The 72,089-nt window shown below is 36.8% G+C and overlaps 1 protein-coding gene across 3 annotated transcripts; it reads left to right on the forward strand.

The window, feature by feature from the left end:
* Nucleotides 1–1,071: 1,071 nt before the first annotated feature.
* Nucleotides 1,072–55,626, forward strand: LOC135427268 (alpha/beta hydrolase domain-containing protein 17B-like). Of its 3 annotated transcripts, XM_064680680.1 has the most exons (5): nucleotides 1,072–1,702; nucleotides 1,762–1,941; nucleotides 2,001–2,133; nucleotides 47,456–47,708; nucleotides 53,717–53,813. In XM_064680680.1, the coding sequence occupies exons 1-4, from the start codon at nucleotides 1,239–1,241 to the stop codon at nucleotides 47,537–47,539; spliced, it is 861 nt and encodes a 286-aa protein (XP_064536750.1). In that variant the 5' UTR covers nucleotides 1,072–1,238; the 3' UTR covers nucleotides 47,540–47,708; nucleotides 53,717–53,813. The 3 variants fall into 3 exon arrangements, with proteins under 3 accessions (XP_064536750.1, XP_064536749.1, XP_064536748.1); XM_064680679.1 differs by lacking the exons at nucleotides 1,072–1,702; nucleotides 1,762–1,941; nucleotides 47,456–47,708 and having other exon boundaries at nucleotides 1,999–2,133; nucleotides 53,717–55,626; XM_064680678.1 differs by lacking the exons at nucleotides 1,072–1,702; nucleotides 1,762–1,941; nucleotides 2,001–2,133 and having other exon boundaries at nucleotides 47,537–47,708; nucleotides 53,717–55,626.
* Nucleotides 55,627–72,089: the final 16,463 nt, after the last annotated feature.

Genomic DNA, 72,089 nt, shown 5'->3' on the forward strand with positions numbered 1-72,089 from the left:
CCTTGCAGAAATACGACTTAGTTTTTTTTTTAAATTTAAGCAAAATTGGTCCCCACAGTAAACAAAAAAATTAAAATATAATATATAAATATATTATTTAGGTCATTTAAGTTTTTAATAAATATAAATATATCAGATTCTTCTCATTATGCCTGACTGAACGAAGAAATACATGATAGAGCATTTGAATGTGTGTGCCTTTTGCCACCACAGGCACAAAGGGCACACAATTGAAGAAAAAATCTCTGGCTTGCGACAAACGCCGCGATCTACTTGTGCGCACACCCACACAACACAAACATATGTATGTATGTTTGTAGATCTCGGGGTTTTTGAGAAGCTATGCAGGGAGAAGGAGATGCACACAAGTGCGCAAAGCAATAAGTGTGAGCGAGGGGCACTCTGCACACGCATATACACATATGTATGTATTTGGGCTGAAAAGATACATATATTACAAAACAGCATCAGCCGCAGCAACGTTGTGCGCTGAGCGGGATGCGGCTTCATACTGAACGTTCGGCTGTCGAGGCCGGCGTTCGGCTGCCACTCTCAGCAGTCTTACTTTGTCTGGGCACACTAAAATGGTCGCGGTCACCCATGGGGCTCAGTCGTTGACGATTTATCGGTATCCGATTATTTTGACATTTGACAAGTCTATGCATTGTATGGTTAGTGCTATTACTCTATCTGGGCACAGGCACCCTTGGGGTTCCCTCGATGACGATTTATCGGGATACGATTATTTTACTGTCTGACATGTCTATGCACTGTATGGTTAGTGATAGTAGTGTACGTTGAACGCTAGTAAACGTACTTTTGAAGCTTATCGATAGGCTTGGACGTTAACACCAAACGTTGTGGAAGTTGAAACGTTCTATAAGTATAATTTATTCGATATTTTGATGTCAGACAAATCGATAATATAGTGTTTATTCAACTTAATGGAACGGGAGCGTCACAATTTGCATATATGTGTTATATGTGTACGGCCATTTCACTTTGTAATTGAAGTGAGAGTGATTAAACTAAAATTGCAAATGAGAATGTTTATTTTCTAAGGCTTGCATTTCAAAGTTTTAAATATGATAAATATTTTAATTGTTTAATTAAATTATTCAATCTTCAAATATAAAATATTTTAAATATACCAATAGTTAGTTATTCTAAGTTAAGCAGAAGTGAAGTGAAGTATAATTCAGAACTTAACATTCCTTTGTTTGCAATAGACATTGATTATGTTTAGCATTAGCGAACTGTGCTGCATGTTCTGCTGCCCACCCTGTCCTGGACCAATAGCTGCCAAACTTGCTTTTCAGCCACCTGAGCCAACATACAAATTAACTCCTGCTGATGACACAAATAATAAATACAATTTACAGCTCAATGATCGTGCTGAATGGCAATACTCTGAACGTGAAAAATCTAAAATTGAGTCATTTTTTACCCGTACATCGCGTGGCAACTTGATCACATGCACATATGTCCGATGTAGCAAAAATGCAAAATATACTCTCCTCTTTTCTCATGGAAACGCAGTTGATTTGGGACAGATGAGTAGCTTTTATCTAACTCTTGGGTCACAAATAAATTGTAATATATTTGGTTATGATTATTCGGGATATGGCATGAGTGGTGGCAAACCATCCGAAAAAAATTTGTATGCGGATATCGAAGCTGCATGGCAAGCAATGCGAACAAGGTAATATATACGAAAACGGGCCTAAAAAGAAACATTTTTTATCAAGAGTCTTTTCAAAGGTTAAACATTAGTCCAGAAACCATCATATTATATGGCCAAAGTATTGGAACAGTTCCAACTGTCGATCTAGCAGCCCGTCACGAAGTTGGTGCAGTTATACTTCATTCGCCATTAATGTCGGGCCTTAGAGTCGTTTTTAGAAACACTAAAAGAACTTGGTTTTTTGATGCTTTTCCGAGGTAAGTGGAACAATATTAAAAAATTTACAAGTATTTCAAGTTTGTAATTTTCATAACAGTATTGATAAGGTTGCTAAAGTAAAGTCTCCAGTTTTGGTTATTCATGGGACAGACGACGAGGTCATTGACTTTTCTCATGGAATTGGTATTTACGAGAGGTGTCCTAAGACTGTGGAGCCATTTTGGGTAGAGGTAATTCCTTATAAATTGTCATATGTATTTATTATAACAAAAAACAGTAATCTTATCGACACCTTACCAGTATATTATAAAGCTGCCATAGAAAATTAAAATAAGTTCTTATATGAAAAAACATTATCAAGATAGCGTGACCAAACTGGAATATAGAATGTGCGAACTATTCTGTACCCCACACATGTGAAACAAATATCAACATCGGACTTCTAAAATATGATGTAGCTCTGATGTAATACATTTTTTCATAGAACTTTTTTGTTTCTCGAAATATTTTCACCAAACTCTGCAATTGTTACTTATCTGAAAAACCGTTAGGCGCATATGTCTACATGGGCGGCGTGCCAAACCTTTTTTTAATGCATCAGAAAATACAATTAAAACGGCAACTTTCTATTGGCGGTCAGTCACAAGCTTAATTGTAAACAAAATTTCTTACTGCAAAAAAAGTTAAAGTTTCAAAAAGACTTAAAAATACAATGAAAAGAGATATGACGCTTACAGTGATGCCTGAAATTGTTTCGCGAAATATATATATTTGATTTATACATCTAAATAGCAATACTTCGATCAACGCTGATCTTCAGCATGTAGAAAAACAGCTTCTGCACCAAATATTATTATTTGAAGCTGGTTTTAATTTGGTTCTCAGTTTTATCGATTGCAGAAATATTCATGTTGTCCTGGTATAAAAGTCCTAGCAGAATCTGCTATACCGATTCTGTAGTCGTAGTTTGCTATGTCGTCTCATTATTCTCAAGGCAAAGTCTGCAGAATGCAGCTTCCAGAATTTTGAGCTTATAACCATTTTTGGAGGTTGGGCAGGCACATCTCGGTCAGATTCGATTCCTACCAGTTATACGTCAGTATTACCTGCCAAGTCATTGGCCTCCACGCTGCTATCTGTAAATGTATCTTCATTCAGTATTACTTCTTACGCTTTACTTACCTTCCGTGTAATTGGATTATAGAACGCTGTTTTTGAGTAGCCAACCATCTCGCACCTCGCCCTTGGGTGGGAATTTTCCACTGTGGAAACATCAATAACCCCATAAAGCATATACATATATTCTAGATAAGCATCAAAAGACGAGTTTACTCATCCATGTCCGTCTTTCTGTTTCTATACGAACCAGTTTTTCGTCTTGAAACGTTGCATAGGCCTGTCTTCTGTTGCAGGCACTCGTCTAGCTGCCAAAGAAAAGATCGGTCGAAAAGTAGGTTCCTGTACGGAACACTGTTTTGCTTATCTTGATTCAAATCGGTATTTATTTATTTATATACCAAATTTGTTTAGCATCGGACTATTATACCATATAGCTGCCATAGGAACGATCGGTCGAAAATTAAGTTTTTGTTTAAACAACTATTTTGCTTTTCAAGATATCTTGACCCAAATCGGCATTTATTAGTTTCACTATGATCCTCATATATATACAAAATCTTAAAATCTCACCACTATATCAAATAGCTGTCTTTAGAAACATCAGTCGAACAGTAAATATGGCAAATATTTTTTCTATCCAAGATACTTTTATCAAATTCATTCAATACTATTCTCACATAGCTGCAAAAAGAATATGTCTACAAGGGTATTAAATCGTCGACCGGCTGAAAATATCCTTACTTTCTTAATTGACTTTTCACGTGTTTTCAAAAAGCACATAAATTTATCACGATTTTTCTTCAATAAGTATAGCGAAGCAACTCACAAAGCTCACAGAAAACTTATTCACTGAACCAAAAATGTCTGTATGTACAAAATCTAGAACTTCTTTTCCGATCTCCTTGGAAATTTCGCAACGCCTATATAACATTTTGCACATTTTTTCCATAAATGCTTTTGGAACCAAAATACTGATTTATGCCTTACTCTAAGTAATTATTTTCATTTACTTTAGGCTTGCGGAATTCTAATGCCCGAAACGATTAGGGGTCGTCTATATAATTTCTATTCAACTTGTCTTTTTGTTATTTGTCTCAAACGAGTACAAATCTTACTCTTGAGCAACCAATACAACATCGCCAATGCAGGCATATTTTACATGCTCTATTTTTCGCCTATTTTTGATGCTAAATCTTATGTGATTTACTTTTGCAGCAGAAGTATAAGTTGCGTTGCAGGTGTTCAACACCCAACTCACAACAAAGTGAAAGTGCATACCAATCTTCTGTATCTACATGAATAAAGGGATTCAATTTTTGTAAATTTGGAGCTTAATTCAATTAGTTACTGCATTTTCTAATTTCATTGAATTCATGTGTCCATATAAGTTTAATGCTCGTTGGAACGCAAATTTTAGTTCTCTTGACGTGAAACCTCTATTAAAGGGTTTGCCTATTTCTCTGCAACTTTAAGTAAAACGAAAACACCACGTAAAGGCATTCAGAAGCTTCATTTGGCTTGAAAGGTTTCAACTTTTTACAGCAGATAATTTAGTTCTTAATCGACATCTAGGGCTGCCGCTGCACTTCTAACTCACTTCGCTAACTCAGCGGGTAACTCAAAATATCGATTCACAGGCCAACAATCATCTGATTCAATAAGAGGGGTACAGTGTACCAGATGGAATTGATGAGCTCCTCAACTGTCTGCTGAGTTTACTTTCGGGGAAATATGTCAGCCAATCTCCAGGCACTGTTGTATATCTGCAACACTTCATAATATAATTTATATAATATATAAAACAACGAAAATGCTGTCACGTCATTTGGATCAGCCATATCTAAAACACGAGTCCATCAAGTTTTAATAGGGAACAAATGGTTTCATCTGCTTTCCAAGAGCCTGTGTACCCAAGATATTCAAACTTCACGTAAGATCGTGAGTAATTTTCCGAAAAATATAAATTTTGGACCGATAGGAATGACGGGATTACGTAAAATGAAAATAAACTCCAACACTTGAAGTGCCGTCATTGTAAACAGACATCTCTATATAAAACTGTTTGTCCTGACTGACTGACTGGTTATCAACGCACTGCCCAAAACCGTAAGAACAAGGAAGCTGACATTTTCACTGTAGTTAATATATGTGATGGAGGTGCACGCTAGGACGGGGTTCTGGGAAATTCCTCACATAAGTATGGAAAAAACGTATTATAAACTTTTCTTTTTGCTTATGATCGGGCTTAAAATCATTTTCAAAAATCTTTGTTTAAATTCATTTGAAGTGTAAAATACAAACGGCCGTTGGCTTTATTTTTACGATTCTCGTCCGTTCCGTATCGATACTTCAGGCATATTGCACTAAGTTGCTTATTATCTCATCCTATAATATGGTTACATTGATACATTTAAAATTACATTCGATTGGTTGTCGATCTTACAGAAGGGTGTCTCGCACTTTTCGGAAAATTCATCCCTCCTTGGTGGAAATGTGGGTCAAAGATTTGGTGGGTGATGATTCAAGTACAAATTCATTTAAAAAAAGTTTTATGAAAATTGATATGAAACTTGATTCATACTTTTTACGGAATACAAGCTTCCTCGGTGGAAAATGAGGATAAATAATTTTTGGACGATGTTTGTAGATATGTTAGAATAGCTTCAAACTTATTTTCTAAGCCCTACATTAGAAGTAATAAATACGTGTTCCCGCGATTTTGTAATTCTCCTCGCCGATGGTAAATAAGCGGAAAACAATTCAATGCAAGACTTTTTATTACCATCCGATAGGATTCAAAATCATGTTCAAAGATTGTTGTGAAAATTCATCTAATACGTGTTTCCCATTTTTCGCAAAAGTGGACGGTTTGGATGCTAAATGCGTGTCAAATGTTTAATGTGCGAAGTTTTTGAATGTTAGCGCATTTGCAACGTTCTTTTAAAAAACTTATTTAATACGTGTTTCAGCATTTTTGGAAATTCCACACTGGTTAACTGGCGGAAGACTTGTATAAAAGTTATTAGTTTACCATTCTATCGGCTTACCATCATTTCGCAAAATGCAAAATTATCCCTATTCATTTAATATATTTACGCAAAATCTACCGCTCTTAGATGCAAAATGCGGGGCAATTAACGAAAGTTTATTTTTCGGCCTCTAGATTCTCACCACAAGACTAGTATTGGCGGAGACCGTTGACCAGGCAATACCCGCTAGTTCTTAACACTGTCACCTTTTAAATTTGTAACTTGAAATTATTTTCTTAGTCGAATAGTTATTAAAAAATTGATTTTTTGACAATTCATTTAATAATTGTTCAATTAATTTAGTGGTATCCTAATCCTCCATCCTGAAACTCTGTCTTATGACACCTTAAAGAGTTTACAACATTCCTTATTAATAAAGTCTTTTTTTTGATTGATTTGATTACACAATTTTAATTTTAATAATGTGGCATCCCTATTTCAATTATAAAAGAAAAAGGGAAATCCCCGGTATAAATTTTATGTTCTGTTTTTAAAAATAGTTTTTTTTGCTCTTTATTTTGATTACCAAAAAGAACGAAGGAGATTCTGAAGACGAAAAAGAAGAAAACAACGAGCATATTGAAATCGCAATTGATGTGATATTTGGGAAAAAAAAGTCGAAACAGGCTCCTCTCCTAGCAGACCACACCTTCGTACTATTTTCAAAGGTGTATCTGGTCCAACTGGGGACACCAAAAGAAATATTATGAATGAAAAAATATAAAGAAAAGAAAAGCACAGCATATTTATAGCCTTAACCCATTGAAAATTGGTAAAAGGGGTATAATATATTTGTGCAAATGTATGAAACAGGCAGAAGGAAGCATATCCGATCCCATAAAATATATATATTCTTGATTATCATCAATGGCCGAGTCGATCTAGCCATGTCCGTCTGGCTATCCGTCCGTCCGTCCGTATGTATGAACGCAAGGATCTCAGAACCTCTAAGAGCAACAGACTTGAAATTTGGTATGTAGGTCCTCCTAGTGCCCGCGCAGATCGAGTTTGCTTCTGATATTCGATAACTTGCAACGTTTCCAAGTAATCAAGTAATAAAAACCGATATTGAAACCCTGTTTTTTGATCAATTTTGGTATATAATAAGAGCTAGAGTCACCAAACTTGACTTGTAGCTTCTAGAATTGTATATATTTACAAGTATCTTTCATTTTTAGCTGTCACCACCTCCCGGCGAATACCTCATAGCTATAAATCAAGTAAAAACAACAATTTTTGCTGCCCACAAATATAAATTACAATTTAAATGCAATTAATTTTTATTCTGTAGCATACTTGGTATTGTTGATGGCGGCTAGCCGGTCGACAGTGATGCGGTGTGTGCCATTGTTATTGTTATATGGTAGTTTTCAGTGCCTGGGTCGCATTCGGCTACGAAGTCATCTTGTAATTGAAGTACTGCGTGCTCGTAAAATACCGGGATACATATAAACTTAACTCTGGGATATCCAATTAGTATATGGATAATATTTTCGGACTGGAGTACCTTTATGTTATATGCCTCAATCAGGCTTACTATGGGAACTTCTGTGGGATGCTCAATAAGTACGGACTTCAAATCATTATCATTGAATATGGTATTGTTTATTATTTTGAATTTATGTTATTAACATTTTATTTCTGGCTAATAATGCCTCGTGTGGGTTTTCAATAAGTTGATTTTTCCTTGCTTTAATTATCCGGTTAACAGTGTCGGTTGGCTGATTTATCTGTTTCTCTATCTTTGTAGTTATTGTTTCCTGTCTACAGTTTGATTCAACTAGTTTTGATTATTTAATTCTAGTTTTTTCCAAATCTGTGGCATCTAGTTTACCCGCCACGACCTTGAGTGTTGTGCCTTCAATATGGAAAACAGATTTCTAATGTGATCAACATCTAACAGCTTTCGAATGTGGGATTGGGGAAATAACTCGGACCACTTTTCTGTTTCCTCTGCTATGTTCGAAAACTCTGTTAGGTTACTCTAGTGTCTTACGTGGTCCACATCAAAGGCTATAAATCAAGTACGGTCAACGTTTCTATACGAACCAGTTTTTCGTCTTGAAACGTTGCATAGGACTGTCTTTCTGTTGCAAGTAGTACGTACAGGAATGGTCGACCATAAGTAGTTTTTTGTATAGAAAACATTTATGTTTATCAATATATATATTAATCAATCTCGGTCATTATTAGTATAACTATGCTTCCTCTTATACATTTAAAATCATGTCAACATCGGACCACTATCTCGTCTAAATGCCAAAGGAAAGATCGGTCGAAATTTAAGTTTTTGTTTGCACAACTATTTTGGCAAATATTTTTTCTATCCAAGATATTTTTATCAAATTCATTCAATACTATTCTCACATAGCTGCAAAAGGAAAATGACTACATGGGTATTAAATCATCGGCGTCCTGAAAATATCCTTACTTTCTCAATTGATTTTTCACGTGTTTTCAAAAAGCAAATACATTTATCACGATTTTTCTTCAATAAGTATAGCGAAGCAACTCACAAAGCTCACAGAAAACTTATTCACTGAACCAAAAATGTCTGTATGTACCAAATCTAAAACTTCTTTTCCGATCTCCTTGGAAATTTCGCAACGCCTATATACCATTTTGCATATTTTTTCCATAATATGCTTTTGAAACCAAAATACTTATTTATGCCTTACTCTAAGTAATTATTTTCATTTACTTTAGGCTTGCGGGTCGTCTATATAATTTCTATTCAACTTGTCTTTTTGTTATTTGTCTCAAACGAGTACAAATCTTACTCTTGAGCAACCAATACAACATCGCCAATGCAGGCATATTTTACATGCTCTATTTTTCGCCAATTTGATGCTAAATCTTATGTGATTTACTTTTGCAGCAGAAGTATAAGTCATTGCAGTTGTTCAACACCCAACTCACAACAATGAAAGTGCATACCAATCTTCTGTATCTACACGAATGAAGGGATTCAATTTTTGTAAATTTGGAGCTTAATTCAATTAGTTACTGCATTTTCTAATTTCATTGAATTCATGTGTCCATATAAGTTTAATGCTCGTTGGAACGCAAATTTTAGTTCTCTTGACGTGAAACCTCTATTAAAAGGGTTTACCTATTTCTTTGCAACTTTGAATAAAACGAAAACAACACGTAAAGGCATTCAGAAGCTTCATTTGGCTTGAAAGGTTTCAACTTTTTACAGCAGATATTTTAGTTCTTAATCGACATCTAGGGCTGCCGCTGAACTTCTCAACTCACTTCGCTAACTCATCGGGTAACTCAAAATGTCGATTCACAGGCCAACAATCATTTGATTCAATAAGAAAGAGGGGTACAGTGTACCAGATGGAATTGATGAGCTCCTTAACAGTCTGCTGAGTTTACTTTCGGGGAAATATGTCAGTCAATCTCCAGGCACTGTTGTATATCTGCCACACTTCATAATATAATTTATATATTATATAAAACAACGAAAATGCTGTCACGTCATTTTGATCAACCATATCCAAAAAACGAGTCCATCAAGTTTTAATAGGGAACAAAAGTGTTTCATCTGTTTTCCAATAGCCTGTGTACCCAAGCTATTATAACCTCACATAAGACTGACGGGATTACGTGAAATGAAAATAAACTCCAACACTTGAAGTGCGGTCATTGTAAACAGACATCTCTATATAAAACTGTTTGTCCTGACTGACTGATTGGTTATCAACGCACTGCCTAACACCGTAAGAACAAGGAAGCTGACATTTTCACTGTAGTTAATATATGTGAAGGAGGTGCACGCTAGGACGGGGTTCTGGGAAATTCCTCACATAAGTATGGAAAAAACGTATTATAAACTTTTCTTTTTGCTTATGATCGGGCTTAAAATCATTTTCAAAAATCTTTGTTTAAATTCATTTGAAGGGTGTCTCGCAATTTTCGGAAAATTCATCCCTCCATGGTGGAAATGTGGGTCAAAGATTTGGTGGGTGATGATTCAGGTACAAATTCATTTAAAAAAAGTTTTATGAAAATTTATATGAAACGTGATTCATACTTTTTATAATTTTTTGGACGATGTTTTCAGATATGTTAGAATAGCTTTAAACTTATTTTCTAAGCCCTACATTAGAAGTAATAAATACGTGTTCCCGCGATTTTGTAATTCTACTCGCCGATGGTAAATAAGCGGAAAACAATTCAATGCAAGACTTTTTATTACCATCCGATAGGATTCAAAATCATGTTCAAAGATCGTTGTGAAAATTCATCTAATACGTGTTTCCCATTTTTCGAAAAAGTGGCCGTTTTGGATGCTAAATGCGTGCCAAATGTTTAATGTGCGAAGTTTTTGGATGTAAGCGCATTTGCAACGTTCTTTTCGAAAATTTATTTAAGATGTGTGTTAGCATTTTTGGAAATTCCACACTGTGGTTAATTGGCGGAAGACTTGTATAAAAGTTATTTGTTTACCATCCTATCAGCGTACCATAATTTCGGAAAATGCAAAATTATCCCTATTAATTTAATATATTACCGCAAAATCTACCGCTCTTAAATACAAAATACGGGTCAATTAACGAAAGTTTATATTTCGGCCTCTAGATTCTCACCACAAGACTAGCATTGGCGGAGACCGTTGACCAGGCAATACCCGCTAGTTCTTAACACTGTCACCTTTTAAATTTGTAACTTGAAAATATTTTCGTAGTCGAATAATTATTTAAAAATTGATATTTTGACTATTCATTTAATAATTGTTCAATTAATTTATTGGTATCATAATCCTCGTAGTCATCCTGAAACTCTTTCTTTTGACACCTTAAAGAGTTTACAACATTCCTTATTAATAAAGTCATTTTTTTATAACCATTTGATTACACAATTTTAATTTTAATATTGTGGCATCCCTATTTCAATTATAAAAGAAAAAGGGAAATCCCCGGTATAATTTTTATGTTCTGTTTTTAAAAATAGTTTTTTTTGCTCTTTATTTTGATTGCAAAAAGAGAACGAAGGAGATTTTGAAGACGAAATAGAAGAAAGCAACGAGCCTATTGAAATCGCAATTGATGTGATATTTGGGAAAAAAGTCGAAACAGGCTCCTCTCCTAGCAGACCACACGTTCGTACTATTTTCAAAGATGTATATGGTCCAACTGGGGACACCGAAAGAAATATTATGAAAGAAAACATATAGAGAAAAGAAAAGCACAGCATATTTATAGCCTTAACCCATTGAAAATTGGTAAAAGGGGTATAATATATTTGTGCGAATGTATGAAACAGGCAGTAGGAAGCATATCCGATCCCATAAAATATATATATTTTTGATTATCATCAATGGCCGAGTCGATCTAGCCATGTCCGTCTGGCTATCCGTCCGTCCGTCCGTATGTATGAACGCAAGGATCTCAGAACCTCTAAGAGCAACAGACTTGAAATTTGGTATATAGGTCCTCCTAGTGCCCGCGCAGATCGAGTTTGCTTCTGATATTCGATAACTTGCAACGTTTCCAAGTAATCAAGTAATAAAAACCGATATTGAAACCCTGTTTTTTGATCAATTTTGGTATATAATAAGAGCTAGAGTCACCAAACTTGACTTGTAGCTTCTAGAATTGTATATATTTACCAAGTATCTTTCATTTTTAGCTGTCACCACCTCCCGGCGAATACCTCATAGCTATAAATCAAGTAAAAACAACAATTTATGCTGCCCACAAATATAAGCCACAATTTAAATGCAATTGACTTTTTATTCTATAGTACAATATTCTATAGTACAATTTCATCAAGATCGGTTAAGAATCACAAAAATGATTAAAGAAAACGTGTTTTGAATTTTCTCCTATCAGCGGTGACACGCGCAAATTCCAAGAATTTCTGTATACACGTACACACACACATTCACGCGCTTTTTCTTTGATTTCTATCAACAGCTTTGCAATTGCGATTGTATTGTTTTGGTGCTATTTTAATTCGTTTTTTTCTCATCAAAAAGTATTTATTAGTGTGGCTGTTGAGTAGAGGCGGCGGTAAGTAGTGCGGTCAGTTGCGAGTTCGAACCCTGCCAAGGAATTATTTTTTTTTTTTTAATTTATCTTTATTATTACTAAAGCGAACGAGCGCGTAGTGCGTGCTGCATTAGTGTTGGAATATGAGGGTTCAGGGTATCCCCTAGTCGGAAGCTCCCGACTTGAACCTCTTACTTGTTTACTATTTGACAACCATATTATGGAACACATTATAAAATGTACGGAATTGGAAGCACAACTTTTTTTGGGAAAAGAATGATGTTTCGCTCGATGTTTATTAGAGGCATTAATAGGAATTTTATATGTGGTGCTTATGAACAAACAATGTTAACGCATCGTTTTATGGAATACAAAATGAGGATCCTCATTTTTTTCCAATACCATGAGTCGTAATAGTTTCATTAAAAAAATAAGATTTTAGCGTTTGATAAAATAACATGAGCGACGCCAACATTTAGGAGTGGATAAATTAGCTTTGGTATATAAAGTATGGTATGCATTTATTGAAAACAGTCAAAATATCTATAATCCGACAAAAATATCAAAGTTAATAAACAGTTCCCAACTAAACAATTAAATTTTACTACAGTACAAAATTTGGGGTCGATATGACTGACCAAATTGCAAAGGAAATATAGCGTGAAATGTAAGTCTAGTAGATGGTCTATGCAAGTGTTTTACAATATCCTCCATTTGATCGAAATAAACGTATGGATTCTTTACAAAGAAACAACAGGTGAAAATATAAATAGAAATTTTTTATTTCAGTTAGGAGAACTTCCAGCCGCATATAAAGAATGCCATTAAAGAACAATAAATACGGCGATACCCTCATCAGCTTCATGTAAAATCGGTTCCTTTCCAAAAAGGGGGAAAAAGTGCCACATAGAGTATTACCCGGTAATAGAGCAATTACAATTTACAATTACAATTACAAATACTCATGTGGCAAGCGCTTAAAAGAGCAACCATTCATCTTTTGTATTGAATAAGGAACATTTTTTGTTCGTCCGATTTTATATACATTATTTCTTATTATTATTTTTGCATAGCTGAATACTGAAATATATTTTAATTAATAAATTAGAATATATAAATGTTTTTTTTTTACCAAAAAAAAAAAATAAATAAATAAAAAAGGAATATTTTTAAAAACCGTTTCCTCTGTTAATAGCTAAGATGTCCAAAGATACCTTTTGGTTGAAGTAGGTAAAGTTTTAGATGCTGCTACCAGTTATCCAAACTCAAAAAGATGATTCATGCCAGTCTAACTTGTAAAGCCAGTGCTCTTGGAGTGGGATTTTTGCTTTGATGATCAAAGGGCTTAACAGGCCAAGCGGGTCAAATAGCCGCGATGTCAGGTGCAATAATGTTTCCCTTTACTCGATATGAGACCCATCAATGAATCGTCTATCTGCATTCCGCTGCCATATCACTCGAAAGTATTTTGGTTGTGTCAGACTACGAGATCGTTATCGGCTTGGCTGTGTTTGTTGCGGAGAAGTCAGGAGAATTCGAAAACCAGTTGGTTAGTTCGAAACCTGCGCTTCGAAGTACTTGGGACATTCAGACTTCATCATCTGAAGGTTCTCTACGAAAGCAGTAATAGTCAGTAAATCAGCAAGTTGTGCCTGATAACGTCGGCAGCTTTTGGGTGTGACGTCTCGCTAATCTCACTAAGGTTTGTTAAACACCGTATTGTCAAAAACGGGGGCAGGCGCAGTACCGTACGTTACGAAATGCAATATAACCATTTTGGGTTCTCCTGATCGCTTTTTACACTAACCACAGAACACGAAATCGAACCGTGATTAATATTTTTGGAAACAGCCTTTGACTCTGATTTGGAGCCTTCGGACGAAGCCTAAGAACCGCCAAAGAACCAGTTTGGCGGAAAGGTGTTAATGCCTACGATTCAATGCTGTTTGACAATCACTTTTTGATTAAATGATTGCATTATCGAATTGATCCTCCCCTTTTAGTCTGGTCATTGGGTCAACTTTGTCTATAACGAAATGCGTTAGAATTCTTTTCGTTATCACCTTTTGACAGAAGCAAGTCATATATGGCGGAGACTGTGATCATTGATACTAACTATGCAGCAAATCAAATTATTGTCCTCGGTGACTCGAGGCAGAGTCTGCAGGATGGATCTTCCTTAATTTTAAACCTTTTTTGTAAGTCCTTTTTATATCCAGAATTCGTTTTCAATGGCTAAGAAGGGTACAATGGTTTTGGGCAAATGTTTGTAAAAGGCAGCAGGAAGTATCTCCGACAACATAAAGTATATATATATTTGTGTCAGTATCAATAGTTGAGTCGATCTACCCATCCGTCTGTCTATCCGTTTGTCTGAACGCAAGGATGTCTGAACTTATAAGAGCTTGAATTGAATTTTTAATCGTAGGTCCTCCTAGTGCCCGCGCAGTACAAGTTTGTTATCGATTATCCGATAATCGAAAACTTGCTGGAAATTTTATTAAGATCAGTTGAGAAACACAGAAGTTATTAAAGAAAACGTGTGCATATGTACATTGACAAGCCAAATTGTTAGAATTTCTGTATAAAAAATAATCAAGGTGGGTCTACGATGAATCCAGTAATTGGTGTCCGTAGGCGTCATGCTCAATGGTTGATGTACCTGTGGCGGGCTTCAAGCTCGTCTTGTCTTAAGACTCTGGCAAAGGTGGATGGAACCACTGAAGATGAGGCAAAGTCCAACACCGGCCACAAAAGAGGCCTTGGGCGACCCGGCCGTCGCTACCCCATCTGGAAGGTCCCGGATGATGCGCAGATTGTGATCGATCATCCTATTGAGGAGTGGCATGCTCAGCTCCGGATCATGGCTATTGATATGTAGCAACAGTGAAGTCACTATGCCCGGGATTTTATTTAGGTCCTCGCGTCGATTCACATACTTGGTATTGTTGATGGCGGCTAACCGGTCGACAGTGATGAGGTGTGTGCCATTGTTATTGTTATATTATAGTTTTCAAGTGCCTGGGTCGCATTGGCTACGAAGTCATCTTGTAGTTGAAGTACTGTGTGCTCGTAAAATACCGGGATACATATAAACTTAACTCTGGGATATCCAATTAGTATATGGATATATGGACCTTTATGTTATATGCCTCAATCAGGCTTACTATGGGAACTTCTGTGGGATGCTCAATAAGTACGGACTTCAAATCATTATCATTAAATATGGTATTGTTTATTATTTTGAATTTATGTTATTAACATTTTATTTCTGGCTAATAATGCCTCGTGTGGGGTATCAATAAGTTGATTTTTCCTTGCTTTAATTATCCGGTTAACAGTGTCGGTTGGCTGATTTATCTGTTTCTCTATCTCTGTAGTTATTTTTACCTGTCTACAGTTTGATTCAACTAGTTTTGATTCTTTAATTCTAGTTTTTTCCAAATCTGTGGCATCTAGTTTACCCGCTACGACCTTGAGTGTTGTGTCTTTAATATGGAAAACAGATTTCTAATGTGATCAACATCTAACAGCTTTCGAATGTGGGATTGGGGAAATAACTCGGACCACTTTTCTGTTTCCTCTGCTATGTTCGAAAACTCTGTTAGGTTACTCTAGTGTCTTACGTGGTCCAATCCATTTCCGTCTTTCCTTTTCTCCTACATCAAATACGCTGTTCGGGTTGCTGTTCTTTCAGCTTCCGCAATCTTGAGCTTGTAACCATTTTGTCACGTTTCACTGCCCTGTGGCTGCTAGAGGCTGGACAGTGCCTCGACAGGCTCATTTCGTTCAGTATCTATAAGGGGCTGAACACGCTCACCATCAGGTTTGATTCCTACCAGCTATATTTCCGTATTACCTGCTTAGTCTTTGGTCTCTACACTGTTATTTGTAAATTTATCTTCATTCAGTATTAGTTCTTACGCTTTACTTACCTTTCGTGTCTCTGAGAAGCTAACCATCTCGCGCCTCGCCCTTGGGTCGGAATTTTCAACTGTGTAACACATAGATAGAAACATCTCCGACATCTTAATCAGCATCAACAAACCAGTTTATTCATCTATGTCCGTCTTTCTGTTTCTATACGAACCAGTTTTTCGTCTTGAAACGTTGCATAGGACTGTCTTTCTGTTGCAGGTAGTACATACAGGAACGGTCGACCATAAGTAGTTTTTTGTATAGAAAACATTTATGTTTATCAATATATATATTAATCAATCTCGGTCATTATTAGTATAACTATGCTTCCTCTTATACATTTAAAATCATGTCAACATCGGACCACTATCTCGTCTAAATGCCAAAGGAAAGATCGGTCGAAATTTAAGTTTTTGTTTGCACAACTATTTTGGCAAATATTTTTTCTATCCAAGATATTTTTATCAAATTCATTCAATACTATTCTCACATAGCTGCAAAACGAAAATGACTACAAGGGTATTAAATCATCGGCGTCCTGAAAATATCCTTACTTTCTCGATTGATTTTTCACGTGTTTTCAAAAAGCAAATACATTTATCATGATTTTTCTTCAATAAGTATAGCGAAACAACTCACAAAGCTCACAGAAACTTATTCACTGAACCAAAAATGTCTGTATGTACCAAATCTAGAACTTCTTTTCCGATCTCCTTGGAAATTTCGCAACGCCTATATACCATTTTGCATATTTTTTCCATAATATGCTTTTGAAACCAAAATACTTATTTATGCCTTACTCTAAGTAATTATTTTCATTTACTTTAGGCTTGCGGGTCGTCTATATAATTTCTATTCAACTTGTCTTTTTGTTATTTGTCTCAAACGAGTACAAATCTTACTCTTGAGCAACCAATACAACATCGCCAATGCAGGCATATTTTACATGCTCTATTTTTCGCCAATTTGATGCTAAATCTTATGTGATTTACTTTTGCAGCAGAAGTATAAGTTGCGTTGCAGGTGTTCAACACCCAACTCACAACAAAGTGAAAGTGCATACCAATCTTCTGTATCTACATGAATAAAGGGATTCAATTTTTGTAAATTTGGAGCTTAATTCAATTAGTTACTGCATTTTCTAATTTCATTGAATTCATGTGTCCATATAAGTTTAATGCTCGTTGGAACGCAAATTTTAGTTCTCTTGACGTGAAACCTCTATTAAAAGGGTTTACCTATTTCTTTGCAACTTTGAATAAAACGAAAACACCACGTAAAGGCATTCAGAAGCTTCATTTGGTTTGAAAGGTTTCAACTTTTTACAGCAGATAATTTAGTTCTTAATCGACATCTAGGGCTGCCACTGAACTTCTCAACTCATTTCGCTAACTCGGCGGGTAACTCAAAATATCGATTCACAGGCCAACAATCATCTGATTCAATAAGAAAGAGGGGTACAGTGTACCAGATGGAATTGATGAGCTCCTTAACAGTCTGCTGAGTTTACTTTCGGGGAAATATGTCAGTCAATCTCCAGGCACTGTTGTATATCTGCCACACTTCATAATATAATTTATATAATATATAAAACAACGAAAATGCTGTCACGTCATTTTGATCAACCATATCCAAAAAACGAGTCCATCAAGTTTTAATAGGGAACAAAAGTGTTTCATCTGTTTTCCAATAGCCTGTGTACCCAAGCTATTATAACCTCACATAAGACTGACGGGATTACGTGAAATGAAAACAAACTCCAACACTTGAAGTGCGGTCATTGTAAACAGACATCTCTATATAAAACTGTTTGTCCTGACTGACTGACTGGTTATCAACGCACTGCCCGAAACCGTAAGAACAAGGAAGCTGACATTTTCACTGTAGTTAATATATGTGATGGAGGTGCACTCTAGGACAGGGTTCTGGGAAATTCCTTACATAAGTATGGAAAAAACGTATTATAAACTTTTCTTTTTGCTTAAAGATCTTTGTTTAAATTCATTTGAAGGGTGTCTCGCACTTTTCGGAAAATTCATCCCTCCTTGGTGGAAATGTGGGTCAAAGATTTGGTGGGTGATGATTCAGGTTGAAAGTCATTTAAAAAAAGTTTTATGAAAATTTATTTGAAACGTGATTCATACTTTTTACGGAATACAAGCTTCCTCGGTGGAAAATGAGGATAAATAATTTTTTGGACGATGTTTTCAGATATGTTAGAATAGCTTTAAACTTATTTTCTAAGCCCTACATTAGAAGTAATAAATACGTGTTCCCGCGATTTTGTAATTCTGCTCGCCGATGGTAAATAAGCGGAAAACAATTCAATGCAAGGCTTTTTATTACCATCCGATCGGATTCTCAAAATCATGTTCAAAGATCGTTGTGAAAATTCATCTAATACGTGTTTCCCATTTTTCGAAAAAGTGGCCGTTTTGGATGCTAAATGCGGGTCAAATGTTTAATGTGCGAAGTTTTTGAATGTAAGCGCATTTGCAACGTTCTTTTCGAAAATTTATTTAAGATGTGTGTCAGCATTTTTGGAAATTCCACACTGTGGTTAATTGGCGGAAGACTTGTATAAAAGTTATTTGTTTACCATCCTATCAGCGTACCATAATTTCGGAAAATGCAAAATTATCCCTATTCATTTAATATATTAACGCAAAATCTACCGCTCTTAAATACAAAATACGGGTCAATTAACGAAAGTTTTTTTTCGACCTCTAGATTCTCACCACAAGACTAGCATTGGCGGAGACCGTTGACCAGGCAATACCCGCTAGTTCTTAACACTGTCACCTTTTAAATTTGTAACTTGAAAATATTTTCTAAGTCGAATAATTATTTAAAAATTGATTTTTTGACAATTCATTTAATAATTGTTCAATTAATTTATTGGTATCATAATCCTCGTAGTCATCCTGAAACTCAAGCTATTTCTACGATTGGGTGTCTTATGACACCTTAAAGAGTTTACAACATTCCTCATTTATAAAGTCTATTTTTTATAACCATTTCATTACACAAATTTAATTTTAATATTGTGGCATCCTTATTTCAATTACAAAAGAAAAAGGGAAAAAGATTGCAAAAAGAGAACAAAGGAGATTCTGAAGACGAAATAGAAAAAAGCAATGAGCATATTGAAATCGCAATTGATGTGATATTTGGAAAAAAAAGTCGAAACATGCTCTCTTGAATGAATCTTACAATCTTTACTTAGGTATTACTTAGCTAAGACCGCGCGAACTGCGCTGCCACCGACGCCGGCAGCGGAGCGGTTATATTATATACTTATATATGTATGCAGCATTGAGAGCCGCTGAGAGAGAGTATGTTATGTGCACTTATGTATTGTAGTGCGCAGCCGGATTGCGTGGGAAACGCTGACACTGCGTTGTTGCCTACACACATATATGTGTGGTCATATTACATATGTATGAACTTGAAATGTGCATATGTAAACACTGCAACAAAGTGTTACAGTGTGACAGTTTGATATATTTTGAGTACAGTGTGTACTCTATATGTGCGCATATCACATCTCCCTCCTTTTGAAAAATAACGTAATATTGTGAAGTTATTTTATATATTATAGTATTAACTGTGTAAATATTTAGAATTAAAAAGTTTTTTTTTTTGTTTTGCGAATATATATTTGCATGTAATAATATTTAAAAGGGTTTTCCCTTTTATTTTTGTTTGTTTATTTTTTTGAATAAAAGAACATTTTTGAAAGTAATAAATGTTTTATATAAAAATTTTATATTTATATGGTTATATGCATATGTATAGAATATATATATATATATTTTTTTTATTTTTTTTTGTTTTGTGTTTGTATGGCCATACTACAAAAATGATTATGTATTCAAAATTTTTAACCTATCCTTATGTACTTTTTGTTTTTTATTTGTAGTATCTGATATTACCATATTATCTTTATCCTCTGTACCAGTGACCTTATATGGTCCAATATAATTAAAATCTAGATTATGACCTGTTTCATTTCTTAGTAAGACCTTATCTCCTATTGATATTCCTATGCCATTTACTTTTAAATCGTATAACTGTTTATTCTTCGTTTTATTTTCTTCGAGCATTACTCTTGCTCATTTATATGGTACTTCTAATCTATATTTACTTTCTTTAGCATAGTCTTCTATATTGTATAATGGACTTATATTACTTACTGAATTAAAATACGATTGCAAATTACTTTGTTTGCTAAAAACTAACTCATATGGACAGTAGTTATGTGCCATAGAGGGGTTCGTGTTGAAACAGTAAACAAAGTATTGGAGCCATACATCCCAATCAGTCTTATCAACTGATATATAATAACGTATGTACTCGTTGAAAGTTCTATGACTTCTTTCTATTGTTCCAACTGTCTGGTTGTGGTGTGCTGTAGACGTTAAATTGTCTATCTTTAGGTATTTGCACAGGCCATTAATAATATAATTTTTATATTCAGTTCCCATGTCCGAAATGAACGTCTTCATCGGACCAAACTTCAGTATAAAATATTCAAATATTGCTTTTGCAACTGTATTAGCGGATTTGTTTGGTACTGGAATAGCTACAAGATAATTCGTTAAATCGCATATCATTGTAATTGCATATTCGTTTCCATTTTCGGATTTTGTTAGTGCACCTATAGTGTCCACTATCACTCTGTCGAACGCATTTATCGGCGTTTCTGTAATGGTCAGAGGTGTTTTTGTGTGTGTCGTTGTTTTCGACTTTTGGCATTTAGGACATCTACGTATATATTTGGTTATATGACGGGTCATATTTTTCCAGTAGTAGTGTCTTTTATTTTAGCTAGCGTTCTTGAAATGCCAGTATGACCTCCTTGTATTGGATTGTCATGATATGTAAACAGTATCGCTTCTTGATTTTTTTCATTTTTTATCGTGGTTACCGGCTTGAGTAGCGCTACTCTTAATGATTTTAATGTTTTGTTGCCCATATTTTTGAAAGATTCAATTGAAATTAATTCAAATATTGGCTGATTTCATGTATACCGGCTTCTTTTTCAAGCCTTTGGAAAAACTGACCTAAGTCAAATGTTCCATTGGTGTACAGATCGCTAACATCAATTCTTGCTATAAGTTTTCTTCCATGTTTGATGACACATATATTATTTAATATAAGCAAGGCCACTACATTTCGTACTTCGTCATTACAAATGACTTCATATACGTTGGGCTTAGAAGCGTTGTCAAGAGTTTGCATAGGCAAATCTACTTGATCTTTTCCTGCGCAGGAGTTTTTCTGGTTACTTTGGTGCCTGGTAGTGACTTTCAGGACTGTAACTTGTAAGTCTTTGAGTTCTTTGATGGTTATTCTTGATAACGCATCAGCTACATAGGTTTCTTTACCCTTTAGATACTCTACTGTGAAATCGAATTCTTCTAATTCGAGCCGCATACGTGTTAACTTTGAACTAGGATTGACCATTGAAAACAAATATGTTAATGGTCTGTGATCTGTTCGGACTGTAAAATGTTTGCCATAAATATATGGCCGGAAATGTGTAATTGCCCAGTGTATTGCTGCTAATTCTTGTTCTGTTGTACTTTTATTACTTTCTCCTTTAGTAAATGAAAGGGATGCATATGCAATTGGGAGTTGGAGCCCATTATGGTTTTGAGTTAAAACCGCTCCACAAGCTTGCTTACTTGCATCAGTTATTATGCAAAATTCTTTGCTGAAATCCGGGTATTGTAATAATATTGAGTTTATTAGTGCCGATTTGAGATGTTCGAAGGCATGCTGGCAGTCGGCTCTCCATTCGAACTTAACATCTTTTTTACATAATCTTGTTATGTGACGAGAATAGTCGGCAAAATTTTTTATAAAACGTCTGTAATAATTGCAGATTGCAACGAATCTTCGAGCGCTGTCCGCATCGTGTGGAACTGGATAATTTTGAATGACGTCGTATTTTTTGTCGTCTGGCAAGATTCCTTTATCGGTGCATTTGTGTCCCAGAAATGTGACTTCATGCATAAAAAATGAACATTTTTCAGGATGTAAGTTCAGGTTGTATTTCCTACATTTCTTAAAAACATCAGTTAAGTTTTTAAGCATATTTGTTTCGGAACAACCTATAACTATTAGATCATCCGTGTAAAGGAATGCTTGAGAAGGTTCGAGTCCAGAGAATGCAATAGTCATCATTCTCTGAAATGAATTTGGCGCTATTTTTAAACCAAAAGGTTATCGCGTAAAGCGATATGAGCCATTGCTAGTTGAAAAATAAGTTATATTTCTTGAACTTTCTTCAAGTTCAATTTGGTGAAAGCCTGACATTAAGTCAAGGCCTTTTAAAATATTTTGCTCTATCAATTCTGGGTAGTTGAAATTTATCAGACAACAGTTTTTTATTAATCTGACGATAGTCAATTACTAATCGCCATTTCTTATCTTCTGAGCCTGGAAGTGCTTTCTTTAGAACTAGTAAAAGTGGGCTATTGTATTCTGAAACTGATGGTTCGACAATTTTGTCGGAGATTAATTTGCCTACTTGTTTTTGAATTTCTTCTACCTGACTATGCGGGCTTCGATAGTTTTTAATATAAATTGGTTCAGTATCCTTCAATCTCAATGTTTGTTTATAAAAATTATTTGTTGTTATTGATTCGGTTTCAAGTCCGAATACATTACTATACTTGGTGCATAGTTCTTTTAATTGTGGTTTAAATTGTTTAGGAAAGTTTTTATTTAATTGAGCTATTACTGTGTTTTTTCTGTTTTCTGAAGTAGTTTGAACTACGTCGTAGTTCGAAAGTGGGTCAAAGTTCAGATTATTTATATTAATTAATTGGTCTTAAGAAACAAATGTATTCTTTTGTGTTGCAACTGTGTTTGCAACGTAAATACCAGGTTTAATTTCCTGATTTGTGATTAATATATTATCTTCACTTGAAGTTAGTTGAACTTTTCGGACAACTTCTGATCGTCCAGGTAGAAGTATTGAATTGTTACCAGAACTGAATGTTATTGTAACATAAATTTGGACATTTATATTGTTTGGTCTTATTATAAACCAATCTTCGGATGGTTCTAGGTCTATTTTGCAATTAAGACCTTTAATGAAATCTATGCCTATTATTCCGTCACACGGTATAGCGAAATTAGCATCGACTATATGAAAATTGTGAGGAATTATATATTTGTCTGCTTGTAGCTCAATTGGGGCGAGGCCTTTGGATTTTATGATTCCTTGACCTATACCTTGAATGTCTATAGTGTTATTCAACTGGATGTCGTTGAAGACATCAGAATCTTCTTTTAAAATTGAGATATCTGCACCTGTATCTATTAAAAATATCAGTTTCTTTCCTGATTCTACATTATAAAAAGAGACAAAAATATTTAGATTGAATATTGATATATTTGTGCAAATGTATGAAACAAGCAGAAGGAAGCATATCCGACCCCATAAAATATATATATTCTTGATCATCATCAATAGCCGAGTCGATCTAGCCATGTCCGTCTGGCTATCCGTCCGTCCGTCCGTATGTATGAACGCAAGGATCTCAGAACCTCTAAGAGCAACAGACTTGAAATTTGGTATGTAGGTCCTCCTAGTGCCCGCGCAGATCGAGTTTGCTTCTGATATTCGATAACTTGCAACGTTTCCAAGAGCTAGAGTCACCAAAGTTGACTTGTAGCTTCTAGAATAGTATATATTTACCAAGTATCTTTCATTTTTAGCTGTCACCACCTCCCGGTGAATACCTCATAGCTATAAATCAAGTAAAAACAACAATTTATGCTGCCCACAAATATAAGCCACAATTTAAATGCAATTGACTTTTTATTCTATAGTACAATAAGATGTACTGTAGAAAATTTCATCAAGATCGGTTAAGAATCACAAAAATGATTAAAGAAAACGTGTTTTGAATTTTCTCCTATCAGCGGTGACACGCGCAAATTCCAAGAATTTCTGTATACACGTACACACACACATTCACGCGCTTTTTCTTTGATTTCTATCAACAGCTTTGCAATTTCGATTGTATTGTTTTGGTGCTATTTTAATTCGTTTTTTTCTCATCAAAACTTATTTATTGGTGTGGCTGTTGAGTAGAGGCGGCGGTAAGTAGTGCGGTCAGTTGCGAGTTCGAACCCTATCGAGGAGACTAATTTTCTTTTTTTTTCGCTGGTGTAGCTGTTGAGTAGAGGCGGCAGCAAGTAATTGTTAAAGCAAGTAAAAGTAACAGTTGCGAGTTCGAACCCTGCCAAGGGAATTATTTTTTTTTTTAATTTATCTTTATTATTATTAAAGCGAACGAGCGCGTAGTGCGTGCTGCATTTAGTGTTGGAATATGAGGGTTCAGGGTATCCCCTAGTCGGAAGCTCCCGACTTGAACCTCTTACTTGTTTACTATTTGACAACCATATTATGGAACACATTATAAAATGTACGGAATTGGAAGCACAACTTTTTTTGGGAAAGGAATGATGTTTCGCTCGATGTTTATTAGAGGCATTAATAGGAATTTTATATGTGGTGCTTATGAGCAAACAATGTTAACGCATCGTTTTATGGAATACAAAATGAGGATCCTCATTTTTTTCCAATACCATGAGTCGTAATAGTTTCATTAAAAAAATAAGATTTTAGCATTTGATAAAATAACATGAGCGAAGCCAACATTTAGGAGTGGATAAATTAGCTTTGGTATATAAAGTATGGTATGCATTTATTGAAAACAGTCAAAATATCTATAATCCGACAAAAATATCAAAGTTAATAAACAGTTCCCAACTAAACAATTAAATTTTACTACAGTACAAAATTTGGGGTCGATATGACTGACCAAATTGCAAAGGAAATATAGCGTGAAATGTAAGTGCCGTAGATGGTCTATGCAAGTGTTTTACAATATCCTCCATTTGATCGAAATAAACGTATGGATTCTTTACAAAGAAACAACAGGTGAAAATATTTTACATAGAGATTTTTTATTCCAGTTAGGAGAAGAACTTCCAGCCGCATATAAAGAATGCCATTAAAGAACAATAAATAGGGCGATACCCTCATTAGCCTCATGTAAAATCGGTTCCTTTCCAAAAAGGGGGAAAAAGTGCCACATAGAGTATTACCCGGTAATAGAGCAATTACAATTTATTCCCAGTGTAAAAAATACTCATGTGGCAAGCGCTTAAAAGAGCAACCATTCATCTTTTGTATTGAATAAGGAACATTTTTTGTTCGATCGATTTTATATACATTATTTCTTATTATTATTTTTGCATACCTGAATACTGAAATATATTTTAATTAATAAATTAGAATATATAAATGTTTTTTTTACCAAAAAAAAATAAATAAATAAAAAAGGAATATTTTTAAAAACCGTTTTCCTCTGTTAATAGCTAAGATGTCCAAAGATACCTTTTGGTTGAAGTAGGTTAAGTTTTAGTTGCTGCTACCAGTTATCCAAACTCAAAAAGATGATTCATGCCAGTCTAACTTGTAAAGCCAGTGCTCTTGGAGTGGGATTTTTGCTTTGATGATCAAAGGGCTTAACAGGCCAAGCGGGTCAAATAGCCGCGATGTCAGGCGCAATATTGTTTCCCTTTACTCGATATGAGACCCATCAATGAATCGTCTATCTGCATTCCGCTGCCATATCACTCGAAAGTATTTTGGTTGTGTCAGACTACGAGATCGTTATCGGCTTGGCTGTGTTTGTTGCGGAGAAGTCAGGAGAATTCGAAAACCAGTTGGTTAGTTCGAAACCTGCGCTTCGAAGTACTTGGGACATTCAGACTTCATCATCTGAAGGTTCTCTACGAAAGCAGTAATAGTCAGTAAATCAGCAAGTTGTGCCTGATAACGTCGGCAGCTTTTGGGTGTGACGTCTCGCTAATCTCACTTAGGTTTGTTAAACACCGTATTGCCAAAAACGGGGGCAGGCGCAGTACCGTACGTTACGAAATGCAATATAATCATTTTGGGTTCTCCTGATCGCTTTTTACACTAACCACAGAACACGAAAACGAACCGTGTTTAATATGTTTGGAAACAGCCTTTGACTCTGATTTGGAGCCTTCGGACGAAGCCTAAGCTGGTTCTTTGGCGGAAAGGTGTTAATACCTACGATTCAATGCTGTTTGACAATCACTTTTTGATTAAATGATTGCATTATCGAATTGATCCTCCCCTTTTAGTCTGGTCATTGGGTCAACTATAACGAAATGCGTTAGAATTCTTTTCGTTATCACCTTTTGACAGAAGCAAGTCATATATGGCGGAGACTGTGATCATTGATACTAACTATGCAGCAAATCAAATTATTGTCCTCGGTGACTCGAGGCAAAATCTGCAGGATGGATCTTCCTTAATTTTAAACCTTTTTTGTAAGTCCTTTTTATATCCAGAATCCGTTTTCAATGGCTAAGAAGGGTATAATGGTTTTGGGCAAATGTTTGTAACAGGCAGCAGGAAGTATCTCCGACAACATAAAGTATATATATATTTGTGTCAGTATCAATAGTTGAGTCCATCTACCCATCCGTCTGTCTATCCGTTTGTCTGAACGCAAGGATGTCAGAACTTATAAGAGCTTGAATTGAATTTTTAAACGTAGGTCCTCCTAGTGCCCGCGCAGTACGAGTTTGTTATCGATTATCTGATAATCGAAAACTTGCTGCAAATTTTATCAAGATCAGTTGAGAAACACAGAAGTTATTAAAGAAAACGTGTGCATATGTACATTGACAAGCCAAATTGCCAGAATTTCTGTATAAAAAATAATCAAGGTGGGTCTACGATGAATCCAGTAATTGGTGTCCATAGGCGTCATGCTCAATGGTTGATGTGGCGGTGTAGGTGGCCTGGCGTTAGAGCCTCGCCATCGCTTGGGTCCTCGCTTATTGCTCCCAGGGGCATGGAATTGAGGACGGCTTCCACTGCGACAAGAGTCGTCTGCAGCTCCTCGGCCGTTAGCAGCATGCTGCCTACCGTCCGTAGGCGTAGGTGCTTTGCAGACTTCACACCTGCCTCCCACAGACCCCCGAAGTGCGGAGTTCTTGGCGTTATGAACGCAAATTCGCATCCGCTTTTTGATGCGAATGCGTCAATGAACTGCGTCCGCCTCTTCCTCGATTCGAGCTCGCAACTCCAGGAACTGGCGACTTGCTCCTACGAAGTTCGTCGTGTTGTCGCAATGAACGGTCTGTGGTACTCCTCGACGGCCGACGAACCTTTGAAAAGCCATTAAAAATGTATTAGTGCATAAGTCAGATACTAGTTCTAAGTGAACCTCTTTGGAGGCGTAGCAAAAACAGTGCTATGTAAGACTTATACGTAGGCTTTCCACGCATTCTAAAAGTCGTGCTAATTGGGCCACAAAAATCGACGCCACAGATAGAAAATGGGTGGAGCGCTCGGAGTCGATCTGCTGGTAAATTTCCCATAATTTGTGTTAGCAGACAAGGTTTGCATTTAAAGCAACGGATACATGATCTCACTGTCCGACGACAGACTTCATGAGCGTTGATTAGCGAAAGTCGCTCATGAAGTCGCTCGTCCCCCTACTCGCAACAACAAAAATGAATTTGGCTCTGTAAACACGTATCGTGGTATCTTTATTCAGAGTAGATTTCAGTTGTTGCCACGAGTTATCCGAACTCTGAGGTACAGATTCATCTCATTCTAACTTATGAAGCCAGAGCTCTTGGAGTAGGATTTTTGCCTTGATTATCAGAGGGCTTAACAGGCCAAGCGGGTCAAATGGCCGCGATGTCACCGAGAGAATGTTCCGTTTTGTCGCTCTAAGACCCATGAATGAATCGTCAATCTTGATTTGAAAGGCTTCTTCATTTGGCAACCACAACACGCCAAGAGTTTTGGTTGTGTCAGTCTCTGGGATCGTTATCGACTTAGCTGCGTTTGTTGCGGAGAACTCAGGAGAATTCAAAAACCTGCGCTTTTGAGTATTTGCGACACTGCAGACTTATATGTCTGAAGGTTCTTTACGCATGCAGCACCTATTAGTAAATCATCGACATAAAAGTCGTGCCTGATAACGTCAGCAGCTTTAGGGTGCGATGACTCGCTCATCTCACTTAGCTTTGTTAAACACCGTATTGCCAAAAACGGGGCAGGCGCAGTGCCATAAGTTACGGTGTTTAACCTGAAGGACCTCAAAGAGTCTGATGGGTTCTTTCTCTGGAAATCTCGATCCGCTTCGTGCACTAATGACCTGCCTATACATCTCTCTGATGTCAGCTGTCAATGCATATTTGTGGAGTCGAAATCGAAGCAGAGTCGAGTGCAGCTCCTCTTGAATGGTCGGTCCAACCATTAGAAGGTCATTCAACGCAATTTGAGACGATGTCCGACAGTACGCGTCGAAACAACGCGTATCTTCGTCGATGTGCTTTGTGGTCTTAAAACACACTGATACGGAATGAAGTAGTGTGAAGTACATGGAATCTGATCATCTATTTCAGACATGTGACCAAAAGTTAAATATTCCTCCATTAATTTCAAGTACATGCGCTTAGGCTCGGGATCTCGAGACAAAATCTCAAGCGTCAAAAAACGACGCTTAGCAACCTCAAAGGAGTTACCAAGCTGATTGGGATCTGATTTAAATGGCAGTCTTACTTTAAATCTACATGACGGCAGTATTTCCAAATTATCTTGAAAGTGGCTCTCACATAACTGCTGTTCAACTGTTCGGACCTTTTTGGCTGAAGGCAACTCTTCCAATGACCAAAATTTCTGCAATGTTTTGTCTATCGAGGTATAAGACTCAGATTGACAGCATGAGTCTTATCATGACTTAACGGCGTGTAACGCCCTGATACAATCCAGCCAACAGGTGTCTTGCAGAATCGGACAATTCGGACCTTGTTTAATCTGACTGACAGACAGAAGCTCAAAGAACGTCTCAACTCCGATGAGCATGACGATCTTCTGTGGCTTATGAAAATATGGATCAGCCAATTGCAGGCTCTCAAAGATTTTCCAACCACTGACATTGACCCTATGGTCAGGCTGGTAATCCGAAATGGTCTTCAAAATCCACAAATCTAACGAGAACTAACTGCAATTGACTCGCGACTTCACCACTGTATAAATCTTCTTTCTTACTTGAGTATTGCATTGAGCAATCCCAAGTAAGCTAATACTGGCATTTGTGATCCAGAATCGAGTAAAGCTCTAGCCAAGACGAACTCGCCACTTCTCGTTTTAACGCTGACGACTGCGGTAGCTAGGATTACACTATCACTAGCATGTGAAGTCGATGGTTGAAACGGCAGAGTATCTATGCAACAGTGTGTTATGAGAACGACTGCATACTCTGCACTTGTTTGCCTTACATTTGGCAACAGTGTGCCCCTTCCGAAGGCAATTGATGCATAATGGAGCCACCTTAGCGAACTTAAACCGCTGCTGTACTGATAACGCGGCATGTGCTGAGCAAGTCAATACGAATGGCCTTCGGAACCGCAATATAAACATTTTGGGGTCACTTGATCGCTTTTTCCACTTGCCACAGAACACGAAAACGAACCTCGATTATTGTTTTTGGAAACAGCCTTTGACTCTGGCTTCGGGCTACCGGACGTAGCTTTGGCTGATTCTTCAGCAGAAAGGTGTTGATATCTACTGTTTCACAATCACTCCATAGTGGAATGATTGCATAATCGAGTTGATCCTCCCATTTTCGTCTGGTCATTGGGTCAACTTTGTTCATAACGAGATGAATGAGAATCGCGATAGAAATCTTTTTGTCATCACCTATTGACAGGAGCGAGCCATAGATGGCGGAGACAGTGTCAATCATTGAATTCAATAATGCCAGAAGGCTGCGTTATTTTTGGCAGGCTAAAGAGAGCCGAAATATTTTCATTAAATATTAGACATTCATTGTCGTATACTCTCTTTAGGCTGTCCAATGCTTTTAAATAATTGTCCTCGGTGACTTGAAACGCTCTAACAGTGCCTAGAGCTTCACCTGAGAGACATGAGATCAGATGATTGAATTTCTCTATGCTCGGGATCGCAAGATCGTTATGAACAAGAGTTTCGAACAGGTTAATAAGATTCTTAAACTCGGAGTATTTTCCACTTTACTTGGGAAGTGCCAGATGCGGAAGACGCGTGAGTGGAGCCGCAACGGGCATGCCTATAGGCGTTGCAGCACTTAATGTCTTGATAACGGACCTTAGACGAGCCTTTGTCGTTATACAAAGTTTTTCGAGCTCGGCACGATACTTATCATCTGGGTCAAAAGTTTCTACTCGAGTTTTACCGCTGTATCTATATGTGAGGCCAGCATTTCTAATCTACATTCTAACTCTGTAGACTCTAGGTTTAATTTACCCTTTATTTTTTGATCAATTGATTGATCAATTGCGTTTTTTTTTTCTTGGTAGCCGTATTTGACTCTAAGGTGGATTTAATAATTATTAATTTAAATTAAAATCCAATTTGCCAAACGAATTCAAATACTGATATGCCTGATCAATAAAGCGTAGGGGAGCGAGCGGCTCTTGACTGAAACGCGCCAACGAAAAATGCGTGGAAAAACAATTGCACTGCACTTATATACAAGCGCTTGGTCTCGGACAACTGTATAATTTATAGCGGTTGCGAGATGGCAAGAAGGGTGGGAACGACAAAGCTAAGCGAAATGAAATTGTAGGGACAATTAATTTTTGACACTAATTATCATTCGCTCAGAAGCACTAATTCCCACAAATACTAAATTATATCTAGGAATCTCCAAAGCGGTTAGTAAGTGCATGCAAATTTTAATTATGCTCAACTACTTTACATATGTGCCAAGAATTGAAAGCGTTGGCTTCATTAGCGCAACCAAGCCAATAGAGTTGGGTTTTCAATTTTTAGCACAGTACCTGCTGTTCCGGACGTTCCACTTTGGAAGCTACCTTCCTTGGCATTCTCCAACGATGGCAGCAGGACAGATTTATTATAATTTTTTAAATATTTCCGGCCGACGCGAATTTATTTTTATTTGCAATTTCAATACACTCGCGAGCCACAGCTTTGCAGTTAAACCACTTGAGTTTGTTTTTTAAACACAATTATCATTTAAAAGAGTCCACCCGGGGGCGCCATGGATTATTATATTAGTTTATATAATTTAACAAATTAAAAAAATGTGGTGGCTTTAAAAGATTGCTATGCGATTAAGTGCGTATCGCTTTGGTATAATTCGACAACTGAACTTAAGCCTACATTACGCTAAGGCGGCGAAGCGAGGCGAATTCGCTCCAAAGCGAGTGATAAAGCTTTATTGCGCTCTCGCTCCGCCCTAAACCTAACTTACACTAGACTTCATGTATTTAAAATTCATTTTTTAACTCAATGTGCGGATCTGCGCCAACAAAAAACTCTGTTAGGTTACTCTAGTGTCTTACGTCGTCCAATCCATTTCCGTCTTTCCTTTTCTCCTACATCAGCTTCCACAATCTTGAGCTTGTAACCATTTTGTCACGTTTCACTGCCCTGTGGCTGCTAGAGGTTGGACAGTGCCTCAGCAGGCGCATTGCGTTCGGTTTCTACAAATTTCTGTAAATTTATCTTCATTCAGTATTACTTCTTACGCCTTACTTACCTTCCGTATAATTGGATTGTAGATCGCTGTCTCTGAGTAGCCAACCATAGGACACCAGCATAGTACTGTATTTCTGTTGCAGGCAGTACATACCGGATCGATCAACCCAAAGTAGTTTTTTGTAAATAAAACATTTATGTTTATTAGTATTACTATGCTCCTCTTATACATTTAAAATCTTGTCAACATTGGACCACTATCTCGTCTAACTGCCAAAAGAAAGATCGGTCGAAAAGTAGGTTCCTGCACGGAACACTGTTTATCAAAATATCTTGATTCAAACTATAATGCCATATAGCTGCCATAGGAACGATCGGTCGAAAATTAAGTTTTTGTTTGAACAACTATTTTGCTTATCAAGATATCTTGACCCAAATCGGCATTTATTAGTTTCACTATGATCCTCATATGTATGCAAAAAGTACATCAGTCGAATAGTAAATATGGCAAATATTTTTTCTATCCAAGATTCTTTTATCAAATTCATTCAATACTTTTCTCACATAGCTGCAAAACAAAAATGACTGCAAGGGTATTAAATCATCGGCGTCCTGAAAATTTCCTTACTTTCTCGATTGACTTTGCATGTGTTTTCAAAAAGCACATACATTTATCATGATTTGTTTTCAATAAGTATAGCGAAACAACTCACAAAGCTCACAGAAAACTTCACTGAACCAAAAATGTCTGTATGTACCAAATCTAGAACTTCTTTTTCGATCATCCTGGAAATTTCGCAACGCCTATTTACCATTTTGCACATTTTTCCCATAAATGCTTTTTGAAATCAAAACACCTTTTTATGCCTTACTCTAAGCAATTATTTTCATTTACTTTAGGCTTGCGGAATTCTAATGCCCGAAACGATTGGGGGTCTGTATTATTTCTATTCAACTTGTCTTTTCGTTATTTGTCTCGAACGAGTACAAATCTTACTCTTGAGCAACCAAAACAACATCGCCAATGCAGGCATATTTTACATGCTCTATTATTCGGCAATTTGATGCTAAATCCTATGTGATTTACTTTTGCAGCAAAAGTATGAAGTTGCATTGCAGGTATTTAACACCCAACTCAAAACAAAGAAAGTTTATACCAATCTTTTGTATAGACACGAATGAAGGGATTCAATTTTTGTAAATTTGGAGCTTAATTCAATTGGTTACACCATTTTCTAATTCTGCCGCTGCACTTCTAACTCACTTCGCTTACTCAGCGGGTAACTCAAAATGTCGATTCACAGGCCAACAATCATTTGATTCAATAAGAAAGAGAGATACAATGTACCAGATAGAATTGATGAGCTCCTTAACAGTCTGCTGAGTTAATTTTCGTGGAAATATGTCTCCAGGATCAGACATATCGAAAACACGAGTCCATCAAGTTTTAATTGGGAACAAAAGTGTTTCATCTGTTTTCCAAGAGCCTGTGTACCCAAGATATTCAAACCTAACATAAGATCGTTTGTAATTTTCAGAAAAAAATAATTTTTGGACCGATAGGACTGAAGGGATTACGTAAAATGAAAATAAACTACAACACTTGAAGTGCCGTTATTGTAAACAGACATCTCTATATAAAAATGTTTGTCCTGACTAACTGACTGGTTATCAACGCACTGCCCAAAACCGTAAGAACAAGGAAGCTGACATTTTCACTGTAGTTAACTTATGTGATGGAGGTGCGCGCTAAGGCGGGGTTCTGGGAAATTCCTCACAGAAGTATGGAAAAAACGTATTATAAACTTTTCTTTTTGCTTAAAGATCTTTGTTTAAATTCATTTGAAGGGTGTCTCGCACTAATCGGAAAATTCATCCCTCCTTGGTGGAAATGTGGGTCAAAGATTTGGTGGGTGATGATTCAGGTTGAAAGTCATTTAAAAAAAGTTTTATGAAAATTTATTTGAAACGTGATTCATACTTTTTACGGAATACAAGCTTCCTCGGTGGAAAATGAGGATAAACAATTTTTTGGACGATGTTTTAAGTTATTTTAGAATAGCTTTAAACTAGTTTTCTAAGCCCTACATAAGAACTTAATAAATACGTGTTTCCGCGATTTTGAAAATTCTACTCGCCGATGGTAAATAAGCGGAAAACAATTCTATGCAAGATTTTTAATTAGCATCCGATCGGATTCAAAATCATGTTCAAAGATCGTTGTGAAAATTCATCAAATACGTGTTTCCCAGTTTTCGCAAAAGTGGCCGATGCTAAATGCGGGACAAATGTTTAATGTGCGAAGTTTTTGAATGTAAGCGCACTTGCAACGTTCTTTTAAAAAATTTATTTAAGACGTGTTTCAGCATTTTTGGAAATTCCACACTGTGGTTAATTGGCGGAAGACTTGTATAAAAGTTATTTGTTTACCATCCTATCGGCTTACCATCATTTCGCAAAATGCAAGCCGCCCAATTTTCAACTTTTTTGTCATCCCTAGTCATTTAATATTTTTTACGCAAAATCTACCGCTCTTAGATGCAAAATGCGGCTCAATTAACGAAAGTTTTTTTTGGACCTCTAGATTCTTACCACAAGACTAGCATTGGCGGAGACCGTTAACCTGGCAATACTCGCTAGTTCTTAACACTGTCACCTTTTAAATTTGTAACTTGAAAATATTTTCTTAGTCGAATAATTATTTAAAAATTGATTTTTTGACAATTCATTTAATAATTGTTAAATTAATTTAGTGGTATCATAATCCTCGTAGTCATCCTGAAACTCAAGCTATTTCTACCATTGAGTGTCTTTTGACACCTTAAAGAGTTTCCAACATTCCTCATTAATAAAGTCTTTTTTTTATAACCATTTGATTACACAATTTTAATTTTAATATTGTGGTATCCCTATTTCAATTATAATAGAAAAAGGAAAATCCCCGGTTTAATTTTTATGTTCTGTTTTTGCAAATAGTTTTTTTGCTCTTTATTTCGATTGAATGGGATATTTTGGAGATAAAGTCGAAACAGGCTCTTCTACTAGCAGACCACATCTTCGTACTATTTTCAAAGGTGTATCTGGTCCAACTGGGCACACCAAAGGAAATATTATGGAAAAAAAAATATGAAGAAAAACACGTAAGAGGTTCTAGTCGGGAGCTCCCGACTAGGGTATACCCTGAACCCTCTTCTTCCAACAGGCGATAGGTATAAAATGAAAGATACTTGATATATATATACAGCTGTGAAAAAAAATAATAGCACCACCACTACAAGCAATTTTCAAATAGTCGCCCAACTCACATTTTTAACGTTAAGGAAACCAAAAGCACATTTTTAGAAAGGGAAGACTCTTACAAATCTGGGAGTAATCATCCTTATTCTAAACTTTTTTAAGTTATTTAAGGAACTTTACTGAAATTGATAAAATTGGGAGAAAAAAATAATAGCACCACTTTTCAAATATGGGTTTAAAATTAAAAAAATGAACGATAAGTACCGAATTCATTAGTTAACAATTTTGAACTATCAATACTAAATCTATATTCATCATTTAATATTTAGTACAGTGTCCTATATTGGCAATAACAGCTGCACAGCGTCTTGGCATGGAATCAGCCAAGTCCTGGCATCGTTTTAGGGGAATTTTGAACCAGGACTCTTTAATTTCTTCCCAAAGTGATCCGATAGTGGTTGGCATGGAAGCAGTAACTGCCTTCTTCACGTCGGACCACAGATTTTCGATGGGATTCAGGTCAGGCGACTGAGCAGGCCACTCCAAAACGTTCACAGAGTTTGCCCTGAACCATTCCTTTGCTTTCTTGCTGGTGTGTTTGGGGTCATTGTCCTGTTAAAATGCCCATACGAGCAGCATTTCGTATTCTGCAAAGTGTAGCATTACTGTCTCCATGATATTCACGTACACATGCTGATCCATGATGGTTTTTATCCATGGTATTGGACCTACTCCATAGTAGGAGAAGCAGGCCCATACCATTACACTACACCCTCCATGCTTTATGGTTCTTGTGGTGTACTGGGGTTTGTATTCTGTGTTCTTTGGACGTCTAACGTATGACCGAGATCCCTTTCCACCAAACATACTCATTTGGACTCACTTTGGACTCATCTGACCATAGAATATTCCTCCATTGTTGGGATGTCCCATTTGCATGAGCCCTGGCATACTTCTTGGCCTTCGTAATATGTGTCGCGTTTAAAAGTGGTACCATTCTTGGGCTGCATGCTTTTAAGTTATGTTGCCTAAGATATTTGCGAACTGTTTGGACAGTCGCATTTATTTTAAGCTCCATTTTAAGCTCGGTAGCAGGCTTAAAGGGATCCTTCTTGCTCTGACGAATCAGTCTTTTGACATGAACAGGGGACATAGATCTATTTCGTCCGCGTGTTTCAGTTTTTTCTTCATAGTTTAAGGCGTTTTTAATCATTTTAATAAAGCATCATACAAATTGACCAACTTCTCTGTAAGTTTTCCGTCCAATATCAATTTTTTGATAAGATAGCGCTTTTCCGCAGTGCAGTGCTTTCCACGTCCCATTGTAATGATTATTATTAACTTTTATGATAGAAACAATGAAATCTTAGTTAAAACTAATAAACACGTGCTTTCTACAAAGGCAATTCCGCGATATATGGAGGATACACTAAAAAAAGTGCTAATGGTGCTATATTTTTTTCGCTGTTTTTTGGGGGTTTTTTCTTAAAATCTCCAAAAAAAAAATATATAGACCGAAATTTGAACAACGGTAACACTTTTTTTGTTTATGGGGAATACTAAACAATTTAAAAAAAATAAAGATTTAAAAAAATCGCAACAGTAATCCAATTTTTTTTTATCAAGTACAAAATGTGTTGTAGTGGTGCTATTATTTTTTTCTCAACTGTACTATTCTAGAAGCTACATGTCATATTTGGTGACTCTAGCTATTATTATTTACCAAAATTGCTCAAAAAACAGTTTATCGATATCGATTTTTATCGATTACTTGGGATTACTTATAGGATCTGAGATCCTTGCGTTCATACATACGGACAGGCGGACGGACGGACAGAAAGACGGACGGGCATGGCTAGGTCGACTCGGCTGTTGATGCTGATCAAGAATATATATACCTTTCCAAATCTTCGATAACTTTCCCCGTTTTCAAGTATTCGATAAAAATCGATTTCGAAATCCTGTTGTTTGACCAATTTTGGTAAATAATAAGAGCTAGAGTCACCAAATATGACATGTAGCTTCTATAAAAGTATATACAGTATGTCAAGAAATTGTTTTCACACTAGAAAAAAAAATTATTTTTCGACTTTCTTAGCAAAAATAAATACTTTCAAATATTGCAAATATTTTTTTTAAAATTTATTATAGTTGCTTATAGTATTTACTAAAAGAATTCATAAAAATAGTAATAGAAAGTAGAATGATATGTGAGAAATAATTCAAAAACCAAAAATAGTTGGCTTTGCCGCTGTCAAACAATTGTTTACACAAAAATGTTCTGCATTCCTCTGTGCGCTTATGCAGTGAATAGCGGTAAATTTACAGTAACTTTGGCCTTGCATATGCTCTGTTCTACGAATTTGGCTTGTTATGAACTGAAAATTTTTGTTTGTTGCGCGTCAGAAATTATTTAGACACTCTTAAAAATGCCAGGCAAGAGATTATCGTTTGAGGTGGTCCAGTTAGTGTATTTTAATCACCAATTGGGTAAAAGTGCGCTGGAATTATCAGAAATGTTTTCTGTAACCCGCAAGACCATTTATAATATTATAAATCGCGCTGAAAACGAGGGAAGATTGGAGCCAAAGAAAGGAGCCGGTCGGAAGCAAAAAATAAATAAACGAGCGGAGCGCGCATTGGTAAAAAAACTGGACCAAAATCCGATGATTTCGACGAGAACTCTTGCAAGAGATCTTAAGGAAGAGTTGGATTTAGATGTATCCCACGAAACTGTACGTCAGGTCATACTACGACACGAGTACAAATCAAGAGCTGCTCGCAAGAAACCAATGCTCTCTGATGTAAATGTTGGAAAACGCTTGTCCTTTGCCACAATGTACCACAACCAACCTGCCGAATATTGGGATGACGTCATCTTCTGCAATGAGACGAAAATGATGCTATATTATAATGATGGGCCAACAAGGGTGTGGCGTAAGCCCTTAACATCTTTAGAAAACCGAAACATCATTCCGACAGTCAAATTTGGCAAACTGTCCATAATGATTTGGGGGTGCATCTCAAGCCAAGGAGTCGGAGATTTGGCTTTTATTGAAAACACGATGGACGCACAACAATATTTAAGCATTTTGAAGAACCAGTTGACAAGCAGCGCGAATAAATTTGGGTTTATAAACAATAATATGCCGAATTTTAAATTTTATCAGGATAACGACCCAAAGCATAAGGCGCATATGATACGATTGTGGCTACTTTATAACTGCGGTAAAGTCTTCGATACACCTGCACAAAGTCCTGATCTTAATCCCATCGAAAATGTCTGGGCTTTGTTAAAGAAAAGAGTGGCTAAAAGGCATCCAAAGAACCGAACTGCACTTAAAACTGCTATACTAGAAGAGTGGCAGCAGTTGCCAAGCCATTATGATTTTAAAAAGCTTATTCATTCAATGAAAAAGCGCCTAAACGAAGTCATTAATACCAATGGTGGCCATACAAAATATTAAATATAAGAAAAATATGTAATTTCAGTGCCTTAAATTAATTTAATTATTACTTATGCCAAATGTGTAAACAATTGTTTGACAATGAAAAAACCGACTATTTTTTGTTTTTGTATTATTTCTTACATATCATTATACTTCTTTATTACTATTTTTATGAATTCTATTAGTAAATACTATAAGCAACTATAATAAATTTACAAAAAAAATATTTGCAATATTTGAAAGTATTTATTTTTGCTAAGAAAGTCGAAAAATCGTTTTTTTTTTCTAATGTGAAAACAATTTCTTGACATACTGTATATATCAAGTATCTTTCAGTTTATAGCTATCGCCACCTCCCCTCACCACCATAAAGCTATAAATCAAGTAAATTAACCAATTTATGCTGTCCACCAATATAAGCCACAATTTAAATGCAATTGGTTTTTGGAGAATACACGTATATTTTATAGTACAATAGAATATTTCATCAAGATCGGTTAAAAACACAGAAGTTATTAAAGAAAAGGTGCTTTGGCTGGCAGCAAGCGCACATTCCAAGAATTTCTGTATACATGCACACACACATTCATTCGCGTCTGCTTCGAATTCTATCAACAGCATTGCAATTGCGATTGTATTGTTTTCTGTGCTGCTATTTTCATTCGTTTTTTTCTCATTAAGACTCAATTATTGGTGTGGCTGTTGGATAGAAGCGGTGGCAAGTAGTGCTGTCGTTTGCGAGTTCGATCCCTGCTGGCGTGGCTGTTGATTAGAGGCGGCAGCAAGTAATGCGGTCAGTTGCAAATTCGAACCCTGCCAAGGGAACTTTTTTTTTTTAGTTTCTCTTTATTACTACTAAAGCAAACGAGAGAGTAGCGTGAGCTGTATTTGGTGTTGGAATAAGAGGGTTCAGGGTATCCCATAGTCGGGAGCTCCCGACTAGAACCTCTTACTTGTTTTTACTATTTAACAACCATATTATGGAACACATTATAAAATGTACGGAATCGGAAGCACAGCGAGTTTTGGGAAAATAATGGAGTGTCGCTCGATGTAAATTAGACAAACAATTCAAGTTTACTACAGTACAAAATTTGGGGTCAATATGACTGACCAAATGCACGTGTTTTACAATAGATCGTTTTTATATACATTATTTCTTATTATTATTTTTGCATACCTGATAATAAAATTATTAAATTCCCTGTTTTATTCCAAAAATCTGTTATGTTACTCTAGTGTCTTACGTAGTCCAATCCATTTCCGTATTTCCTTTTCTCCTACATCAAATACCCTGTTCTAAATGTTCGAGTTTTTTCTTTCTAACTGTGACTGCTGAGCCTTCTTGATTTTACATCTGATCGCTTCCTTGAATTAATCGGTAGATGCGTGTATTATCTCGATCGGTTATGCTCTAAAATACCGTGTAAGATTAGTTCGTCGATCTTCTCAAGCTTAGGGTATCTATCTTCCGTTCTCCCGTAAGATTATATGAAAACGTTCTACCTGGCCGTTTGAGGAACTGTGACGGAGCTGGGGCTGGGGCTGGGGCTGACTACATTTGGTTGACTTTCAGTTTGACCTCATTTAAGGCTTCACTCCTAATGTAAAACCGATCTTGTTGCGTGCTTTCTCACCGAATCATATAAATTTTCGATTTAGAGGAAGTTGGGCTTCCTCGAAAACTATTTAATTCCTAAAACAATTCAAAGGTTTTTCTGTCGCTTATATCGTGTAGGTTAACGATTTTTCACTATGAACTGTGGCTGCGTCGGATATTATCTCATTCTTCAGAGCATTCACATTCTAACGAGAAAGAGCGTCTTATAGAGGATTTTAGCGTTATGTATATCAATATACGCATTGCATTTTTCATCTTTGCGTTTGGGTTCTTATATGATACAGCAAAGGTCAAAGGTTGATGATCTGTGTAAATGTTTATTCACGTATACCGTATAAGTACTGCTGTAATTTCCCTAGCGCTCAGACAATGACCAATAATTCTCTTCTATTGATAAAATAGTCTGTTTCAATTTTTTCAATGTTCTTCTGCCCTCTTGTGACAATACCGCGCCAATACCGTACGCAGAAGCATCTGTCGTTTGATCGAATAGCATCCTGAAATCTGGGTATCTGAGCCTCTCAAATGCATCTCGTTGTGGGATACCAAAATCAATGGGAGTCTTTCTGGACATGTGTTTGCTGATGGAGCCTTTTTCCCATTTTTGGGTTGTCAATGGACTTGCGATTGTTGCAGTTTTAAAAAAAACACCTGTTGTAAATGGTTAAGCCTGAGACTGATCTGAGCTCGAACAAATTTTTCGGTTCCGGTTCCAGTTCCAGTGTTCCTTTTACCTTGCCGGATCGGTCTTCGCGCCGCCCGTGGCTATTATAAAACCAAGGTACTCTACACTTTTTTTTAGACAAATGAGTATCTCCTCTGGAAACTTTTATATTAGCGTCACACAGGCTCTTTAAAACCCAGATTATGTATTATACATGATCATTTTCGTTCTCAGAGAATATCATAACGCCATCCACGTAAACATAGCACGTTATGCCAATCTGTGTTTATTCTTGTTACCTTCTTCATCGCAACCCTTTTTATAAACAATCCCAGTTGGGTTTTTGAACGAAAACCTTGATAGCCTAATGATGCGTAATAATTTTTGGATCTCTTTCCTGACAAAATAAGGCCCTTCCTTGGGGTGAGATTACATTTTCGAGTAGATCGAATTGTCGTCTTCCGTGCGGATTCTGGACACAACTGACGTATTAAACGTATATTGAGTGCATCGTTAAAGGTCGAAAATGCTTTTGCTCTATCAAAAACCACGCTATTGAATTAGCCTCTTACAGATTCTGGCACGACGATATCATCTACATTAGTGAAATTTACATTGTCGCAATAGTGGTGCTTTTGCGTTTCGGACACAGTCCCATAGTTGATCGTGCCATTCTTAATATCTAAGGTCGCTCGCACCTGCTTTAGCAGGTCGAAAGCTATGATATCATCGAACGGTGTCAGGGAGTCTAGCAAGAACGAAGCCGTTTTACCGAAGATGTTTATTAAACACTTTTGGTGCATTTTGTTAGAACCATGGATGGAACTGACGGTATGGCCAAATTGACCGGAATTATACTTCCTAGCTGCTTTACGGGCTTAATATAATTCATGGCCGCCACTGTGTCTATTAAGATTCTTATTTTTCTGAGGGCTGCTGTACAGTGTTTTGCATCCGCTGACGCCTATGGCCTGTCATACGTTCAGCCGTATTTTGCCTATTTTGGCCCAGTACATTCAAGTGTATGTTTGAACTTGATCTTTACTGTTATGTTTTTGAATGGCGTTGCTATATTGCCGCCTACCTTGTTTTTAAAAGAAATGGGGATTTCTTTCTTGGCCACAGTTGGCCCCGTTATTCTTTCGCTGTTTGTATTGTTAGCGCATTTTGTTTTTGTTATACTCATTTGCTTGAGTTCTCTCCTCAGTGGCCTTGGCGTATGTGGCTGCTAACCTATTCTTGCGATCCTTGCTTCCGCCTCGCCAGCCGTATGTTAGATCCTTCTGTTGACCCGAAACTACAATTAATTTCAAAGATTTCTTTAGCCGTGAGACAAAAGCGTAAATCGGCTCCGAACTCTTCTCTATCAGGTTTGTGAGTCATGACATTTGTGACAAGAGTCAACTTTCGTTCGACTTGGTCATAGTACTGCTTGAATGCTGTTTTCGCCCTGCCGGACCATCTCTAGCGCCTGTCAATGGAGTCGTAGTTATGTTTTCTCTGCATAGGTGCAGCCCATTCTGGCTATAATAGCATCAAAGTTGAGTACCGTATTATGGGATACCAATAATGCTCTTACCGACCCCCTGATTTTGTTTGTAATGATAGTAAAACCTTGATAGTGTGAGCTGCTGACTTCGTACGTATGCATCGGGGGCGCATTGCCTCCAAGCTACGCACTCATCTTGAGTGGCGTTGAACTAAGGGACAGATTTTATTATGTCTAGTGGTATTTTACATTTGACACTCGGATCTACAGATATTCTTTGATATGATTCTACTTGCAGTGTTTCTAAGCGCAGACTGTTCATTTGCTGTTTTAGTATGTTGAGTTGTGAATAAAATGTTTCCTTTTGACTTGCATCCTGTTGGGACAAAGCTTGATTGATAGCACCTATCAATGTTGTTGTATTTTTTTACGTTGGGCACGTATTTCCTGGATCTATGTCTCACCCGTCGTCAATAATGTATTCTATCTTGAACTATCTATGGGGTCCTGACCAGCTCATCAGCGTTTACCAAAGCAAGTTACACCTCACATACAAGTTATGTTTATAACGGCAATCGACAAATTTGGTATTTATAATTCTGCTGCGCTCGTCTGTGTGAGCGTCTTATTACAATTAAAAAGATACAACACACTTGCTGCTAACAGCTTGAACCATTCTTTTTGGAATTAAATTAATATAAAGTTAATTTATTTTAAGAAATTTTTCCTTTAATTTTTTGTGTAGTGTCATTATTGAACAACACTTACATGGTTTTGTTGTGTTGACTTTCCTTCCTAGCTAACAATGCTGGTAGAGTAAAGGTTCCTATTTCATTTGGGCGCAAATTATTCGAGATGTATCTACGATGAATCCAGTAATGGATGTCCAAAGGCATCCTAGTCAATGATTGTCAGTGTGACCGACTTCAGCAAGACTAAATTTATGATTTCACTTATATCAAATGCTGGGCTTATGGCTAAACAATAAAAGGAATGATTTAACGGAGAAATGCGGTTGTAAGTTGTGCGGTCACTACGGGTTTGAGTCCAATTGGGATGCTCTTATATTTGCTTAATTTTTGTTGTATTACTGCATAAAGCAAACAAGCTCGTATTCTATTATATTTGTGCCGTAAGTCAGCACAAGTGTATTTCTTTTATTATTATGGCATATATTATAACTAATGTGTCTAGTCCGAAACTATGAGACCTTGCTTAAGCTACTGTCGATCGCTTGGAAAACTAGAATACTGGGCGAATCTTTCCAAATTCATTACAAGTTCAGTAAGTTTTTACTGAGAAATCTTTAACGAGATGCCTAAAATTAATTAAGCTTTGTACTTCTAGTGTTTGTTTTTGGGTATGTCCGGATTTCTTTTTGTGACATCAAGTTTTGTGAAAAGCTTTTTTTCTTCTTAATAATACACTAAAATGCTGCTTCATTTGCTTTGCGCTTTGGTGTTCTTGTTTGCTACTTTCAGTTATTCAAAATCCATTTTTTTGATGTTCATTCTTGTTTGCATTGTTCTTATTTTGCGTTAGTTAATGTTTACAATTCGGCTATCGTTGTTAAATCTACCATTGTCTCTCTAAAGATGGCTTATCTAAAGATAAACATAAATAAGTTTTATTTTTTTATCAAAATAACGAATTTTTTACGTATTCGTTAATTGCCTTCTCACTTTGTAGTGCAGTGCGCTATTCGGTGATTAATACTGTCACGCGAGAAGCATACTTCCCATTCACACAGAAGCATTGAATATGTGTGCTTGTCTGCGCAAATTATCGTCTGGGATACCCTCGATTATCCCATCGATCAGCGGTCGGCATATATATATTTTGGACTTTACGCTTTGTCTACCCAAAACCGCGCATCAAATTTGCGACGAAGTAATACTTCGCTTCCTTTAGAGTGAAAAGTATCATTCATTACTCCCAGAAAATCGTTGATGGAAATGAAAAAGTTTTCAGTATGATGCAACGCATTGTCTTTCGATTTCGCTACTAGTTTAATGTGGATGTGCTGGGGCGTTAGCCCGAATAATACGATTAATTCATATGCCATATTGCTCCTGAGATATACGTGCATGTAAGTACAGTTATTTTGCTGATGGTCTGTCTATAAGTTCACACACAAGCAGACTCCACAAATGTGGAGAGAGAACTGCATCCAGTGGGCAACCCCTGGTGGTTGTGCGCAGAGGTGGTGCTCACCGTTACCTTTGCTATTCTACTGTTTGAAAGTCTGCCTAGCCAGTTTATCAGCCATTGGTTGATTCCTCTGTGGCTGATTGCTCTTTCTACCAAGTTGAGGACAGTTGTCTATATCTATGAAAACACAGGTAGTAACCTTTTTGTAATACACCGATAAACAGTCTTTGGTGAGTTCGATCAGAGTTGACTCTATGCAGCTTCTTGCTTAACCATTATTTTCCCAAGTGTCTTTAGTGTGACTAACTGAAGAAGACTCTGATTAGGTGTACAATAAGATAATCAAGCCGATTCTGATGCCGGAATGAAAATATTCTATCTAATCCTGCTTATATGTATGGTTGGAAAGTACTGATGCTCATCTAACTTTGAGCTCTGACAAAATCCAGTTCAGTGCCCTGGATGTGGCACCTGCTGGCATAACTACTTTTGCCAAAGAAGTTCCGCCTATACCTCCTTATTTCCTGTAAAGCAGGTTTCTTGGCCCACTAGGCAAAGCTCTGTTGTTGCTTTACTTTTAGACATGGTTTTAACAACTCTTGTGATAATTGTTAACTAATTTCTACTGGCACAGAAGTTCCGGCAATTCTATTGCTTACTTTTCTGGAACTCTTTACTACGCTCAGTTAGCTTCACAGTACATTTGTCCCACCTATCCAATGCATCAATAATGAGTCCGATCTAAAGTTTATTTTTAAAGTGTTGGCGACCTCTATTTATAGCACAACAGTAACAAAAGTTTAAGTAGGTTCTTAGCTCCGACATTACATCAAATATTTCTTTAAGTGCACTGACTAGCACCGTTGCCTCACTAATCGCAACAATACTAACATCTGGGTTAACAACGGCAGCAATCAAAAAATAAACAACACAAAAACTGAAATAATTTAACAATTTTTAAATTTAACAGGTTAGGAAAAAAACGTCTGCGGTATACCACTGACCATAGAACATATATACTGGATAACTAGAGTAAAAAAAAGGGTTCGAGAGACGCTCGCATGTTCAGACAGCAAGAGAGTAAGAAATGCATATGATTTGTGTGGTAGAACGGCATCTGTCTTTTATCTCGCTCCCACTACTCTTACTCTCATACATATGATTTGTGCGATAGAACGGCAACGCAGTTTTTTATCTCGCTCTTACTTATTCTCAGTGCTCTCAATGCTCTCTCTTTATGTTTATGCGAAATTCTTGCCTTTTAGCTCGTTATCGTTGGTAAGGGTACCTAAGCGTTGGCATGTGTGCATTTAAATTTTGTTGAACTTGCTATGCACGCACACTTGCACATTTTGTATATGAATAGAAGCATTTATGCGTTTGTGTGCCTGTTGGCTGCCTGCCTGACCGATGCAAATTTGACAAGATTTGAAGTTTTCGGGATTTCTAAATTCCGAGCTCTACAGACAGACACACACAAAAAAGTGTGTGAATGGGCAGATCACGGACTCAAAAGAAAATTTTATTATTGGCACGCGTCTGACGCGCCCTTCTTTTCTTCCTTCTACACAAGCATATAGAGCATCACACATACACACCCACGCATGCAGTTTGCTGCTTAGTTTACACTGAGCTGCTTCCCATAGCCCTCACCATGGAATATGCTCACTTCGGTGATTCTTGCCCGTTCTTTTTAAAATTTTGAGCTCAGATATATCGACTTAGCTTTTGATACTGACCAAGAATTTACCAGTAGGCTCTATTTACTTTTTGTGTGTGGTGATAAGGCCTGGCAAACTTAAAAATGCTATCAAAGTCTGGTGAAGAGAGAACCAGGAGGTCTTTAAATTAGCTATGCACAGAACCGATTTTTCCAGCTATATACAGTTTTACAATTATAAGGGCTATATAATATATAATTTGGTCGAAAAGTAGATGTATTCTATATCAGCATCAACAGCCGAGTTGATATAGCCATATCCGTCCATGTCTATGCGAACTAGTCTCTGAGTTTTTAAGCTGTCGGCTTAAAACTTTGAGTAGGTGCACTTTTCTGTTTCAAGCAGTACGTTTATCGGAACTTAGCCGGAACGGATCGGACCCTATACATGATATAGCTGCCATAGGAACGATCGGTCGAAAATTAAACTCTAATATGAACGACTTTTAGGTTAGAAAAATATTGACCAAACTCGAAATATATAAAAAAATTCTATCAACATTGGACGGATCGGTAGATAATTAGATATTAGATAACGATGTTGCTTACATATGAGCCAAATCTTATCAATGTCGCATTCTTACGAAAAATTAGATTTTGTAAGTCAAAATGATCTGTTTTCCAAGATATTTTCATCAAACAACAAAAAATCACGTAAGAGGCTCTAGTCGGGAGTTCCCGATAGGGGAACCCCCTTCGCCCACACCAAATGAAGCTCAAGCTACGAGTTCGCTTGCTTTAGCATTATTAAGAAATAGGTAAAAAAAAAAAATGACCCCCAATTTGACTCAAACCCGTAGCGGCCGCACCACTTACCACCAGCTCTACTCGACAGCCATACAAACAATTAATTTTCTACGAGGAGTAAGACGAATTAAAATAGTAGCACATGCTCTCAGAACAGAATACAATACGATCGCAATTGCAATGATGTTGTGTACATGTATTTAGAAATTATTGCAATTGTCTCCAACTGTCGCAGAAACGTTTCAACACGTTTAAATTTTTTCTAAATTTTTAAAAAAAATTTTTGGAACCGGCGCAATTTATCGATAATCGGAAACAGAATCGTACAGCTACTTTTAAAATTTCAAATCCCTAGCTCTTATATGCTTGTGATTCTTGCGTTCAGACAGCCGGACATGGCTACATCGACTCTGCTATTGATGCTGATCAAGAATATGCGTACTGTTTGGTCGGAGATGCTTCTTTCTGCCTGTAACATAAATTTGCACAAAAACATTATACTCCTTTTACCCATTTTTAATGAGTTCAGCGTATAAAAAGGTTATAATACATACTTTCTCTGTTATTTTTCTAAATTGTGACATTTTCAAAAATGTGTAAGAAATGTGGTCAGTGGACAGAGGCTAAAAGACATACGGGGTACCCCTTTTTCCCATCTCAGTGGTAGCAGGGTGTAGACCATCGTAGTCGATCTATCTTGACTAGAGCACTCTATCTTATCGAATGTAAAGAAACTGAACTGGTTACTGGATATCTCCTAGTCGGGAAGCCGCGGCTAGCATATTGTTTAGAATCATTTAATTTGTTCTGTAATACGTTGTACTGATCTTCTTTTCAGGGTGCCGGTCATAATGATGTTGAACTACATCCCCAATACTATGAACGGTTGAGAAAGTTTCTCTCCGTGGAACTGATCAAATGACAATTAAAGATTAATGTCGAGGGCGGCATTTGTAATATTACTTCTGAAGGAGCATCTAATTCGAATCATATGGCAGCCAGCTTAAAATATACTGAAAAACCACAGACTCCTTCAACAGCGAAAGAACATGAATCAAATAACAAAAAAAATATGCATGAAGATAACGATGGTTAGTAACAAATAATATATTTTTGCTTAAATAATTAACATTTGTGAAAGTCAGTCATATATGAAAGTCAAGATTTCTGATTACATATTGATACAAACAGCTCTTCCGCTCATCTTGGGTCTATCTTACAAATACTAATTTGTTAAATAATTTATAATTTTCAGGAAATCACATTCAATTTTTTAAAGCTGTCTAGCCCTTAAGATCAAAAAATAAAAAAAGAGATAAGCTAAATCGACTTAGCTAATAATGCTAATTTAAAATATATATTTTGTACAGTATCTGATTGAATTTTTTTGGCTGGTGAATAGATATACATATACTGTTTTATACTAGCAGGTATATCCCATCTATATCTATGTCATATTTTAAATTTTCCAGGAATAAATCATTTTATATAACTTAAATCCGTCGTGAAAATCAAAACTGACTTTTCTGGGTTGCTGACTCGCTTACGTCCGATTGATTAATTTGCTTTTGCTTTTACTTTGAGTTGATGTTTTAAATGTTTTGAATTACGGTAATATAAACAAGTAAGAGGTTCTAGTCGGGAGCTCCCGACTAGAGGATACCCTGAACCCTCTTCTTCCAACACCAAATGCAGCTCGCGCTACGCGCTCGTTTGCTTTAGTAATAAAGATAAATTTAAAAAAACGAGAAAGAAGGGCTATCTTCGGCACGCCGATGATTTAATACTCTTGCAGACCCAACCTTTTCATAATGCTCATAGTGCTTTGCCCTTATCTAAGAAGCAAAGGGAAACAGTTAATGATATATATATATAATAATGAAAATCAAAAAAGTTTTCCATACATCAAATTAATTTTCAACCGATCGTTCGTATGGCAGCTATATGATAGCTGACTACTACTGCTATCGGACTACTGTCCGATGTAAATAAGATTTTGCATAAATGGAGGGAGCTAGTAAAACTTATAAATACCGTGGTTGGTCACAATATCTTGATAAATAAAAATGTTTTCCATACAAAAACTTAATTTTCGACCGATCGTTCCTATGTCAGTGGTCCGATGTTGATAAGATTATATATGAGGAGCATAAATAATAAATGCCGAGTTTGGTCAAGATATAAGGAAAAAAAATTGCATGAAACAACTTAATTTTTGACCAATATTTCCTATGTCAGCTATATGATATAGTGGTCCGATGTTGATAGGATTTTGTATATATATGAGAGGCATAGTAAAACTAATAAATGCCGTGTTTCTTTAAGATTACTTGATAAACAAAATTGTTTTTCATATAAGAACCTAGTTTTCGACCGATCATTCCTATGGCAGCTATATGATATAGTGGTCCGATCCAGGTTTTTGACATATGTACTGCGTGCAACAGAAAGAGGCACTTCCGCAAAGTTTCATAAGGATAGCTTTAAAACTGAGAGACTAGTTCGCATAGTAACAGACAGACGGACAGACGGACATGGCTAGATCGACTCGGCTGATGCTGATCAAGAATATAAATACTCTATGGGGTCGGAGATGCTTCCTTCTGCCTGTTACATACATTTGCACAAATACATTATTCCCTTTTTTGTCGCGTTTTGGTTAGACCAAAGACTATATAAACACTAAGATGAGCAACGCCCATACATTTGAATGCGACGCAAAATTTCTAGCCTGGCCTTTCATCTGGCCTTTGAGGCTTCGCACGGCAGGCCTGCCGACGGCTGTTGGTTCAGACGAACGAATGCCAAAGTCGCGGCATGCTGATCCTGACACGAGCAACGAAGTTAGTCGCCAGCCTGCCTTCAGCAAAGCTGGTCGATGGAAAAAATATTTAAACCTACGATCGACGCAAAGTACTTTTGCTTTATCCATGAAATGCATGCTTTATTTTTATAGATTTTACTTTTGTTTTTGGACAGTGTATGCTCGAGAGAAGTTCTTGTCTCAGCCAATGGCGCGCAAGCACCTATGTTTGCATGTGTGGATTATACATGCATAACTACATCAAAATATGTATATATGTGTTGTTATTCACTGCTCTGGCTTTGGCTGGCAAAGAAATAATATAAATATTTGCATCGGCTTTAAAAAACGGATTTTCTAGGGAGCCGCCAACCTCAGTACACAACATGCATTCATATGTGAATACAAATTTGGGATAGGTCATGCATGATCAGCGCTAGAAATCTAACAACATTTATTTCACTGCGAGCTAAAGCCTGAGCTGTGAATAACAACACATTTAAATATGCTGTTATGTATGTATGTATATTTACACACATACAAACATAATTGCTTGCGCGGCCCTCATAGAGCCGAAGCTGAGAATACATTCTATTTTTAGCTTTTCACTCTTTTGGCTGTGAGAGCGCAATAATACTGGTTTCGTTTTCGTTCTCAAATTTAAAAAAATCAAGCTGCATAGTAGCATTTTGTTGTATGCCGTTACTCATCTTAATGTTTATATTGTCTTTGGTTAGCCCGATAAAATTGTAATTTCAACAAAGTAATAATAAAATAATAAAATGCAATTAGAACAGAAATTTGTTTTTGTAATATGCTAACTTAAAGCAGATACAAACCCGCTCAAAGTGCCACCTCGCATATATGTATATATTCGCCAGACTCCCCCTCGACGCTTATATTTATTTTCCTTCAAATATATTGTCTTGCCTGTATTGCACATAAGAAAAATAAATTCGGTCCAAATTTAGAAAAAAAAGGCATTCCCTCTACTTTATTATTATAAAATATTCCGTATTTCCAAACTTCCTACTAAATGTGCCCACGATTAGCTCACCATTCTACTCAATCGATTCTTGGGGCCTGGCAAAAAAAACATATAAAGAACAAATTTAATTGTTATGTTCCGGCCCATTCGTTTTCAATTATTATTATACGTTTTTTTTTATCGTCTTCACTAACTATTTTTGAAAATCTATTTAAGTCGTGTTTCCCATTTTTGAAGGAAAATGTAAGCTTCCCACAACGGCCGCGGACGGAACTAAAATATATGATGATATATGATTCCATTTTCTTAACTTGGTGAATTCGTTATAGTAATGATAGCCTAAACCCATTGAAAATGGGCTATATGGATAAAGTGGATTTGTGCAAATGTATGTAACAGAGTTCCGTGCGGACCTCATAAAGTATATATATTCTTGGTCAGCATTAATAGCCGAGTCGAGCAGGCCATGTTCGCCGGTCTGTCCGAACGGGTCAACCTCATAACCTATTTAAGCCAAAGACTTTACATTTTGAACTTAGCTCCTCATAGTACCTGCGCAGTATAATTTTGATTCAAATCGTAGGTAGCTTATCCCGTTTCATAAATTTGATAGAAGTCGATATCCAAATACTGTTTCTTGAACATATTGTTCGGAGATTGTAAGAACAAGAGACACAAAATTTAGTGTTTCGTATAGTACACACAGAAACAGAATCAGTTCCCCCCAAAATTGTAAAAACTTGCTCTTAGTGGTGTGTATTGTTGGCCTTTGGTATTGACACATATCGGGTTGGCATAAATGCAGAAAATTTAAAAAAAAAAAATCAGATAATAAACACCGAAGTAAATGAAGATAGCGATTTAGTGAATGTATGTCTAATCTCTTCTAAAAATATAACTTGAAATATGACTTTCAAACTTGGTGAATGTATGTCTAATCTCTTCTTAAAATATAACTTGAAATATGACTTTCAAACAAACGAATTTTCTCCAAAAAGTTGGTTGGGAACTTTGCCTTCCCTTTAAAATTTTGTTTACCTATTTAATAGGTAAAGGATATACCAGCTGTAATAAAAAAATGTTAAAAAAAAGATAGAACAGCTTTAAGTCACTCATCTAGATCAAAACCCAAGAGTTTTGCTCAAAATTTTGAATTTCGATATTTTTTTATTAACTGCTTGGAAAGACAAATTTGGAATATTTTGTGTTCAGCGCACAAAAACTTACAAGATTACATACATATTTCACTGTAGCCATACATAACTAACACAAACAAACATAGTTGCTTGCACGCCATTGGCTGAGACAAGGGTTTCTTTTGAGCATACACTATGGAAAAATAAGAGTAAAGCAAATTTTGCTTGAAGATAGTTATTGATTAATTTATTTCAAAATTATTAGAATGTAAAAATTATTTCTAAGGTTACATATCTATTAAAAACGATCAAATCATAATGTAAGAAAAAATACTAAGTGTCGATCGTACGTACACAGCTTTTATGGTTAATATATTTCGAAAACGAAGCAACGCAGATCAGCGTCGACCAGCTTTTCTGAAATCAAGCTGGAGATCGACTTCGTTGTTCATGTCAGCATCAACATGCCGAGACTTCGGTATTGGTGAGCGATAACCCACTCGTCTGGCGTAGCGTTTGAAGAGCGAAAAGCCATCTTAAAAAAGGTTTTGAGCAAATGTATGTTACAGGCCGAAGGTTGAATCTTCAACACTATAAATTAGACATTATAATCAATAGAATACGATCATGTCTATGTTCATATGTCAATCTCACCCCTAGAGCAAAGAATAAAAACACATTTTGAAGATATACAGTTTTACTCAAAATGTATATACACAATTGGATTTAATATATATGGCCCGACAATTTTACTGGAGAATTAATTCATCATACTGTGGGCTGAAGAAGAAGCATGGCCGCTGAGTTAAGGGTACAGCTTGATGCGTGAGTGTGTTTGTATTTATAGAAGAAATTTCGGATGTTTCTTATTCAGGTAATACAGCTCCTTAACTTTTTTATTTAAAAATTAATGGCTTATAAATATAGTAATAGAGTTGGTAAGTAGGTACATTTTATAGTCATAGCTTATAGAAAAATTAAGAAAACTAATCCTGTGAACGCTGCTGTATGGGCGATAATATAATGCTTCTGCTACCTCATACAATACAACATAAGTTCGTCTGTTTTCCTGTCCATTCCACTCTAAGAACACGCTGAAAATAAAACTGTTTTCCAAGGACAGTTTTGCAATTTGGAAAATACTAAACAAAATATACATTTTATATTTAATCGCTAAGAAATGCATAACGACCAGAAAATAAATAGAAGATAAATGAATCGGTACTGTAGCGCTAAGAAAAGAAAAACTGCAGCTTACAGAGTCCGTGACTTATATAATTTCTGAGATAAGGGTAAAGCACTGGTAAAAAATGTTCACTTTTTTGAATGGCTGCCTAATAATTTATTATTTTATAGATATACAATGTTATAAGTAATATAAATTAAAAACAAAACACTATTTAATTTAAAATTATATGAGACCACTTTATAGATGTTCAAAATATTCCGTCCATTTTTATTATAGCTGATTTGATTAATCACGTGATAAGCGAAGAATCACAAAGATAAGTTAAAAAAAGGCAACATCTACAGCGAAACAGAAAGATATAAAGCTTGCAAGATGTCCAGTTCAACGAATTTTACAGAACTTTGAAATAATTAACAATAATAATAATTATTTTGCAAAAAGAAATCATGGTTTTAAAATCACCTTTCGCGATAAAAGGGATTTGTCGACTATAATAATAAGTCCAAAGCATTGATAAAATAGTTAAATTTCAATTGAAACTATTGTTTATAATTCTTACAAAGTAAGTTTAAGCCACTTAGATTATATAACGCGTGTGTATATTTTTAGGCCAATGTAAAGTTCATAATAACATCCTTGCTAATAACAAAAAAGGTTTGTATGGACATAACAATGTCGGGTTTTGGTATAAACAATGAAACACCGTTATTTTTAGCGATCAATCTAATATTTTTGTGTGTGCCGATGACGACGGCTTTCTATAGACACTGCTTGAAGCGCTCTGCTAATTATCCGGCGAGTGTTATGGTATGGAGAATTGTGTCTGCAAAAGTTTTGGAGGGCGTGTGGGATTTAATGAATGTATGTGTAAAAGAAAGAACAGCAGCTCTGTATGGGATTCAAGAAATCTTCTAGTCGGTCACTCCTGACTAGATAACTCTTACTTGTTATATATATATTTTAAATCTGTAATATCTTTTCAGTTCTTTCAGCATCCAGATCGACTTCAGTAAAAGATGTTGAAGAAAAATTTCTATAGCAAAAAAAAACGGGCGTCTCTACCATTTCGCCCATAAACAAGTGTAATTTGCAAGTATCAAATACAAATTTTTTGAACGGATACGAAAACACTGATAACCGACAACTTGGATATAACTCACGATGTAATATTAAGCAAACTGAAGAGATGATTGTGGCACCATTTATGCAACTTCATAATCCAGCTCCAACACTTCCTATACACTCTCCCCATTCTCCGATGCATTTAAAATCATATTCTAAAATTCAGCCAAGTAAACTTTCTGGTCGGTATATAAATAATAAAATTTTCCAACAAAAGTCTGCTAACAAATTATTAAGTGGTAAACAAATGACTGAAAAAAACATTTATTTTAATGAAAGGGAGAGAGCAACAATCACACACTCGAATAAGATCTGTGGGTGTATTAAATCACCAAAACACGAGATGATAGAAAGCTGTGCTACAAATTTTACAGTTGAGGAGCAGAAAAGTGATTTGTCAAAGGCGACGTATGACAACAGACCGAAACGTAAAGAAAAATCAACAGTTGATTTTAAATTAAAAAAAAAAAATGAAGTCGCTTCAGACGTAAATTCAAAACATCGACGATCTCTTGGGGTTCAAGACAATCATAATATATGTCAATATACACTTAAAACTAGTAGATCTGAGCAGAGTTCACCAAATATTGTGAACATAAACAAATCAAATTTTGCATATGATTCCTTGCTACATGTTTCAGCAATGGACCCATGGATAAAGAAAAATGAGTTGCTAATGTATAGTTTGAATACAGTTGATAAAAATTCAACGGATCCATGGATTAAACTTCCAAGTAGTGATCATGTAACAACTGGAAGTTCTACAGAAAAATCACAAAAACCGGATTTTATTTTGGAAACAAAAACAAAATCGTACTTGAAACCAGTACTGCTGCAAAAAAAAATGTCTAGAAATCAAGAATTAGTATTCTCAGCGCCTCCTTCACCAAATCTCAATAATTCGTCAAATTGTACCACAAATCTTTCACAAAAAAAGAAGTTGCCAATCAAGTCTGCCAGTTTTTCACCCGCAAGATTTAAGCCTTTCGTGAATCCCTTTGAAGATTCATTATACGGCAGTATCGCAACACTTTCATTTCAACCAAATTATGTTGCAACTCCGAACCAATTAGAATACACAGAAAATGTAAATTGTAACCTTTTAAATGTGAACACTTCTAATAAAGAAGAGCTTCAGCTAAATATTCGTGGTCTATCTGAACATTTAAGTCAAATGAACGTTGTACAATTTTCATTAGGTGATTGTAATGTTAATATTAAAGAGTATGGTACACAAACTTTTGTCGAGAAAGCACAAACTTATGAGTTTCCCGCTGCACAAATAGAGTTGCCTAAAGCGGAAAAAAAAGGTTATAAAGAGATAGTGAAATGTAAGGAGAGCTTTCATTCTGTTAAGCATAACTCAAATTTTTCCAGTGTTTCGGGAAAAACAAAAGTGTATATTAACCATCAAAAGCCGAATCCAATGCCAGAAACCACCTGCTAACTATTGTTCAAAATTGAAATGTTAGAATATAGATATTTGTGTGTCTATATATTCGAATCATAATAAGTTATATCCGTATAAAAAAGCGTCAAATTTGTATTACAAAATTTTAATTTAAGCCTGCAAGCTATACAGCAAAAATGCATTTATTTAAAATAAAATATATACATTCCTAATAAACCTAAACAATGTGTATTGTTTTTCAGTTGTTGGCTTTAATAAATTTGTGAAGACCGCCAATATTTATGTTCTAATGTATTATTATAATTTCTTGTAAATCTACTTAACTCATTGTAATAAAATCTCATTTATAAAGTTCTAAAATGTATTTTTCATGCTTGATATCTCATAACTGTAATCTCTATATATAAAACTGTTTGTCCTGACTGACTGACTGACTGACTGATTGGTGATCAACGCACAGCCCAAACCGTAAGAGCTAGGAAGCTGAAATTTTCACTGTAGCTACCTTATGTGATGTAGGTGCACGTTAAGACGGGGTTTCGGGAAATTCCACCCGCAAGTGTGGAAAAATCGCGAAAAACGTTTGTATGTAACTTTTTTGTTTACCATCCGATCGGCCCCAAACTTATTTTCAAAGATCTTTGTTCAAATTCATTTGAGGGGTGGAGGTCAAAGATTTGGTGGACGACGTTTCGCGCTCAAATTCATTTCCAGAGGTCTATAAGAGAAATCATTTGAGACGTGTTTCACATTTTTCGCAGAATTCAAACTTCATCGGGGGGAATGCGATTTAAAGATTTTTTGGGTGAAGTTTTAAGTTGTGTCCGATTTGCTTTAAACTTATTTTCAAAGCTCTACATAAGAACTTAATAAATACGTATTTCAGCGATTTGGGAAATTCCACTCGCAACAGTGGTAAATTGGCGGAAAACGGTTGTATGAAAGTTTTTTGTTTACCATCCGATCGGCCCCAAACTCATTTTCAAAGATCTGTGTTTAAATTCATTTAAGGGGTGTTTCACACTTTTCGAAATATCCGTTCCTTCTTGGTGGAAATGGAGGTCAAAAATTTGATGGGTGACGTTTCGCGCTCAAATTCCTTTCCAAACATCTAAAAGAAAAATCATTTGAGACGTGTTTCACACTTTTCGCAGAATCCAAAATTTTTCGGGTGGAATGCGACTCAAAGATTTGTTGTGCGAAGTTTTAAATTGTGTCCGATTTGCTTCAAACTTATTTTCAAAGCTCTACATAAGAATGTTATGAATACGTGTTTCAGCGATTTGGGAAATTCCACTCGCAACAGTGGTAAATTGGCGGAAAACGTTTGTATGAAAGTTATTTGTTTACCGTCCGATCAGTTTCAAAATCATTTCAAATTTGTTTGAGAACATTGATTTTATAACACACGTGCCACGGGCAAGGTCGGGTTATACCCGCTAGTAAGTTTATATAATGTTTTTGTTTAAACTTTCGTGTTACAGATTTCGTTTCTAAAACGTTATGAAATCAATGATTATTTAGATAGTTTAAGAAAGTGAAACCAGTGTTGGTTTTACGGATAAGAATCCGTTGCAGTCCTCTATGAAGTTTATTCAAGGGTTTGATGAGCCCATGTCGTTGTTGTTGGGCTACGGCTATGTGACTTGCCTGCTGGAAGAAAAAAAATCATGTGCAGATGCAACCTACTTGGCCGCTAGAGGAGTCTTTGGAAGATGGGCAAACGCTCATTATGTTTTTGTAAATAGCCTGATGACTTGAAATTCGGATGTAGACAGTCGTGTGCTGTTCAACCAGCGTTCGGGTAAGGTTGCGTTTCCGTCAAATCAGAGTCCTGCTCATAGCTGGGAATGGTCTGTGATTTCCCGAAGGTAACCTGAAAGCAACGATTTTATTAGGGGTAGAGAAAGTTCGGTAGAGAAAACGTGATGGAAACTATTATAATTTTTACATAACACGCGAAAAGGATTATGCATAGCGTAATCTGTTGTGCACGTTGGTAGAAACAAGGGGCGATAATTGCTAATAGGTCTAGACGGAACAGAGAATTGAAGACGCCCTAACAGAAAAGAAAAATCTATATCGTCAACAATCAACTTATGTAGGAAGACTACACCGAGAATTGTCCTACGGTTGGTTAACGACGGAAGATTAAGAAGAAAGCGGTCTGCTCGAGTAGGATGGCAACCGAATATTTGGGTCCCAATTTAAACCTCGTAAGGCAAAAGGCAGAAATTGCTTCTGAACAGATTCAAGAAGATCCTGGCTATTGTTATGCTGCGTAGACCAGATGCAAGAGCAGTATTCATGGATAGGGCGAACAAGAAAGATGTACAGAAGTTTTGTTATAAAAGGATCGTTAAACTCTTTAGACCATCGTTTAATGAATCCAAGTACACCTTTTGCCTCATTACCGATGGTATCTATATGAAGATTGAATCAAAGCTTAGAATCAAAAAGAACGCCTAGATCCTTAACTGTTAGTATACGTTGCAATGGAGTATTGTCAATTGTATAACTAACAAGATAAGGTGTAGTACGATTGAAGGTCATAAGCATACAACAACAACAATTAAGATGCAATTGATTGGCCGAACACCAAAGTTGCATAGCGTTCAAATCATCTTGTAGACGAGAATGATGTAGGAGATTAGTTTATGATAGAATAAGGATCACATCGTCCGCGTAAGTACACGGGCATGTAAAGATCCAAGATGACTTTTTTGAGGAGCATCAGAAGTAACGTGAACCTTTCTAGAGGTAGTCAGCCACAGCACTACTCTTTGGGTCCTACCTTTTAAATAAGAAGAAATCCAATGCAAAAGAGACAGGGGAAACCTACACGGTCAATTTTAAAGAGTAGTAGATCATGGTGCACAGAGTCAAACGCTTTACTGAAGTCAGTGTAAATGACGTCAGTTTGCATTTTAGAAAGGAAAGCATCATTTACCAAGGAAGTAAATTCTGTCAAATTGGTTGTAGTTGAACGATTCTTCACGAATCCATGTTGAACAGGGGAGACAGCTGATTTGCAGAAATGTTGTAAATTCGAAGTAATTATTTTTTCAAATAATTTAGGAATAGCGGACAGATTTGCAATGCCCCTGTAATTTTATATTTCAGACTCTCCACCTTTCTTGTGGAGAGGAATGATATAAGATTCTTTTCAAAGAGATGGTAAGACAGAAGATTTAAGGGAGAGATTAAAAAGCTTTAGAAATGAATAAAGAAGGGAAGGACTACACACCTTAAGTATACAACTAGGAATATTGTCAGGGCCAGGAGAGTAAGAAGATTTTAAAGAATTTATAGCTAAAAGGAGAAAGGAATGGGAAATAATAGGGCTGGTATAGAACTAGAGGATATTATAGTATAAGGAAAAGAATTATTGTTAGGACAGATTGAAGAGTAGGCTGATTTGAAAAAGTTAGCAAAGAGGTTAGCAGAATCAGAGTCATTGCTAGCTTTATCCATCCCGAGAGAAAAAAAAGATGGCATGGATGTGTAAGTGAATAATGACCAAGAGATGTTCGCAAATTAAAATCACCTAACACCATAAATAGGCCATTATTACGCAAGTGTGAAGAAACTTCTTTAATACAAGTAATATGTTTCATATAAACTTGAATATCAGAAGAAGGAGGAACATAGGAGCATGTGATATATATACATATATATATCACGTGATGGAAAAGTCACCTTAACTGAGACAATCTCAGCGTCAGTAGGCGTACTCTCTGACTGGAGAGTGGCTTTATCGGCAATTTAAACCCCACCACCTGGAGTCTGCCGATCATTTCTATGCAAAATAAAATTGTTCGAGAAAATTTCAAAATTAGATATGATTGAATTTATTCATGTATCTAAAAAGGCGATTATATCCGAATCGAAGTAAAGTTTTCTAAGCTTAGAAATGAGATCTCTGACATTCTGATAATGAATAGAAACTAGCTCGGAAAGCAAATTTAGTTTTTTGGGGCAGTAAAGGTATCTTGTATCGAGGGGACCGGAAGGGTGACTGGGAAAGGCTGGTGTCGCTATTTTCGCTTAAACTCGTGAACAATAATGTGAGGAGGCCAAAATTTAGAATCACAAATGATTGGGAATGGTGGTTCTAGTTGAATGTTTAAACTCAGATATGTTTTTGGGTGCTTCATATATATAGAGTTTTAATGATAAATGATTTAAAATTAAAATAAAAGGAAAAAATTTAAAACAAAATTCAAAATCGACTTAAAAATTACCTTTTTAAGCCACTGCTTCTTAAAATATATTAAAATGAAAACAGATTCTTGTTGACATTGTAGTAGATTAAAGCCTTTGACAATTGTACTCTCTGGTAAACCCAGTAAATGCGGTAAATGCGGTTATGCAGAAATTTCATAAACAGCAAATAAGCTGGTTATTGCATTTGAACATATTCTCAAAACCAGATGATTTTTTGCATTTTCTGCATGCTTGGGTAAAATGGAACCAACAAGCATAATAATTCATGTTGGAATGCAAGTTTTTCAAAGCGTCGCGCATATCCTCTTCATAATCGGAAATAAATGATGCATTTAAGCAGTAAATGTTGGAGTCTATATATGTAAACAAATGCTGATAGCAGAGCTCCGTTCGCGGCACCAAAACAAATATAAATGGAGTTATCTAAATAATAATAAAAAATTTAAATTATTAAATTAAAATAAGCACAAAAAACAAGTAAGAGGTTCTAGACGAAAGCTCTCGATTAGGGTATACCCTGAACCTCTTATTCCAACAACAATAAAAATAAATTTAAAAAAAAATGTTCCCTTGGCAGGGTTCGAACTCGTAACTGACTGCATTACCTGCTGCCGACTCTACTCAACAGCCACACCATGCTCAAAAAAAAATGTTCCCTCAGTAGGTCTCGAGCTCGCAGCAGACCGCACTGCCTGCCGCCGCCTCTACCCAACAGCCACACTAACTATTGAGACTTAATGAGAAAAAATCAAACTAAAATAGCAGCATAGAAAACAATACAATCGCAATTGCAATGCTGTTGATAGAATTCAAAGCAGACGCGCAAGAATGTGTGTGTGTACATGTATACAGAAATTCTTTGAATTTTCGCTTGCTGCCGCTGATACGAAGAGCGCCAAAACTCGTTTTCTTTAATAATTTCTGTGTTTTTTAACCGATATTGATGAAATATACAGTATCTACATCTTATTCTGCTATAAAATATTCGTGTATTCTCAAAATGTCAGTTGCATTTAACTTGTGGCCTAATTAGATAGGCAATACAAGTTGGTTTACTAACATGATTTATAGCTATGTGGTGATAGCGTTGTGGTGGCGATAACTATAAAATGAAAGATACTTTATATATACATATATACTATTCTAGAAGCTACATGTCAAGTTTGGTGACTCTAGCTCTTATTATTTACCAAAATTGCTCAAAAAAACAGGATTTCGATATCGATTTTTATCGATTGCTCGGAAACGGAGTAAGAATAAATCAAGAATGTATATACTTTATGGGGCGGAGATGCTTCCTTCTGCCTGTTGCATATACTTGCACATTTACACTATACCCTTGTTCCCCATTTTTATTGGGTTCAGGGTATAAAAAGGTACCTTCTGCATGTGTTTAATGTAAATTATTAAAATTTGCTTAAATTCCCCGAAAGGGCATACTTTAAATGTAGCATCAGTTAAAAAATGTTGATTGTGCTGCTTAATATAAGCTTGCATCAAGGCGATTATCTTGCCTGACGCAAATATACAGTACGCAAAAGAACTCAATAAGTACAATTTTTTGAAAAATAGCCCTTGTTCAGCCCTAAAATTTTATGACATTTTCGTCTTTAAGAGCTCAAGTTGAAGATTTTGGCAAGAAGGGCTGTCTCTTTCTTTGCAGAGTGTGTTTGACAATGTCATAGTTATTTCAATCTCCTCTTCTCCTTTAGTTTTCCTAATTGAGTGGACAAAAAATAAAATGCAGTAAATTAAAATAAAATTTTATGTCACCCCAAAAATTAGGTAAGGCTGCATTTTTTGAGTTGATTGAGGCCCCAAATAAAGAACATAATTTTTTTTTGGTTATTTAAATTTTTCAAGTTCCAGCCTTACCGCAGACTATAGCCCAAATTTGCTAGTTTCTTTCTAGTTATACATATATATATATATATATGCAACAATTCTTAACGAAATTTTATTTAAATTTGGAATGAACGTGAAACCTATCTGCGTTCAAATACACTCTGGCTCTACAGCCTCCGACACGGCACACGGATGTCGTGTCACCTAGCTTTAATAGCTTATTTTTAACATCAATTTGTTGCTCATTGAGGGTGAACAACAATAATGAGCAGCCTGCACGACTTCCCTCTTTTGATTCACATTCAATTTTTGAGTAATTAATTTTTTTATTTCGTTGTCTCACTTTTATCCGCACAGTTTGAGCAAGCGAAATCAAATGATATCTAGCAAAAACGAAGCGCAGTGCAATGCAGCACATTTTTGGGACGCGCCAATAAAAAAGACACCTCCTCATGTCGTTTGTAGAGTCGCGGAGATTTGTCGTTACCCCAAATAACATATGCAGCTGCCTGGAGTTATTCTCAATTGGCGTTGTCTAAGACTCGTTTTTATGGCTGATGTAGAAAAAATGTGCACTGATATACCAAGGGACAATGCCCAGTATCAGCGCATATGATGGAAGCCCGATAAGAACGATCACATCGAGGAGTATGCATGCTTAACAGTAATGTATGGAACTAGTTCCGCACCCTTTTAAGCTCTGCGAGTCATGCAACAGTTAGCTGCGCACGAACAAGAGATATTCACATTGGCAGCTAATGTGTGAAACATCAGATGTATGTTGATGACATATTTTCTGAAGTGGATAATGTTGCAGAGGCGGAAGCTATCCAAAGTCAAGTTATAGGTATGTTGAGCAGAGGGCAACTGTTTGCCCAAAATTGTTAGAAAAGATACCTATAGAATTTCGAGAATCGAAAGGTTGTTGCACCTTGATAGCGAGGATACAATCCGTACGTTGGGTATACACTGAAGCCCCGTGGAGGATGAATTTCGATTTCATTTGAATTTCGAAGTAACAGCAGTAAGTAATCCACGAAGCGGTCAATTCTGTCAACAGTTGCGAGGTTATTCGATCCCATGGAATGGCTGAGTCCGATATTGTAACCGGGAAAATACTGATGCAGCGTCTATGGAAGGATAAGATTGGCTGGGATCACATAGTGCCAACAGCCGTTAGAAGAGAATGGGAGAAGTTCTTAACGGAGTTGCCCAATATTTCAGACATACGCATACCACGATAAATAACATAGGGACTATATAACGCAGCAGCAGAACTACACATCTTTTGTAATGCATCAACGCAAGTCTATGGAGCGGTGGCATATTTACGTGTTCCCACCGGGAATCACACATTTCATACGGAGTTGCTGCTGTCAAAATGTAAGGTATCGCCTGTAACGTCACAATTATCCATACGCAGAGCTGAGTTGTGTGCTGCTTTTGAAGCTTCAAAAATGTATAAGTATTGTGACGTGGAGTCACAATAGACCCACCAATATTATTAAAAACATACAATAATCATAGGTTAAGGGTAAACAATGGAGTATAGCGAAATCTGAAATAAAATTACCTATCGTTTTAGAGTACATTCATTAAATTAAGAGAGGCCGATTGCAAATGAAATCGAATCACTTGCAATTCTGACTGTTCACGTTGTTAGGAGTAGAAGAGAGTGAATTGTATAAAGAGAGAATTTTCGCCGCAGTACGAAAAAGGGCGAAAAAGGGTCGTGAGCTGCTGAAGCTGATCAGCAACTTCACTTTGGAATCAGCAAGCGTGAGTATTAGAGGGAACGTGGGAACGAAACAACATACAGACTCAGAGGGACCACGAGTTAGCTGCAAGGTTGGGAAATAGTGGTCGAGAACTGACGGTGCAGCAGGGCCAAAGAAGCTTAGGAAATAAAACAACGTGTTGTTTCTCGTAGAAATTGTGCGTTTCCAGGCCTTTCGTTCGGCGGCGGAGTGCTCCCAGCAGTACTCATCACGCTGACCTACCTTAACCTAACCGCGGCGGAGCGATCCCGGCGGCCAACCCGCAGTGGTTACAAGAGTCGGAAGAAGGATGGCCTCGCAATAACATTGATCAAACTTCACTCTCACATGAGAGTATTGGGACCAGAAGCTTGACTTGCCACAAGATATCATTAGAAGAGATGCCTAGCTCGATGTTCGTAGGTCAATATTCATCGTATACACGACTTCTTTGGGTAATGGCATATATTAAACGTTTTATTTGAATATGTCGCACAATAGAGTCTGAGCGCAAGCGAACTGTGGTACCAACGTATGAATTAGAGGAGAGCCTCAAAGAAGTAATAAGAATTGTGCAGAAGGACTGTTTTGAAAGGAAATGGAAAGCACTCTCTACTGGCAGTTTATTACCTCTCAACCCATATTTTGATTTGGAAGAGCGCGTCTAATTAGATTGGGCGATGCCTTGTTTTAAGTGAATGAGAAACATCCTTATGTATTACCCTATAGACATTAATTCACGAGGGCTGTCGTAAATCATAGTCATACTTGTACCTTGCATGGAGGATCATCGCTCATGCTCAATAGAAAGAAATTTTGGATCATCAATGGATGTAACGCAGGTACATAAATGTATCATATGTTTTAAAATTAAGCCTCAGTTTTTAAGACGACAAATGGGAAATACGCCTCAAGAGCTTTCTCATCTGTCAGTTTGACTATGCTGCAGCTATTAATATTTCGCCATCAAAGGGAAGAGGACGTGTAGCCCAAAAGGGATATGTTGTCGTGTTTATATGCTTGGCAACGAAGACCATACTTTTGGAATTAGATGGGGTTTCATAAGCAGACGTGGTCTATGTACAGACGTTTTTAGTAATTGTGGTACAAATTTAAAAATTGAAAGGGAGGCATAATAAACGTAAATTTCAAGATTGATCGTGCCAAAATTGATGAATAATGGAAAACTTGGCATTTCAACCCTCCATCAGTTCCACACTGAGGTGGATTATGGGAAACTGGATTTAAGTCCATGAGGTATCATCTCAAGAGAACCATTGGAAAGCGAGTGTTAATCTTTGAGGAAATTGCGACAGTGTTAGCACAAATTGAGTTTAATGCATCGGTGGAAAAACTTTCAAAATTATTCACAACAATTTTGGAAAAGGTGGAATTCTGAATATTTGACACGGTTGCAGAGAAGATCAAAATGGTTGCAGATGAAAAGAAACCTAGATGTTGGATGCATGGTGTTAACAAAGGATGAACGATTTCCCTCTCATCGGTGGCCTTTGGGTCGAGTTACAAACACTCAAGCTGCAGCAGATGGATTAGTTAGAGTTGTGACTCTAAAAACAAGAAGTGGTGTTATCAAACGATCAGTAACAAAACTTTGTCATTACCCATACAAGAGAATTGGCCTGATAATGACACTTAACGTAAATGTTAAATTGTACTCTTCGAATTTCAGTTCAAGTTAAGGAACTAGGCCCGAGACTCGGAAAGCTGCTACATCAAATGGGGAGAATGTTTGGGCTACAGCTAGTACACAAGAGTTATCGCTCCGGCCGCTAACAGCGTGTATTATAAGAGAGCGCATGAAAAAAGCGAGTGACGAAAATGCATCTGTGCTTAGATCATCCGCATTGAGAATTGCCTTATCAATCAATGGATCAGCCGCTATCCAGGTTGAGTGAATTGAATTTAGTGGCTCTCTCAAGCGCCCGAGCTTTAAGTTATGTTACTTTAACTTTTTTTACTTCCTTGTTTTTTTAATTCTATCGAGCCTTAGAATTTGCCGTCTTAGTAACAGCGGAATTTGTAAACAAATGTTGAAGTCTGTAAGCGTCAGTCCAAGTTACCTGACGTATGCTCTGTATAGTTCCGACTAATAATTCTAATATTTAGGTTAAGTTCAATAAAAGTTGACGTGTTTTTTAACAAACCTGCTCGAGAACTCATGTTAGCAACTTTCTGGGACCATTTATAATCTCAACATTCCCAACAATTCTGTAAAACCCTCAAAGCCGTCTAGATTGGTAAACCGCAGGCCCCATCATAACTACGGGCATATTGAGGCTCCGCACATTGCGAAGCCGATATCCAACATATTGACTATCAAACTTTTATCTTTTAACTGAATATACTCTGGCAAGTCAACACACAAGAAAATACACAAAGGACTATTGCAATGCGCCACATTCGGAGGAAATTGTATGCTTTAACTAAGTGAGCAACTGTCCCACATAAATATACATATATACATTAAATACTGAAACAAAAGTTTATATGTTATTTTTGAAAATTTATGTAAATCGCTTAAAAATATCTTACCCTGCCTAAAGAGCTCTCTGGGGTGCGGGGATGCGAAGGAATGATTTATGATTATATGTAGGCCTACGTGCATGACTCGGGTTTGCATTTAATAATGTTTACTTTTTTTTTATGATTGGGGGCGCAATGTCTTTCGGGGCTGTTTCCTTCCCGTCAATGACCTTATTGCGGTAAATTTATTTAGTAATTTTAATCCAAGCAAATTGTATATAAATGAAATACCAAGAGAAAATATGACTATGTGAAAAAAGAAGAATATATAAAACTGTTTGTCCTGACTGACTGACTGATTGGTGATCAACGCACAGCCCAAACCGTAAGAGCTAGGAAGCTGAAATTTTCACTGTAGTTACCTTATGTGATGTAGGTGCACGTTAAGACGGGGTTTCGGGAAGTTCCACCCGCAAGTGTGGAAAAAACGCGAAAAACTTTTGTATGTAACTTTTTTGTTTACCATTCGATCGGCCTCAAACTTATTTTCAAAGATCTTTGTTCAAATTCATTTGGGGGGTGTTTCACACTTTTAGGAAAATCCATTCCTCCTTGGTGGAAATGGAGGTCAAAGATTTGGTGGGTGATGTTTCGCGCTCAAATTCATTTCCAGAGATCTATAAGAAAAATCATTTGAGACGTGTTTCACACTTTTCGCAGAATTCAAACTTCTTCGGGGGAATGCGACTTAAAGATTTTTTGTGCGAAGTTTTAAATTGTGTCCGATTTGCTTCAAACTTATTTTCAAAGCTCTACAAAGGAGCTTAATGAATACGTATTTCAGCGATTTGGGAAATTCCACCCGCAACAGTGGTAAATTGGCGGAAAACGGTTGTATGAAAGTTTTTTATTTACCATCCGATCGTCGCCAAACTCATTTTCAAAGATCTATGTTTAAATTATTTTGAGGGGTGTTTCACACTTTTTGAAAAATCCATCCCTCCTTGGTGCAAATGGGGATCGAAGATTTGTTGGATGACGTTTTGTGTTCAAATTTATTTCCAAAGATGTATAAGAAAAATCATTTGAGACGTGTTTCACATTTTTCGCAAAGTCTAAACTTCTTCGGTGGAAAATGCATATCAACGATTTTTTTGGTGAATTTTAAGTTGTATCCGATTTTCATAAAAGTTGTTTGATTCCCGTCCGATCAGTTTCAAAATCATTTTCAAAGCTTTTTGAAAACATTGATTTTATAACATACGTGCCACGGGCAAGGCCGGGTTATACCCGCTAGTTATATATATTTTTTTTACATTTTCTTATTTGTTTCAAGGCGCAGTGAGCCATTTTTTTTTTGTGGGTTCAACTTTAGGTTTTATAGTGAAGTTTGAATTTTTGGTTTTTGTATATTGTTTCTTTATTTTACTTTTTTTTATGTTCAAAATTTTTGCGCAGAACTATAAACTTTTCCTTTTTATAATTTTTATGTCTGTGCCCGGCGCAATTAATTAATTTTTGTCCTCCGCTCGCAGGCTCCGCAAAATTAATTAGAACAATTAAGAGGTTCTAGTCGGGAGCTCCTGACTAGGGGATACCCTGAACCCTCTTTTTCCAACACCAAAATGAAAATAAAAAAAATAAATTTTTCCGTTGGCAGGGTTCGAACTCGCAACTAACCGCACCACTTGCCGCCGACTCTACTCAAGGACCACACCAATAATTGAGAAGGAAACCAATTAAAATAGCTGCACAGAAAACAATACAATCGCAATTGCAATGCTGTTGATAGAAATCAAAGCAAACACGCATTAATGTGTGTGTGTACATGTATACAGAAATGCCTACAGCTAGAATTTCAAGTCTCTTGCTCTTACAGGTTCTGATATGCTTGCGTTCATACATACGGGCGGACGGACGGACGGATAGACAGACAGACGGGCATGGCTAGATCGACTCGGCTATTGATGGTGATCAAGAATATATATACTTTATGGGGTCGGAGATGCTTCCTTCTGCCTGTTACATACATTTGCACAAATACAATGTACCCTGTTTACCCATTTCGATATCGACGCCGCCGATAATATCGAATGCATCATACCATCAAACAAAACAAAAATAACGACGCTGCCGATAATATCGAATGCAACACAATTCCAATCGGACAATGGTTAGACAATTTTAAAGAGAATGAAGATACATATGATTTGAGAGCAAAACATAAGTATGTGAATGCACGTAATAAAAAGAGGGGAGCAGCAGGTCTGATTTTGTAAACTGTTTTAGTTGCTAATTATGAATCTTTGCATGCTGAATTATTGGAAGAATTTGAGGAAAAAGTGCATGATCAGCTACGTATGCGCAGAATGCAAGCAGCAGAAAATTTTCACGAATATGTAATACAAATGCGTAAGATTGCAGTGTTAGGGAATGTCGAAGAGTTTTTGGGCGCTATATCAAGTTTATCTTTCAGCAGCTAATAAACGAAGTCATAATAGCCGAAACTTATCTAGCCAGTATACAAGTGGTTCTGAAGCTGGAAGAAAAGTACGAATTAGATATAAATTGGACCAAATCCCAATTTCTAAAAACGAAGATTACATTTCTGGGTCACGAGATCGATGGAGTCAGGCCAGGCCAAGAAAAAATAAGAGGTGTTAAAAACTTTCCGATAGCGAAAAGTATTCGTGGAGTACAGGTATTTATGGGTTTGACCGGATATTTAAGAAAATGTAATCAGGATTATGTCATATTGGCCAGACCATTGACACAGATGCTTAAAAAAGACGCTGAATATATTATTGCAGAAGCGCAGATACAGGCATTCGATTGTTTGAAGTCAGTACCCAGAGCCGAAGCAGTATTGAAAATTTGTAGGCATACTGACGCGTCTAAAAGTATCTTTGGAAAGCACTATTATAGCAACACAGTGGTAAATGGAACCCTGTTGTGTATTGGAGCAAAATAACATCCCCGCAGGAAGAGAAGAAGAAGAACATATTTGGCTACTAAAAAGTCCCAAGAGAAGCAATGCAATGGATGATGTATTTGCAAGATTTTGTATTTAAAATCGAACATCGAGCAGCCAGTAGAAGCCCATTGATAGCTTAAGTACGGTGATGACTGTGACGTGTGAGATTCATGCACGAATCTTAAGAGCTCAACAGAAAGTTGAACATTAGGCTGCAGTATCCAAAATCCTCGAGAAGAGAACATATGTAGATTTAAATTTGAGAAATAATCTCATTTTCATACAGATTGCAGGTCAGGACTTAATAGCGGTACCCAGGGGCATGGAAAAAGAGATAATTGGCAAGACACAATATTTTGAACACATGGGAGCGCAAAAGACGATGCACGCTGTGAAGTAGAACTATTTCATTCCGTATCTGGAAAAAAAGTGAACGAACTCATTTCAAATCGCTATTTTTGGAAATCCACAACGAATAGTAAGCTTCAGAGGCACAGCTTTAAAATCAAAACTGTTTTAAGATAGCACAAAATTTGAAACATTCAGACCACGACTTTCCGTCTTATCAAATATCAGTAGCCGAGCCGTCAGAATTATACAAATACACATCGCAGGTGCAGCCGGCTTTTAACGCACATATACATTCAAAAATGAAGTTTACGCCCTTCGAAATCCAAATTGGCATGAGAATGCGTAACGAAGCTGAGGTCCAACTACTGAACATTCTGCAAAACGAGTTGCTACAAATCTACAAAATGAACGCAACGAAATACAAGAGTAAGCCAGTGCATAAATTAAGTGAGCACAAAAAGGCTACAAAGTTTAATATGAAAAGGCACGCAAGGAACAATACGAGCAGTATCAGCAGAAGAATTTAGTTGCGATCAAGGTTACGCAATTCATACCCGGCGAAAAACTTGCGAGCAAGTCTCTACAAAGTCGTAAATATAAAGCGAAATGGTAGATATGAGGTTGACAAAGTTTCTGAGCTTCAGGAGCCACAGCACACATAAACCAGCGTTGACAACATGAAGCTATGGTGTTACTATGATCAAGAAGAAAAGGAAGACAATGGAGCAGATGAGGTGGCATCCTAGAGCGATTATCTATCGTCACTGATAGTCGCGGGAGAGCAGTTCAAGTTGCAAGTTGTCAGCCGAAAACCAGACTAGATCCAGAGAATAAACAGTTATTTTGTTAAAAATATATAGTAATCGTATAAAAACGATTTAAATATTACTATAAATATAAAAAGTCGAATGTATTGGATTTAATAAAAATTGTTAAACATAATCATTCCTACATATATTTATTTATTTACGTAAGTATTTTGTTCCACAACTTGCATTGCTGCAACTTGCATTTATTCGTTTTGTTTTCCATTTTGCAACAACAGGCCTTTGGTATTTGTTCTTCGTTTGTTCCGTTTGGTTCTATAGAATTTGCTGTTTGCCAGTTAATAAAGTATTAATTTAAAAAATAATATATACTTGTTATAATAATAAGTATGCGAATAGTAATAATCTGCACACATTGAAAATCAAAAATTTGTCTAATTGTGAGTTAGAGGGGGAGAAGGCATGATAGCCAACGCAGGCTTATGTTGGCCCACTAGGTGGAGGAAGACGATGTTAAGAAAGGTTTGTTAATTTTCGTAGTTTATTTTCGCTGTGTTGTTGTTTAAGCCCATTCGGTACAGACAGTTAGATAGCAATGTTGATATTGATTGTGGAGACTGCGGGCCAGGGATGGAAATGCCCCTGAGAATCGATAAGGCAGCCGCCGCGACCTAAGGAGATATAATCATGTCCGCAACAGTATTGCTTATATTACATGTGACCAATTTGCATACAACTTATAAAGCTGATCAACCAATCTTTTGACAATACCTTGGTACTTATCTAATTAATATAAATTTTATTTAGTCAAATCGACTTGAATTTAACATGCCTTTTTGTTTTATTAGATAGCTGTTGCCTTATGCGCCATTAGTGTGTCTTTTGTTTGAGTCGCCAGGTTTTTAACAATGTAAAAACTTATTTTGGATCTGTTGTGATATGCTTTCTATGGTGGCAGCGTCGCCCTGGGGATGGGTGGGCGGAGTTGGAGGGGGAGTATCTGGGCAAAAGTTCTCCTCCTTAGTCTCCTGATGGTACGGGCACCTTGGAGGATGCTGGCGAGCCTATTGGCGTGTGTGGCTAGCCGGTTGGTGTATAGGGCGCAGTGGGTCCTAATTTGTTCTTCGACCCAGGGGATCTTCAGATCTCTATGGAGAACGCTGTTGCGCATGTAGTATGGAGCTCCTGCCATCCGTCGGAGTGTCTGCTTTGAAGAGATTGAACTCTCTTTCGGTAAGAAGGAGCAGCCAAGCCCCCGATCTGTATGGCGTATCGCCAGATGGGTGCCACAGTTTGTTAGTAAACTACCCGTTTGCTTGCAAGGGATAGTTTGCTGCGGGGGTTGAGGAGCCAATTTAGCTTGGTCAGTTTATTTCGGCAGCGTTGCACAAGTCCTCTTATGTAGAGTTAAAGTTAAGCGCTTGTCAAGGGTGACGCCCATGTATTTTGATCCGCTCTCTTGGGTTCGCGTTAGTCCGTAAAGCCTCAGCGCTGGCGGTACTCCTCTGCCAATTTTGAAGCACACAGTGGTGTTTTTGGCAGGGCTTAATTTGACGTTCCAGCGTCGAGCCCAGGTGCCAAGAAGGTCCAGGTAGTCCTGCGCAGCATCTGCAGCAACAACTGGGGACCTGGCGCTGACCATTGCGCAGACGTCGTCGGCACATGAGGCCAGTAGAAGTGTGCGCGAAGGCAAACCGAGGGCATGGGCGTCTGGAGTAGGCATGTCTGCGGAGAAGAGCGCAAATAATAGTGGCCCTAGTACACTACCTTGCGGGACGCCAGCTTGGATGTGATTGACGGCGGTCTGCTTCGCTCGTACTTTCCCCCAGAAAGAACGACCCTCCATGAGGGCAGTCCACGTTTCAGTTTTGCCAGCAGCCCTAGGTGCCTGATACGGTCAAATGCCTGGCTGATGTCGACAAAGGCCACCACATAGTACAAGTTTTTGTCAAATGCCTCCAGAACGGGGTTGACGACACTGTGTAGCTGTTCCGTGGTTCCGTGCCCAGCGCGAAAGCCAAATTGGTGGCCTGGAATTAAGCGACGTGACTCTGCGACAAGTCTTTGCCAGACTTTAGATAGTGCAAGCAGTAGACGAATCGGCCGATATGACTCGGGGTCGTCCTACGGCTTGACAAGCGTGTGAATCATGGTCACGATGGAAATTTTCCACGCTTCCGGAAAGTACTTCACCCTCATAATGGCGGTGAAGATTGAGACCAGGAAAAGGATAGCATTCGCAGGGAGCGCTTTTAATGTGCGATTGCAAACTAAGTCGTATCCCAGGGCCTTGTTTGGCGTTTGAGCACACTTTCCACCTCTTCTTTGGCATATGTAGTTGGGGAGGAGTTAGCCTCTGTTTCTGAGGATATAGCGGCTCTGGTCTCGGCAATCTTCTGTGGCGATACTGAATGGCGT

Source organism: Drosophila montana, unplaced genomic scaffold (genome assembly GCF_035044405.1).
Source record: "Drosophila montana isolate Dmon_TW-CO22-7 unplaced genomic scaffold, ASM3504440v1 contig_2163_1, whole genome shotgun sequence".
NCBI classification, from domain to species: domain Eukaryota; kingdom Metazoa; phylum Arthropoda; class Insecta; order Diptera; family Drosophilidae; genus Drosophila; species Drosophila montana.

Coding starts and splice junctions, on each gene's coding strand:
- LOC135427268 (XM_064680679.1), top strand. CDS start 53,920: ATGATTGTGGCACCATTTATGCAACTTCATAATCCAGCTCCAACACTT.